The 71,888-nt window shown below is 46.3% G+C and overlaps 2 protein-coding genes across 3 annotated transcripts in view; both read right to left on the minus strand.

The window, feature by feature from the left end:
- Nucleotides 1–6,735: 6,735 nt before the first annotated feature.
- Creg2 (cellular repressor of E1A stimulated genes 2) lies at nucleotides 6,736–37,729 on the minus strand. The gene is made up of 4 exons (XM_021172533.1): nucleotides 36,765–37,729; nucleotides 34,012–34,181; nucleotides 10,586–10,699; nucleotides 6,736–8,750 (listed from the first exon to the last, which is right to left on the minus strand). Exons 1-4 carry the CDS (start codon nucleotides 37,197–37,199, stop codon nucleotides 8,603–8,605), a joined length of 867 nt encoding a protein of 288 aa, XP_021028192.1. The 5' UTR covers nucleotides 37,200–37,729; the 3' UTR covers nucleotides 6,736–8,602.
- Nucleotides 37,730–51,956: 14,227 nt separating this feature from the next.
- Rfx8 (RFX family member 8, lacking RFX DNA binding domain) overlaps nucleotides 51,957–71,888 on the minus strand; it is a 56,933-nt gene continuing 37,001 nt past the window's right edge. Inside the window, exons 9-15 of one of the 2 annotated variants that reach the window (XM_021168120.1) lie at nucleotides 70,515–70,665; nucleotides 69,849–69,907; nucleotides 67,754–67,910; nucleotides 65,551–65,645; nucleotides 59,619–59,733; nucleotides 57,071–57,387; nucleotides 51,957–52,313 (exon numbers count right to left, since the gene is read on the minus strand). In XM_021168120.1, coding sequence (XP_021023779.1) covers nucleotides 52,119–52,313; nucleotides 57,071–57,387; nucleotides 59,619–59,733; nucleotides 65,551–65,645; nucleotides 67,754–67,910; nucleotides 69,849–69,907; nucleotides 70,515–70,665 — 1,089 coding nt within the window. In that variant the 3' untranslated portion in view covers nucleotides 51,957–52,118. The remainder of the gene's footprint in view (nucleotides 52,314–57,070; nucleotides 57,388–59,618; nucleotides 59,734–65,550; nucleotides 65,646–67,753; nucleotides 67,911–69,848; nucleotides 69,908–70,514; nucleotides 70,666–71,888) is intronic. The other variant, XM_021168129.2, reaches the window with a different exon arrangement.

The raw sequence follows: 71,888 nt of genomic DNA on the forward strand, positions 1-71,888 counted from the left end.
TTGATATTTTCATAGGGATTTCATTGACTCTGTAGATTACTTTGGGTAATGAACACTTAAACAATATTTATTCTACCCATGGGAAGATGAACATTGAAGCAATATTTATTCATCCCATGGGTAGATGGATATTTATGCAAGATTTATTCTTCCCATGCTCTTTCATTGAGCTACGCTCACAATCCCTATTTGTTTATTTTAAAGAGTTAAGTCACAATATGCTGCCTAGACTGATCTCAGACTCCTGGATTCACGTGACTTCCCTGCCTCAGTTTCCCAAGGAGCCGGACTGCAGGCATATGATATTGTATCTGGTTGTATGGTGTTTAAAAAATTATATGTTGATGTGTGTGTGTGTGTGTGTGTGTGTGTGTGTTGGTGCACATGAGTGCAGTACCTGAGGTGGCCAGAAGAGGGCGTTGGATATTCTGGCGTGAGCTGTCCAAAGCTAGTGCTAACTACATATACATATACATACGTTCCCAGCCTCTGAAGTTAAGTGAGATACTGGTGGATTTTTGTTTGTTTCTGGTCATTTGGGACAGTCTTTCATTGTGCAGCTCATACTTGCCTCAATTTGCCATCCTCCTGCCTCGGCCTCCTGAAAGCTAGGACTACAGGCCTATACTACCATGCCTGGCTTATGTGTGTGGTTTTAAGTAACTAATTTGGGCTGTGTGCATAAGTAATCCGTATCAGAGCAGCAGATAACTAAAGCAGTGAAACCCAGTCTATTACCTAAGCAGAGAGGTTGGTACTTGTCATTGTGGGACATCTCCAAACTTTAGATGGTTGCAATTAAATCGACATATTACTTCACTAAAGAATGTCTCGCGACCATGCAAGAGTGCCAGGAATGTTAGCTCCATCGGTGACACGAAGCATTTAGTTGTCACGGTCTCCTGAGGAGGAATAGACCACCCAGTCTGGATTCTGGGTCACTTGACTGCATTCCCTGTTGGGAAATAAAGACTTTGTTCCATTTGTCTGTTTTTGAATTTAGGTAAACAACCTCTTCTAGACTTCCCCCTCCTCTCCTCCTCCTCTTCCTCCTCCTCTTTCTCCTCTTCTTCCTCCTCCTCCATCTTTTCCTCTTAAGACAGGGTCTCACTATGTAGCCCAGGCTTGTCTTAAACTCAGAGAGATCCACCTGCTCTGCTTCCCCATTGCTGGGATTAAAGGCACCACTGCCCAGCCATTCACTCTGCTCTTTAAGATCCGTGGGTATGCTCATCACAGCTGTGTGGCTCCTTAACTCCTCTGGGGACTTGGGAGCAGGGTGGATTTGCCCTGACTATATTATTGGACTTGTGAGGGTCACTGTGTTGACTTAATAAAATGCCACAGGGCACTTTAAATCAGGAGAGCATGGATCAGTGGAACTACTGGGCAGGCTACCAGAAACAGGTTAGGATGTTCTTTGGGGAAAAGAGGCTTGTGGGTAAAAATTAAACCAAGTTAGGTTCGATGCCCTAAAGGCAGTGGCTCTCAACTTTCCAAATGCCGTGACCCCTGTGTCGTAGTGACTCCTCGAGCATAAAATTATTCCATTTCTACTTCCTAACAGTAATTTTGCTACTTTTATGAATTGTAATATTAATATTTTTGGAAATAGAGGTTTGCCAAAGGGGTCTCGAGCCCCTTGAGGAAGGCTGAGAACCACTGCCTTAAGGTAAAGAGGCCTCCTGTGAGAGTCTAACCTACAGGTTAGATGCAGGGCTGCGCCTGGGACTGGGAAGCAGGGTGGCTGTTAGTATTGTGATGGAGCTGCACCTGTGTGGGAAAACTTCCGGATCAAAGACTCAGAACCCCCAGGCATAGGTGAAGCCTTTCTTGCCAAGCTGGTTCAAAAGTTTCTGATGTGTTAGGATGTGAGGAGAAAGTCTCTCCCCCACCTACTCCAGAAAGCCTAAAAGGCTCCAAAGGGCTTTTGTCTGACCTCGGACAGCTTCACAGTGACCTTGAGGGGCGGGCTTCCAGTTTTCAGTTTCTCTCACAGCTGGTGCTGTCTGTCGCTTATATCCTGATTCATGGCAGAGAAGACTCTTACTCTGAGGTAATTATTAATTTTTCAATAAAAGCATCTGGAGAGAGATTCTTCATAAGCGATATCCACCAGAATATACTTGCAGAATATAGGACACCATAGGACAAGCAATAACAATGATTAATATGTCCCAAGCCAAACAAACCCCACAAAACATTCAAGATAAGTACATGATCTTTCCCAAGTATTTATGGAAAGATGACTTTTGCACAAGACAGATCTAAATCTAGAGGGCTTGGAGAGACGGTGCAGAGGTTAAGGTCCCACACGGCGCTGCAGCAGATGGAATTCTGGTCCTAGCAGCCTTTGGGGGGCAGTTCACAACTGCTTGTAATTCCAGCTCTGGGGATCTGGTGCCCGATTCTGGCCTCTGTGCGTGCTGCACTCACATGTACAACACTACATTTACACACACACACACACACCTTCAAAATAAATTCTAAAATAAAAAGATCTAGAGGATGTTACTTTTAGTTTAAAGATCTTGACTGCCTCATTTGTGTTTCTGGAATCCGATGGCTCTTATCCGATGGCTATCAGATGCAGTAAGTTTTCCTGGAACCAAGCACTGAAGGCTTACTTTATAGACAACAAAATGATGAAGAAAATAGAAACAAGAAGGGGCTTTGTGGGCTTGGTGCTATTCCTCTTGGAAGGCTGCAGACAGGAGGATGGACTTAGAGGATGAGATCAGGTTACCTCTGGTTCCTTTGTGTGAGTGTGAGCCCCTTGGCAGAGGCAGAAGGAAGATCACAACAATTGAAACAGGTTTGGGAAATTTGAGCATTAACCTTTTCTCCTAGTTTCTCAGAAAAATGAAGAAAAGCTCCCTTTTGCCTTACTGAAGGGAAGTGTGGCCAGTGCACTGGCCTTGCTTGTTTGTGGCAGTCACTGCAGTCTCTCTGCTAGGCCCTCGAGAGAAATGCTCTCTCTGACTCCCGCGACAATGGCTACAGAGAAAAGCCCACACTGTTGGAAGTAGATGTGTCTGGGGCCGGTACTTTCGGGAGCCAGTGCAACCTGCGTAGCCTCTCCAGGTGTCTGTGGAGGTTTAAAACATCTGGTGCTGATACAGCTAAAGGCCAAACAACCCAAAAGCCTCTGGCAAGTTGAGCAACTCCAGGACAGGTAAGTTCAAAACACAAAGACAGCATCTTCTGCAGGAAGTTAGGACCCAGTGAGCTCTTGATAAGAAGAGCATTTACAAGCTTGAAGACTGCAGGGGAAGGGAGCACAAGTTCCCTTTTCTGTCCTATAAAACTCCACCCCTACACACACACACACACACACACACACACACACACACACACACACACAGTCCTTAGCACACTCCCCAGGAGTGGCTTCTGCCCTTGGCTGTTCTGATGAAAGGAAAACCTGCTTCTGTAGGGTCTGGTCTCCAGTGTTCTCTAGCCTGGAGCGATTCTAACAATCAGCCAATTGATCTAACTCTAGCCTCCGGCACACACAAGGTCTGAGTGAGCACACTGGGAAAGGCTTCTCTGTTCTGCCGTCCTCTTCTTTTACAAGTAGCTGTTCCTACAGCCTGTATCTGGATCCTGGATGGCCAGGCAGGGGCTTCAGTAGCTGCGCTGAGGATATTGAAGAAGTAAGAGAGGAGGGCAACCCCAGGAGGGGAAGAGTAGGACCCACCTCCATCCTTATTGGACTTCCCAAAGCATGTGGGAAGTAAAGAAGTTGAGTCAAGATGGGGTTTAATGGATGCTTCAAGGACAAGCGACTGTAAATAAAGTTCCACTGCTCAGTCACCAGGGGGCGCACTAAAGCTTTGCCTCCTGCAAAATTCCCAAGTTTGGAAACTGTAAGTTTGTTAGAAACTCCCAAAGGTCCCACCGCTTATCTAGAAATGTCCAGGAGATGAAGAAACCACCGTGAGACATGGAGTAGGTAAGGACGGTCAGAGCAAGAAGTGAAACCATTCGTTCTCAGATACCTCGGTTCTTGCCAGGGGGATCCGACAGAAGACAAAGGGCTTCTGTGGGATGTGAAAAAATGAGGGACGTCGAGGCACAGCCAGCACTATAGCCCCTACGGTGAGCCAAGCAGGCTTGGGGATAATCTTGTTCTAGTGGGGAGAAACTGAGGTAAAAACGAACCCCTCGTGCTCGAAAGTTGGTGAAGCAATGAAACGAAGTCAATTCCGTCTCCAAACCAATTTTAAGTTCTAGTATGGGGGAAGACACTACAGACCAGAGTTGGTGTCCCAGTGAGCTGAGAGGAGGAGGAGGAGGAGGAGGAGGAGGAGGAGGAGGAGGGAAGCACAAACAAGAAGCAAGAAGCTAAATGGTGTTCCCGGCTCGTAGAGTCAGGGTAACTAACACCAATGACAAAAGAAATGACTGTTGCATGCCCGGTTATTTCTGTCACCGTATCCCATCCATTGAAACCAGTCTCTCTGATTTCTCCTCTGCTTGGTTACGTTTGTGCAGCTGTGATGGAAAGCAGAGAGCCCAGGCAGGAGTGAGGGGCAGCAATGACCTCTAGGCCACCTCTATCAATTGGGACTTTTGCAGCTAGGCCCCACCCCAAACATTTCCCTACCTCTGTAAACTCCATCAATGGCTGGGGACCAGTGTTCAGACCACGCAGCAAGCCTGTGGGAGACTTGTCCTTTAAAACCAGAACATCCCTTAAACCCAATTCCTCACAAGATTGCATTAGTCCCCTGGTTTCAGCATAGTGGTATAACACTCTAGCAATTGTGACTCCATCTTAAATTTTACCCTGGTCTTTTGGGGCTCAGTGTAGAAGCTCAGTCCAAAACAATAGCCCCCGGAAATTTCTATTTCTTTAAAAATTAATATTCCTGGGCCAGGGGGATGTAGCTAGGTTGGTAGAATATTTATGTTGCATGCATGGAGCCCTGAAGGGTTCAGACACTGGCAGGACACAAACCTGGATGTGGTTGATCATGCCTGTAATCTCATGTTGAGGAGGAAGGATGCCCAAAAGTGGAAGGATCAGATATTCAAAGTGATCTTCTGCCCAGTGAGTTCAAGGTCACTCACAGGGACAGCCAGATGTCTCCTATAAGTCCCCTTAACCATCCCTTTAGCTCCTGTAGCTGTTCCCACCTGACTTTTGCTTTGCCTACACACAGAGCCATTCCACAGGAAGAGAAAGAGTGGCTGGCTGCTGTCTAAATAATCCCTTGAGGGCATGCCCAGTCAAAGATGTGGACTTTAAAAATGTGGACTTCAGGTTTACAATGGGAGCCAGTCCTTTGGATGGATTCCTACACAGAGAGTCAGCACAGAGATAAATATAGGAATTGTCCAAGGATGGAGTGTGTTATGTGGTTAGCCTGGCAACGGCAGATGCTGAGGATGCTGGCTGAATTGGTGGACCTTGATATCCACAGGCCTACTTTGTGGGCAGGGTCACTGGCTTGCTGTCCACTGTAGACCTCTTCTGCTTCTCTAACCCTTCTGAATAGGCGTGGTGGGCAAGCAGCTGCTTGGGCTTCGTGGCTAGAAGGAGGAAGAGTCTGGGCTCACAGTTAGAGGGAGATCAGTTCTGGAGATAGCCTGTTCCAAGGTGTGGGCAAGGAACTGAGAACTGAGGTAGGGGTGTAGCATTTCCCAACCTTGCTGCAGGAAGACCTACATCCCACTCTGGGGTGAGCTGGCATTGTTAGCCTAAGGAGAGATATTGGTCCATCCGTGAAAGCCTCAGCCTCCCATGATGGAGCATTCTCATGGGTGCTCCACATTCTTGTCTGACCTTTGATGTCTTCTTTTCGTGTATAAAGCAGGACTTTTTCTTAGTCCTGGTCTGTAGGAATAACATCTGTATTTAAAACATACTGTTTTTAATACAGCTGTTGTGCTACACCCCTACCTCAGTCCTCAGTCCCTTGCCCACACCTTGGAGCAGGCTATCTCCAGAACTGATCTCCCTGTAACTGTGAGCCCAGACTCTTCCTCCTTCTCTATGATGCTAGGCAGTGGTGGCACACACCTTTAATCCCAGCACTTGGGAGGCAGAGGCAGGCGGATTTCTGAGTTCGAGGCCAGCCTGGTCTACAGAGTGAGTTTCAGGACAGTCGGGGGTACAGAGAGAAACCCTGTCTCGAAAAACCAAAAGCCAAACAAAAGGAAACAAACTAGCAAATGCAGGGCCTGGGGAGTTGGCTCAGTCTGCAGAGTTCTAGCACCCAAACCTGAGGACCTGGGTTCCTGTAAGCCCAGTACTGGGAGCACAGATTCAGGCAGAATGCTGAGCTCAGCAACCAGCCCAGCCAACTCAGTAAGCACCAGGGTTAGTGAGAGACCTCGTCTTAAAAACAAAGTGGAGGGAGCTGGGGTAATGGCTCAGCCAGTATAAGTGCCTGTTAGGTACATATATGTCCTGAGTTCAAATCCCAGCACCTATGTAAAAATCCAGGCCTGGCCACACTCAGCACCACACACCTGTAACGCCATTCTGTGGAGGGACAAGATAGGAGGGTCACTTAGCTGCCAGTCAAGCTGTGGTTCAGAGAGAGACCCTGTTGCAGGGGAATAAAGTAAAGAGTAAGGAATGGGACACATGATGTCCTCCTTTGATCTCTCTCTGGGTGTACACCTGCATATACACACATATATACAGGCACACATACACACATGCACACATACAGACACATACACACTCACACATACATACACACACACTCCTACACATATACATTCAGACCATTCAGATTTCATTTCTTGTAATTTTGATAAATAGCTGATAATGCTCTTCGGGGTTTCTAATTGGAACCTGCTCTTCAAAGCCTTTGACGCATCAGGAGCCCTTAAGGAACTAACCCACAACAAGCTAACATAGCAAAAGGTACCAGTGAGGTGGTCTGGGAAGCCATGATGAGGAAGCCATGAGAGGCAGTGGTGCTTCAAGGACTGATGTCTGAGGTTGACCTATGGAGTACCTGAAACCTGCAGCTTGTTCTTCCGGCCCTCCACCTTCTTCTAAATTGGGAGTAGCAATAAATTTAAACCCTGGAAATAGGAAATACCTCTAACAAAGCCACCCTATAATTATGTATTAGAAATAATGATTGCTGGGAACTCTTGTGAACTGGCTTATGTCAAATAAAAAAAGGATTCTGCAGCTCTGCTAGGTTTCTAGTAATTAGTACTTAGATAGGTTTTAACAACACAAGCTCTGTTCGTGCCTTACTTTGTTAAACAAAATTATTTTAAGAATGTGTATATTTTCTATGTTGGTGATGTGTTTTTATGTTATACAACATACCTGATGCACCATAGAGAATGTCTTGTCATTGTGGAAAGTTAGAAAACTTGGCCTTGGCGGTGTGTGCTCTGGTCCAGTCAGGCCTCAGGTAAGTACACAGTTTCAATTTAGTATCCTCCAAATGCCAGGAACTCTTGTAAATGGTTTGTTGAACAAGTTCAAAGCATGTTCCCTACCCCAGCAGGCCAGTTAGTCATTGTCCTTTAAAATCACAGCCTGTGTCTGATGACCCTCTGTGCATTTCAGTAACACATTTTAAATATTGGAATCACAGGGAGAGCTTCTTGCCCACTGTGTGCGGTGAACACACAATGAGCTTGGGGTGCTCACTGGTGCTCTCTAAGCCTCAGCCTCCCGGTCTGAAGGAGACACCAAGCCGAGCATCTGACTGGGTAGGGCTTAAGTGAGGTGATTCTATTGAGGGTCTGGCCTGAGGCTAGGCAGTGAGCCTTCTCTCAGGCTCCTTCTGCCTTTGCCTTCTCCCTTGCATTCTCCCCTCTGTCTTTGCTACACCATGCGGAAGGAGGCTCTTCTTACCTTGAACACCACACTTCCTGAACAGTAGAGGGGCACTTTCTACCGGAAATATGAACAGTGGGAATCCTGGAAGCTCAATGGCAAAGCTACCTCATTCTCGTTAATGTTCTGCTGTAGTCTGCTCACACAGAGCAGGCCATGCACAAACCTGCATGTGCTTAGTCTATTTGCTATACCACAGTGGGAGAAAGGTTCCCCAAGTGACCTACCTGTACATTCTAGAAAACACATCTGCAACTCAGTGACCTAGTGAATAACCTTCGGACAAAAAGCCTCCCACCTTGTCCCAACCCCACAGCCACGCTGTGTGATGCACGCCCAGCTCTTTTTATGCAACAAGCTTCCATCCAAAGCAGGACTTGTGGATGGTAAGCAACACAATGTTCTCGTGATAGAAGGCAATAACATGCTACAGACAGGCGTTGTTTGTTTGTTTGTTTGTTTGTTTTTAAAGGACAGGATTTGCAACTACCACTTCCATTTTGACAACCGCGATTTCCAAATGGGTGTGTCTGGATTGAGTACGGCGTAAACGGAAACGTCTCTGTGTGAGTGCCTGTGTAGATGATGGGTCGGCAAAGGACCACTCCGATGAATCTCAACTCTAGCCCAAGGCTCCCTGTTCATCTTTTCTCATTCTGCTGTAGGGTGACAGGGCAGCTGGGCACCCTTCAAACAAAGAGGCGGCAGTCAGAGACTGTCTGGCTTCTTTACTTCAAAGGTCTTCATTTGGATGCAAACCCCAAGACGTTTGTGTTACTATCAGGCCTTCCTTGGAGCTGCTTTGAAGTACTCCTCCCTCGGGATGTCAGATACACCTCCATACCATTTCTGAAGCCAGATGTGTTCTACCCACATCTTCATGAAGAACCATTCGTACTGTCGGGGCCACTTCCTCATCCCTGGGTGCCTGCAGGAGCAAAGGGATAGCACAGTGAACCTTTAGTTCTCCACCTGGGCCAGTCCCAGGGTACCTCCCGCCTGTAGGCCTGATTTGGGTTGAGAGTTCTTCAACCCAGGCAGAGGTAGAATCTGATGAGCTGAGGGTGGGGGAGCCCCAGGGAGGCAGGAAGCTGTAGTCTCCATACAGAGCAGCTAAGCGCTCAGTTCTGGAGCCTGCTAATGAGTTCAGATGCTAATGCTGCATCTATGGCTGTCTCCTCGCCTGCTGCATCAGTGAAGGCTATGATTGATGCGTTTATAAAAAGGTGAAGAGAGAGACAATATGTCCTCTGGGTGTGTAGTCAGGTATGGGGGAAGGCAATGTCTCAGCTGGCCCATGCTGAGGCATTCCTTTGACAGTATATTATAGAATAGAGTTTACTTAGGGCATGGGGAAGGGAATTAAGAGGGTAGTAGAGGCAGAGAAAGGTAGAGAGAGGGAGAGAGTAGAGAAGTAGAGGCAGGCCATGAACATGTGGAGAGAGAGAGGAGGGAATGGGGAAGGGAGGTGGGAGAGGAAAAGTCCAAGAGGGCAAGAGAGAAGCAAGAGAGAGAGGAGGGGGCCAACAGCCCCTTTTATAGTGGGTTAGGCCCACCTGGCTATTGCCAGGTAACTGTGGGGTGGAGTTTAGACAGAATGCTAACACCAATGCTTATTACATGGCTGTACAGGGAGCAAACAGGAGGCACCCACAGAGATAACATTCATTCCCAGCCAGTGCTCAGTGGATGGTGATAGTTGAGAGTGGGAAATATCAAAAAAGACCATGTGTGTGTCTGCAGGAAAGAACGGGGAGCCTGTGAAATGCGTCTCCTCCTGGAGAGATTTCGTTCCTGCAGGAAGCATGGACAGAGAGCTCCACCTGAGTCCCCTGCTACATTCTCGCCTGCCTTCCAAACACATTGTAATACCTATGGAGGCAGACGCGGCGTTCCATCTGTTCTGTAAGATTTAATAAAAATCACATCATATATATCAACCCCTATATAGGTTGGTCCTGGGGTGTTTGAAAAAGCAAACTGAGCAAGCCAGCGGCTACTGTCTCTGAAATCCATTTATTCTTCTCTAGTTTGGGACAAGCCAGTATATATATGATGTGATTATCACAAGTCAAGGGCCAATGGCAGGCCAGAAGGATGTCTGAAACAAATACCATGGTGGTCTTTGTAGAGATGTCTGAGCATGCCCAAGGCACAGATCGGGTTAGGAAAGCCCTCTTGCTTTCATGCAAGGCATGTATGTGTGCTGCTTGGTTCTTGCCAGCTTGACACAAGCCAGAGTCATCTGAGAAGAGGAAAGCTCAGTGGAGAAAAATGCCTCCATCAGAATGGCCTGTGCGCAGTTTCTTGATTAATGACTGTCCTGGATTAATGATGATGAGATTTGCCACCCCTATATAGGTTGGTCCTGGGGTGTTTGAAAAAGCAAACTGAGCAAGCCAGCGGCTACTGTCTCTGAAATCCATTTAATCTTCTCTAGTTTGGGACAAGCCAGTATATATATATAAGCCAGTATATATATATATATATATATATATATATATATATATATATATGATGTGATTATCACAAGTCAAGGGCCAATGGCAGGCCAGAAGGATGTCTGAAACAAACAAATATATATATAGTATATATAGTATATACTATATATATTATATACAGTATATATATATATATATATATATATATATATACACACACACACACATATATATATCTGCCCCAGCCTTCCAAATGCAGGAGCTATAGGCACGCACCAACACACCTGGCTCCAGGGAAACCAATTTTAAAGCATCCTCATACCTTGAAAACATGGCTTGCTTGGCGAACTCCACCTCCCCTGGTGGCACCGTGACCATCCGGCCGGTGAGCGTTAACCGGGCACATCTGGGGTCTTCTGGGTCGACGATGTTTTTTCTGCATGAGAAGAACATTGTTCATACGTGAAGGCAATGGCAACACAAGAGCCTGGAACACTGGGGATTTCATCAAACATTTAAAGTAGTCACATTGCCAATTATAGCACCTCAGATTTTTATCTTGTCCAATGCCACTGTAAGATACTTTATCATAGGCTGTGCAGGTTTTGTGCATATACTGGATGCCAGCAGGGTAGTCAGAGACATGGATACACTCTAGGCTCAGGTCCTCATGCCATGGAAATTGCAATTTGCTATTGTTACTATGGTAGCCTATGTGCTACCACACTTGGTGGGGAAAAGATCATCCTGAATTCTGGGCTGTGGTGGTGGGAGACTTTAATCCCAGCACTCAAGAGGCAGGCAGATCTCTGAGTTTGGGGCCAGCCTGGTCTACAGAGTAAGTCCCAGGACAGCCAGGGCTACACAGAAAGACCCTGTCTTGGGAAAACAAACAAACAAACAAATAAAACAACAACAACAACAACAAAAACACCCTGACATACTAAAACCAAGAAATCACAGGGTTAATGGAAAGCAAACCCAGGTTTATTTATGTGTAAAAGAGAGTCACAAATAGAGCAAAAGAGACAGAGAGAGAGAGAGTTCTGAGCCTCTTGGGCTACTCCCAGCTTGGTCCTTGGACGCCAAGTCTATCAGGGTGGTGTTGAATTTTGTCAGTGCATTGGAATGTTCAGGTTAGGAGGAAAAACTGGTCACTCTGGTATTTCTCAAGCCTTGGAAGGCTTTGGTAGGTTCTGGAAAAAAAGTGTTCCTCCAGGCAGGTTCAGTTCCAGACACTGTGCCTGTGAGGTAGTCCAGTCAGCAAATCTGTAAGGCTCAGGAAAGATTCATTCACCCTCTCCCCCATCGTGTGTGTGTGTGTGTGTGTGCTCACTTCTCTCCTCCTCCCTTGGTCTGTAGTCATTGAAATAATACCCATCATGCAACTTTGTCAGATCTTAAAGTTTCATCATCTTTGCCCGGCCCGCTGCCCTCCCTTCCTTCCTTCCTTCCTTCCTTCCTTCCTTCCTTCCTTCCTTCCTTCCTTCATCTTTTTCTTTTCCTTCTCTTTATCCTCCTCTTCTTCTCCTCTTCCTCCTCTCTTCCTCCTCCTCTTTTTTCCTTCTCCTCTTCTCCTTCTCTTCCTCCTTTTCTTCTCCTTTTTCTCCTCCTCTTCCTCAATCTCCTCTTCTTTTCCTTCTGCTCTTTCTCCTCTTCCTCTTTTCTCCTTCTCTTTCTTCTCCTCTTCCTCCTCTTCCCCCTTTCTTCCTCCCCCACTCCTCTATTTTTTTTAAAGGAAACAAGAGCAGTGACACCCTCCATATTTTTCCTGAATTCCATTTTCTTCCTGGAGTCACCTTTAGTGTTTCACATCTGACATTGTATTTTATTATTTATAGGCACCAGCAAGCAACATCTTGCTTTCTGTGGACTTAACACGGTGTGCATATATCAAACTATAACCCTACCACTTGATGTTTCCCACCCGATTTGTGTCGAAGATTTGTTCGTGCTGATGGCAGGTGGTTCGACTCCAATTAGTTATCTGTGTGCTGTCTGTATAGGTCTATGTAAAAATGTTTATGAAATTTATCTATTTGTTCTACTTTGGTTGCCCTGTTTTCATTCTAACTTGGCTGTAAATGATTCCGTGGTAACCATTGCTGCATATGACTCCCTGGGCCTAGATGGGAGAATGACCATTGGTTGGCACAGTCTCTTTGGCTTTGTGAAACGCTTTTGCAATTCAAATTCTGACTAGGAAGGAATTTGTGGCTATTTATTCTCTCTGACATCTGATACTAACAGAATAAAGTTTTCACAATTGAACATTTCAGTAGTGTTTAGTTATAGCTCCTTGGTTGTATGTGAAGTTAAACATGTAACCTGTTTCTATGTTTATCGCTCATTAGATTTTTCTTTTCTAGTCTTTCCTTTCCTGTTGCATTAAGTGGTTTGCCTCTTACTTATGTATCCATAACTGTACTCTTGCATTCTCATTTCAGCCCTGTCTCCAAATAGCTATCAATGTATATATGTATATATTTATATTTATATCCAACTTTAAGTCTAAATCTTACTATGTAACATATAAACCCAGTTAGAGTTTCAGTTGAAAGAATTGACTAGGCCATACTCCCAGGAAGAAAAGCATTTGTTGATTATTAGAAGTTCAAATATATGCAGTCAGTTTTTTAGCACTGAGCAAAGTCAGGAAATGGAGGAGGGTTCACTTTGGTCCACAGCTTCGGAGTTATCAGCCTAGCATCAGCTGACCTGTTGCGGTGAGTCCTTAGAAAGCTGAACAGTATGATTGGGGAGCAGGGGGAAGGGAGACGCTGCTCACTCCGTGGTGGATGGGAAGCAGAGAGGGACAGGAGAAAGGGATGTGAAGGTGAGATCTTTCTAGGGCTTTGTGATCCTTGGTGGCTATTGTTGGTTGTCAACTTGACTACATCTGGAAATAAGTAAAATCTGAGTGGCTGGGCACACCTGTGAGGGATTTTTTTTTTCCCTTAAGTAAGTCATTTGAAATGGAAAGAGCCAATTTTAATTCCGATCTTTTGTGGTGGGAAGACCCACCTTTAATCTGAATCACACCTCCTGTTAGCGGCTTGTATAAAGGACATGGAAGAAGGTAGCTTGCTCTCTCTGCCTGCTTGCTCTTGCTGGCAAGTTCAGTTCCTCTCTGGTGTCGCAGCCTACTTCATCTGGATTCCAGTGTATCCTGAAGACCAGCTGAGACATCCAGCCTTGTGGACTGAACTAAGAAGCCTTGGGCCTTCTGTTGGTAGACAGCCCTTGCTGGACTAGCAGGGCCACAACTTGTAAGTCACTCTAATAAATCCTCAATCTCTCTCCTCTCCTCTCCTCTCCTCTCCTCTCCTCTNTCCTCTCCTCTCCTCTCCTCTCCTCTCCTCTTCTCCTCTCTCTCTCTCTCTCTCTCTCTCTCTCTCTCTCTCTCTCTCTCTCTCTCTCTCCATTCTATGAGTTTTGCTTCTCTTAAGAACCCTGAATAACTCAACATACGCTCTCTATAGAGATATATACTCTAACTATGCTTCACTTTCTGAAGTTTTCATCAGGCACCAAAATTATGCTATCAACTGGGGACTGAGTTTTCACCCATGAGGGAATATTTTATATCCAAGCCATGCATTTTGCCTGGGCCCAAAAGGCTCATGGTCAACTCTTTTTAATAAAAGGACTTATTTTATTTATCTGAGTACACTTTAGCTGTCTTCAGACACACCAGAAGAGGGTATTGGGTCCCTGTTATAGATGGTTGTAAGCCACCATGTGGTTGCTGGGATTTGAACTCAGGATCTCTGGATGAGCACTCAGTGCTCAGAACCCTGAGCCATCTCTCCAGCCCTCATGGTCAACTCTTAATATCAATATGCATTTAGTCTATCTCCAATATTTCTCCCCCAAAGTCTGAACAGTGCTAGAATGGCTTAAAAGTTCAAGTCCAAAGTTTCTTCTGAGACTCAAGACAAACCTGGCTGCATGCCTCTGCAACTTCAAAAGTCAAGTTGCACACTTACAACATAAAATGGTACAACCTAAACACTCCCAGTTCAAAAAGGAAGGCAGGGACCAGAAGTAAGGGTGAGAGGGAAAGGAAGACCCAGACCTAGCAGGGTAAACGTTAAACCTTAAACCCTATAGCTCCATGCCCAGCTCCCGCGTGGTGTGCAGTGAGCTCCATTCCTCGGCTTTGACGTTTGCAGCCCCGAAGGTTTCTCTCTCATGCTGGCTCTATGTGCTGCCTGTAGCTTTCCTTAGGAGAAGTTTCACTTTCTGGGCTCCGACATCCAGGGTGTCCACTGCAGCTCAGGGTTCACCCTCAAGGCTTTACTCATTGCCCTGGCTAGGACTGCCGGAAGTGACTCTAGGACTACCGGAAGTGACTCCAGGACTGCCGGAAGTGACTTCAGCCCCATTACATATTTTGGGGCCTTTTAAACTTTCCTGAACAATCTGGGTGTGTGCTTCCACGACTACATCACCTATGCATTCTGCATACATGCAAACTTAGGATGTATACAGACAACGCCAAGTTCTGCTATCAGATCTAACTGTAGCGAGTCCTCCTTGGACCATGTCTTGGTGGTCTCTGAATGCCTATATAGCTGAGCAGAGTGAAATGAATTCTGGTAAGACAGTTTCCTTGGAGGCCTTTTGTGAGCAGAAAGTTCCAGAGCCCTCTTCTCTAAGCCAAATCTTTCAAACAAATTTATTCCTTTACATCTTTAGGCCAGAAGTGGACAGAATCTGGCCAATTCTCCTGCTACCCTCAGGAAATCTTTGCCAGTGTTATGGTTCAAAGTATGAAATTCCTTTTTTATTGGTGTTAATCTGTTTTTTGATGCTGCCTTCATTACCCCAAACTTGAAAACCACTTCTCTCCTGTCTAAACAAGTTTTTCAAATCTTCCTGATCTCTTTTTTCTTGCTCTCAAATTAAACACCCAGAATTATTAAAAACACCCAATGTCTTACTTAGGGATTCTATTGCTAAGGCAAAAACCAACCAACCAACCAAACAAACAAAAAAGCCATGACCAAAAAGCAAATTGGAGAAGAAAGGCTTAATTTAGCTTAATCCTCCAGGTCTTAGTCCATCACTGGAAGAAGTCAGGACAGAACTCTAGCAGGGCTGGAACCTTGATGTTGGAGCTGATGCAGAGGCCATGGAGGGGTGCTGCTTACTGGCTTGCCCATCATGGCTTGCTCAGCTTGCTTTCTTATAGAACCAGGACCACCAGCCCAGGGATGGCTCCACCTACCACTGGTTGGGTCTACCCCATTGATCACTAATTGAGAAAAGGCCTTACAGTTGGATCTCACGGAGGCATTTCCTCAGTTGAAGCTCCTTCTTTTCTGACGACTCTAGTTTGTGTCAAGTTGACATGCAAAACCAGTCAGTACACTCAAAATAACATACTGCGTAGCTTGAAAGCTGCAAAGCCTCCCACAACGTCTCGGGGAAGGGATAAAATGCAGACCAGAAGCTTGCTCCAATGCAGCCCACACAGACTGCCCTCGGTTCTTAATGGAGAGCTTGCTCCCACCTAATGTCAAATGTATACTCTAGTCAACCAGAAGCATCCTCTTAGCTCGCAGTGTTGTTCTCTGGCTTCTCCAGAGCGCATTTCCAAACTTCTAGATTCATCCAGCAAACCGGTTCCAAAAAGCTTCTAAATCAAGTATCATGTTTTTACCACAGTTTTTCGCTGAGCAAATCCATTTAAGGAAGGAAATTTACTTTCTCTCATCGCTTCAGAGTTGTATTCCACTGTCTGCTGTTACTGGGGCCCAAAGGGAGGCTGACTATCATAGAGCAGCTGACGGAACAAGCTCGCCTTAAGATGGACAAGAGGCAGAGAGGACTGGGAGAAGGCAGCAACAGAATCTGTCTCTAATGACATGCTATGTCACTAGTGATCCACTTGCTTCCACTGCCCCCACTCCAGAACTTTCTATCTCATTCCAAAGTAGTGCTGTGTTCTGGGGGCCAAGTCTTTACCAAGATGGAGGACACTTCACACTCAAACCATAATATGTGCAAGGCATACCTTTCAACACAATCGTCCTTTAAATCCTCCTTTAAACAACAGTCCTGGAAGTTTGTTTATGTAATTATATACTTGGGCAGTCAGCACCATTGTCTAATTTTAGACCACGCATATAGCATGTGCCAGTCAGACTATGTGCTGAGTATAACCTCATGTAGAATCACAAAATTCCAACAGTCAGCATCACTATAATGAAGGGCAACAGGCTAGAGACCTTTCTCTGCCAGATGGTGACCTGTAGTAGAAGTCTGTAGTGTGTAGCTTTGATACCCTGCATAAGCTCTGGGAATGGGCTGTGCTACCAGCCCCAACCCAGATTACCTTGAATCCACAGATAAAATACACACACACACACACACACACACAGCTCAATTTCAAGTTGCCTTTTGGTACAGTTGCTGGGTGCTATTTATCTCCCACCTGGAGAAGCATACCCTTATCAATATCCTTAGCTCCATACCTTTCCACCTGCCCTAAACTTTAGTTGCTCAGTTACATCTAGTCCCAGTTAAACAATCACTTTCAACCACCTGCCTATAAGAGTGGCCTCAGGCTGCCGCTCTGCCCAAGATTTCATATGGCTGGTCACTTTTTCTCCCTCAGAAGTGTGGTGAACTCTCCTCTCCTCACCTTTTCTTGCATCTGTCTCCTGTCCATGGGGCACCCTCCCCCCGAAGTCCCACCTATTCCTTCAGCCCAGCAATTGGCCCATGGCTTCTTTACTGACAGATCAAGAACCAAATGGGGAACAGGACCTTAGCATCAGTCCCGCCCCTACAGAAGTCATATTCATTAAAGCAATCCTCAGGCATTGATAAAAGAAGAAGGGAGAGAAAAGGCTCAGAAACACACCGTTCATATAGGATGCCTGATATTCGCAATAGAAACTAGCAGGTAAAGTTTTATTATTCAATAATCAGTGATGAAAAAGTTGACTATCTAGAAAAAGCTTTAACAATAGATCATTATAAACCAGACATAGTGGTACACACCTTTAATTCCAGCACTCAGGAGGCAGAGGCAGGTAGCTCTCTCTGAGGTTTAGGTCAGCCTGGTTTACAGAGTGAGCTTCAGGACAGCCAGAGCTCTGTAGTGAGATCCCTTTTGGCTTCCTGGAACCTGTGCCCCAAATCCTTATGTTGCTTTGTTCACATATCGATTCTACACAGAATCAATGATTTAAATGTATAAAGCTGTAGAAGTTAGGGTTGGTACTACAACCCAGCCCTGTGCTCTCAAAAATAAAACTCAGACTCAAAATATATTTACAAATACCTCGTCCATATAGTTAGGTTCTTCTCTGACTAGACCATAATTTAAAATAACCTATTTATTCTAATCTCCATTCTGCTACATGGCTGGTTACCTGTGCTCAGGTACCATGTGTCCCTCTAGTCACAACTTCCTGGGTAAATCTTCTGTGCCTGACTTTCTCCCAGAATCCTTCATGCCTCCCAGATGTCTCACCTCCTATTTTCTGCCTAAGCTATAGGCCATCAAATTTATTATTGACAGGTGCCACATTCATACAGACAAAAGATATTCTTCTACATGAAGCAAAACTCTCAGCATTTGAGATGAAATATGGGAACTATATCATGTTTATAGCTTTAAATCTGGAGTTAAAGACAGTTATAAGCTGCCATGTGGGTGCTGGGAATTGAGCCCAAGGCCTCTGGAAGAGCAGTCAGTGCTCTTAACTGCTGAGCCATCTCTCTTGTCCCATAAATAGGATTTCTTAAATAAGACAGATGAATAGGTCATAAAGACAGAATAGATTTCTTAAAATATCAATTTTGGCACTGAGGAGATGGCTCAGTGGATAGGGAGGCTTGCTATACAAGCAAGAAGACCTGAGTTCAAATCAGCATCCAAGTAAAAGCTGGGATGGGTTTCACGCATCCCTGGAGCCCCAACACTGGAGAGCAGACACAGGTGGATCTGTGGAGCTCAATGGCCAGTCAGCCTAACTGAAATGTGAGCTCCAGCTTCCACAAGGGACCCTGCCTCTCAAAAGAAGGTGGAGAAAAATTGAGGAAGACAACCTTGTTCTCCTCTGGCCTCTGCATGAGCATGCATGGATGTACATTACAACCATGCACACACTACATTCATGCACACACACCATGTAAACTTCTCATAACAAAATCTGCCTGCCTCTACCTCCTGGGTGCTGGGATTAAAGCTATTTGCCACATCACCTGGCTCACAATTAAATCTTTAAAGATCTAATCTTTGGGCTGTGGTGGTAGCACAGGTCTTTAATCTAAGCACTTGGAGTTCAGAGGCCATCTCTGCAGATCCAAATGGGTAGCTGTGGGAAGCCACATGTGCTGTTGCAGGGTGGCGCAGGCTACTGCTGGCCACTACGCATAAGTTTGGGCAAACAACCAATGCTTACTTATGCAGTAAAGTTTTTTCACCAAAACACTGCCTGGCCTGGGCATGATAATGAGGCTCTGCAAAGTACTAAGAGAGTTAACCAATCAGATGTGAGACATGCAAATGAGGTATGTTAATGAGGTTCAGTGAGATACTGAGAGAGAGTAACCAATCAGATGAGGAACATGCAAATGAGGTATAGTGCATAACCAATCCGGGTGTGAGACACGCCTCTCCTAGGCCTATATAAGCAGCACCAGTTCTGGGCTCGGGGTCTCTTTGCCTCTACAATCAAGCTCTCCCAATAAACGTGTGAGAAGTTGGATGCTCGCAAGAGGTAGCTAAGAGTTGTGGATATAGCTCACAAACAACTTATTTTGGATTTCTGCATTGGTGTGAACTATTTTGATATGTAATTTTTATTCTCCTAACAGTTTATCTCGTCTTAAGTTGGTGTTCACTCTGTAAGATGATGGGGCACATGGCACCCAAGGAACCACATCTCAGGTTATCCTCTGTCTCCATTCTCATGCACACATATGCACTATGAATCATATGGCCATCAAATCAATTCTAACTGGGTTTAACTATTTAAATGTGCAGATCAGAATGCCAACACATTGGCAGAAGTTCATATTACATAGCTAAACTTTTCGCTATTAGAAGGTCTAACTAACTCCAGTAAGCCAAGACTGAGTCTTATATAATGTCTAACAAGCACTGGATTGCTTCCCAGCACCATTATTATGATTGATTGAGCAGTCAGGAGGCTTATATCCTGTCCATGCCCAAAGCAGAAGGGGTGAGTACACAGGTGCCCAGAGACAGGGGTGAGTACACAGGTGCCCAGAGACAGGGGTGAGTACACAGGTGCCCAGAGACAGGGGTGGGTACACAGGTGCCCAGAGACAGGGGTGGGTACACAGGTGCCCAGAGACAGGGGTGGGTACACAGGTGCCCAGAGACAGGGGTGAGTACACAGGTGCACAGAGATAGGGGTGAGTACACAGGTGCCCAGAGACAGGGGTGAGTACACAGGTGCACAGAGATAGGGGTGAGTACACAGATGCCCAGAGACAGGGGTGGGTACACAGGTGCCCAGAGACAGGGGTGGGTACACAGGTGCCCAGAGACAGGGGTGAGTACACAGGTGCACAGAGACAGGGGTGAGTACACAGGTGCACAGAGACAGGGGTGAGTACAGGTGCACAGAGACAGGGTTGGGTACAAAGGTGCACAGAGCTTTGAGTTCTGCTGCCATCCTTACAGAGAGAATAAGAAACTAGACAAAAATTAGAAACAGAAAACTCAGCCAAAATGATAGCAATACTAGCGTGGACACAGCCAAGGTGGTCTCCAGAGTGCAATCGGAGGACCCAGGCGACTATCCTTAGTTGACTGTGCACACAGTAAGTATCCTGGTCAAGGAGTCAGAGCCCATGTCCTCTGGAAGAACAGTCAGTCAGTGCTTCCAACTGCTGAGCCATCTCTCCCTTGCACCACCACAGGTCCAGCTGTGTTTTTGGCAGATGTGGGTTGTTGTGGAGGAGGTTTAATTGAGGGGCAATGAATAATACACAATGCAAGCACGTATCAGTCTACACAAAAACTTGAAAGTGTTTTTAAAGATTCAGGTTTAATAGAGACTGGCTGTGTTTGTTACAGATCCTCTTCCAGGAAACCCAGGAGAGTATGGGAAAATACATTTTATATTTTCACAATCTTTAATATGATCAAACATGATGTCCTGGGGTTTATCACCAGGTAAGGACAACAGAGATGGTAGTGTTTGCCAATACCATAGTGAAAGCCAGGCTCTATTTAAGTCAGATCGTGACTGAATCTTGTGGGCTACGCAGATTGGTTCAAATCTCCTAATTTAAGTCAGTCATTTAGTCAGGTCTAACTATTTGCCAGGAGTATATTTTATATTTTATAGGTTGATTAATTTTCACAGTGCCCATCTGATGAGGAACAGAGCAGCAATGTGCTGTCAGCAGAGGAGTAACTTGGAAGGTTTGGGTTGTTCAAACCCAGGATGATCTAAGAAAGGTCCATCTTTAGGAGGACTGGCCCTCAGAGAGCCCCTGGGTGGCAGCCTCTGAGTCCTTTGAATGCCCTGACTGGCTCTGTCCATCTGAGGACCTTTGGCCACACCACACCATTTGGCCCCCTGGGGATTTAAAAAGTCCAAGGAGCTGAGATCAGATGTAGTCAGTACGGTGTGCATAGGACTAGATTATACTAAACCCGGGTTACTCAGGACTGGAAGCTTGGTTGGCAATACTTTGTACCTGGCGCTAGGCATCATTGCTTGGAAAGTCGAGTTTGCTGCATGCGACTCCACCGCAGGAGACCCTTGGGAGCTTATGTTTGGTTTCTCTTGGACTTCAGGACATGCACCTCAGGCCTTTGTTCATGTCAGCCTGTACCTTTTCAGTGCAGTAGCCCGTGAGCTTTGGAGTCCTGTGAATCTTTCTATTAAGTTATCAAGTCAGTGGAGCCTTGGGGGCTCTGATGTACCTGACCACGCAAACACTGACAGCTCCTCGTAACACTAACGGCAAGTATAAAACAGCTGTCTGGGGGCGTGACTCTCCCACACTCAGACTCATCCATCATGTTATGCTAATGTCTTGAGAAAGATGCCTCTGTCAAGCCACATACATGTTTAGCTTAGACTTAAGGGACTTGCCTCTACCTGCCTGGAAGCTTCTCTTTATCACACACCCAGTGGAGTCCTAACAAGAGGGTAATAGTGACCGCACACACGTATTCAGACACATTGCTGCATGGGAGAACATCGAGTTCCATCTAGAAGTGTTACCGTCGGTGTTTTCAACATGGCAAAAGTCTAGTTGCTGAGTTGGGAATTTTTCTCGTGGGCTAAGATAAAGGAATCACAGAATGCAATTGCAAGAAAAATGGAATCCACTCAGCACGTTGTTAAAACAAACAAATGAACCAGCCCCGAGACACACAGGAGAAAATAAACAGAACCAGCAAGTGAGAAATAACTCTACAAGCATTACAAGTAACTAGAATTTGTCCACACAAGAACATCATCAGCTTTATCTGTTCACCGTTAAAGCCAATTTCTTCAACAAAATCTCTCTTGAACAAAGCAATGGAATTAGCCCTCTTAAGTAAGTCATCACAGAATAATATTTATTTTTAATTTAGTTTAATTTTTTTTACTTATTCACTTTTACTTATTTACTTATTACTGCCCCTTCCTGATTACCCCCTCCCACAATCCTTCCCCCATGCCCCTTTCTCCTCTAAGTGGGTGGGGTCTCTTGGGTACCTCCGACTCTGGCACTTCAAGTCTCTGTGAGGCTAGGTGCCTCCTCTCCCACTGAGGCCAGACAAGGCAACCCAGCTAGAAGAACATATCCCATGTACAGGCAACAGCTCCAGTAAAACAAGATATTTAAATAAGGATTTTTTTTCCTTCTCTATTGGTGATGGTCATACAGAATAAAAAAATTATATAGTTAATGTAACTATAGAACATTCCATGTGTACATTAGGTAGCAGCTTGTCTTGGCATCATTTTCTTTCTCTATGATAGGCTGGCTAACAAGCCCTCAAAGGTGTTCACATTCACACGTCTGGAGCTAGCGAATACGATACCATAGGTGGCAAGAGAGAATTGAGGTTAGTAATTGGTCGGCATTGAAGGGGGGGAATTTTTCCTGAGCTGTCTAGCTAGATCCTAGATTATCATCAGCTTCTTTTGTTCTTCCCCTTCTCTTCTCAATATTGGTGTATTGATATAAAGTCTCACTACCTTACCTAGGCTGGCCTTGAACTCCCAATCCTCCTGCCTCAGCTTCCTGGGTGCTGGGATTAAAGAACTAGGTCGCTACAGTTGACTACAATTTTAAAGTAGGAGAAGAAGGTTAAGGGACATGTTGTGGGAGAGGATGTGAGAAAGACTCAGCCACCATTCCTGGCTTCAGAGTATGGCAGAGGGCATAGAAGCCAGGAGCCCTGACAACACCTCAATGTTGGTCCAGTGAGAGCCGCTGTTGCTTTCTGATGCCAGCCCTAGGATTACAACAACAACAACAACAACAACAACAACAACAACAACAACAACAGCACAGCTTCTATCAGAATTCCGAGTTTCTCTGCGTGAAATCAAGCAGCCCAGGAGCTTGGCAAAAGCATCCAATGGAAACTGTGGTTCCGTACATTTCCTCATTCACTGGGGCTAGAAACTTGACTCATTCTCCACGAAGTCTTGTGATTCAACAGACACTGGCCAGCCACACACAATGGGCCAGGAAAAGCTGGAGGTAGAGCCCCTTGGGTGGGGAGGGAGAGTAAAACCACTCACTCTCCTGTGAGGGGCAAGTCACTGTCCGAATGAAGATTCTCTGGGCTTCCCTTTGTAGCTGCCTGCTGCTGGATTCAGGCTTGGAATATGGCAAGATTTGCCTTCATCAACTGAATACTGCATGTATTAGACCCATGTTACCTTCTCTATATTTTTCTATGTGTGAAGGAAAATTCCCCTCAGCAGCAGGGCTTTAAAAGGGACCCATGGCTCTAGGGAGTCCGGCTCATGGAATTCCTACTGAGCAAATATGCCCCACCACACACCCAGAAGCCTAGAGGTTACACAAGCAGGCAATTTGACTTAGTCCCTGCCGGAGTTTCTAGGGAGCGGGAGCCATGCCCTCCCCATGCTCTACCTCCAATTACAGACATTGCTCTCAGACTCTGTGCTGGGTCCTGTCCTGCCTCCTCAGATCCTGCACCACAGAGGCGTGAGACTCCTCCCCTCTCAGACCAGTCAGTCTGCTCTGGCCACTGAGGTTGATCTGAATTCTCATTTTTTCATTTCTCTCTGGAAGAGATATATGCACCTGTGTGTGCCCTTTTGTCCCTGTGTGTGCACATGTGTGTGGATGCTCTGGGGTTATGATGTTAGGCATCTTCCTTGATCCCTCTCCACCTTTATTCTGTTTGAGGCAGAGACTGTCCACTGAACTCAGAGCTTAAGTCCGGGTTTCACCAGCCAGCTGTTTCCTCCTTCTGCAGCTGGAACCATGGCTACCCAGCAGTGAAGAGTTCTGGGGATCCAAACCTGTCCTCTTGCTCATGTGGCAGATGCTCCAGTGGCTGGGCCACTTCCCCAGTCCAACGTCTATATTTTAAAATGTTTAGGTTATAAGTAGGCACAATCGTGACACCCCCAAAATATCAAAGGGAGGCGCTGCATACATTAGCATGAATGATCATGTTTTTGTCCTCATTTGCGAGCAGTAAAACCAGCACACTCGTCTGTGTTAGCTTAGAGGAACAGTTATAGATATAGAATATAGATAGAAACTCTAGAATTCAACAATAAAATGGTAAATAACCCAGCTCTCCCAAGAAGAGGACAAATGGCCAATCAATCCACGACAGAATACTCAATACCACAGCCTTCAGGGACTGTACATCAAAACCACTGTGTGATGTCACCTCCACAACTGGACAGACTGAATCAAAAAAGACAGACAGTAACCAGATGGGCCAGGATAAGGAGGAACCAGAATTCTCAAATACTGCTGCTGGTGTGGCCACTCGGGAAGACAGCGTGGCAAGTTCTTAAAGAGTTAATCATGGAATTAGTATGTGATCTAACAATTCGACTCCCACTACACACCAAACAGACTGGAACTGTAGACCTGCCCAGAAACTGGCCATGAATACCCACAGCAACAGGAGTCTTGATTTCTGTAGCATGGGGACAAATGTTCACCAAACCACTCAGAGAGGGACAGAAACAGCCACACATGGGACACTTGAACAATGCAAAGCTATTTGGCCACTAAAAGGAATGGATTATTGATAAACGTTGTAAAATAATGATCCTTGAAAATATCAATATAGGTCTTTTTAAAATCACTTATAAAATACCACACATTATGACTTCCATTTATATGATACCTGGAATAAATAAATAAATTAGTTAAATGTCCAGAACACATAAATCCATAGGACATCTATGGGGCTTGGGCCCTTTGATAACACATTTTCATTCACCCTAGCAGGCTAAGTGCTTTTTAAGGTATCTACTCTGGGTGTTGCTACCTTGTTTCATATTTAAGTCATTCCTGTTTAAGGTGGAGACCTTTCCAACAACAATTGTGAACCAGAAGGAGTCAACAGAAATGTTCAGGCAAAGGTGAAGAGAAGGTGACATGGATCTGTGCGTCTATACACACATACATGCATGTACACACATACACATACATACATGCACCCCCCCACACACACACACACACCAGGTCTGATTAGGGCTGGGCCTTGTGCTTTGAAACACATCTCTGGTATGTGAAGTTCTGCAGACAGAGTCACCACAGTCATTGCCTTAGTTGCTGCCAGCAGGTGCTTACAACACCTGATGGAGCTCAACTGGGAGCTGCTGAAACCTAGGAGGAGTTAGCTGAGAGTCCTTTAGTATCAGGCTAAGCAGAAGCTTACCCTAGCTATTCACATTTATTCCCTTGTTTGTTTTTGTTCTCTGAAGCAGGGTCTTGCTATGCAGCCCTGACTGGTCTGGTGTTGACTATTTAGCTCAACTCGTGGAAATCCTCCTGCCTCAGCCTGCCAAGTGTTGGGATTACAGGAGTATACTACCCACTTTGCTCCACATTTTATTCTTGTAAGAACAATTAAGGGAAATCTACATAAAAACAAGGCATGGCCACCCCCACCCATGCCTGCAATCCCAGGGTTGGCAGGCACAGAGCAGTGGATTCTGGGAACAACAAAAATGTGAAGAGAGATATAGGACACACACACACAAACACGTGTGCACGCACACACACACACACACACACACAAACACGTGTGCATGCACATACACACACACTAGTGCACACATGAGTGTACACATACACACAAGTGCACACACATATACACACATGGGTGTATACACATATACACATGCTCATACACATATGCACACATATCTTCAAGCACACATGCACACACATTCACACACACGTGCATACACATGCATACAATACACACTTGCACATATATTCATATATGCATGCACACACATATATACATGCATGCATATACAGACACACAAGTGCACACACACATATGGCTGTACACACATATACACATGCTCATACACATATGCACACACACCCTCAAGCACACATGTGCGCACATGCACATACACACACATACACACTTGCACACATTCGTGCATATCCATACACACACATACATACATATGTGGATGTACACACACACACACCATGTTATGATGAAGGGGCCACAGTGGCCATTGGTCCTTGTTATTTCTAGAACCTGTCTTTACATCTCACAAGGGAATCACTAAATTCAGCACCTACTAACTCCGTTGTTTCTGCTTAGTAAGGATTGAGGGCTCTGAGCCCTGCTAGCATCTGTGACACACCCCCCCTTTTAAAATCAAGAGTCTTTGGGGGAAGAGAAGAAAGGCCTCTGAATCCTTGTTTATGATCAAGTCAAACTCTCGGAGCATTTGTCCAATCTCCCTTCAAGTGGTTTTGACCTCAAGAAGAGCATTTATTAACTCTTTTCGTTCCATGGATATCCCAGACATCAAAATGAAAACTGACCCATTACCCTCCAGGAGTACATAAATCAATAAAAGGCCCTGGCCCAGAGGCTATTAATGAGAGGCTAGCCTGCTCATTAATAAGATACAGTGCTGAAGGTCATAGTGCAAGGCCGCATACTACAGAAAGGGAGAAACTACAACAGAAGTTTTGCTTCTGAGATGTTGTCATTGAAAGTCACCACCGATTAGGTTTTCACACAGCCAAGTCTACTGTCTGAGTGTAAGTTCCCCGGAGGGTTGGGCACCTACCCATGCAGATATGCATGTATGTGCTGACTGGGCAGGGAGTTGGTCCCTGCCCATCCATATGTGCGTGTATGTGCTGCCTGGAAGGGGAATGGAGGAAGGACAGTGGTTGCCAGGATCTCTTTAAGATGGAGTCTTTTTCAATTTACCATCTTAACCTGGGCTGGGAAATAGATTCCCAGCCCTAATTCATTTGATTAATTAAATGAAGAAACCACAGCACCAGAATGTAAACAGACTAATTAAATAAAGTGCTTGAAATAAACTAATGATTATTAATAAAGACATAGGTGTGGGCCGTGATGGCTGACAAGTAGAGAACCCTCCTCCCTTGCTGTTCCTCAGACTAATCCCTTCCCTTTCGAATATCTAATTATCAAATTCAGACGGAGCGCACTGAAGGTATGCAGTGCGATCACTCACTGTGTGCATACATCGTGTGATGATTACCACAATCAGCTTAGCAAATGCCTGCTGATTCGTGCTGAGCGTTTGAGCCCCAAACCCTCTTCCTGAGCAGGGGTGTCGTGCGCCCCACTCCTCTCTTCCCGGGTTCTTGGGAAGCATAGTCTATTTTGGGCTTCCATGAGAGTTTAACTTCCTTAGATTCCACCTGTATGTGAACTCAGTCACTATTTCTTCTTTTTGCCAGACTCTCACTTTAATTCCAATTTACAATGGACATGAGCTATAGTATGGGCCAAATTACCACAACTCACAGGACTTTCTTGGCAGCACTAGAGATGAATTTTAGACTCACGAATGTCTACATCTTCCAGAAGCATCAGGCTCACCATAGAGCACCTTCAGACTATACACTTGTATACTTCCTAAGGTGGCCTAAGAGATGGACACGCCTATCATTAATGAGTCTCTTTTGTCTCGGCCCTCCAAGTAATTGACAGGCCTCCTTCTCTTAAGTTTTGGGAGCTTGTACTTTATAATTTACCACCTTTGTAAAAATATACACACAGTTATCTCTTGGGACGCCTGTGGAATTCTGTTCAGAATGCACCTCGGATGTCAAAATCTGAAGGTGCCTAATGCCCTCTATAAAGTAAAAGTATTCTATTACACTTTTTATGTAGTATATATATGTATGTGCATGTCATAGCACATGTATGGACATAAGAGAACAACTTGGGGAGCCAGTTCTCTATGCCATAAGGCTCCCAGGGATCAATTTTAGGTCTTAAGTCTTAGCCTCAGGCATCCTTATCTGCTAAGCTAGCTCAGCTTACTAAAATAGAAGTATTTTAGTAGTAATATTTGCATATCATCCCACACTCCCCACAGACTTTAAATCATCTCAGGTTTCTTTTAACACCTATTTGATATAAATACTGTGCAAAGAATTGCTGTTCTAAACTGTTCAGGGGATAAAAGCTAGAAAATATCAGTTTATGTTCTATATAGACAAATTTTTTTCTGTAGTTGACTGAATCTGTGGATGGCACTCAAAGAAGGGCAGTCTTGCTGTAGAAAACATGGCATCCTAGGTGCCTGTTCTCACCCAGGGTTCACTACTGCAAGGCCTACTCAACCACAGACTCAAAGACCCTTGAGGTTCAACCCCACATTCTCCTGCATACCAAGGGAAATCTGAATATTTAATTTTATCCCAGCAGCAACATTTTGGCCATAAGGATGCATCAAAATGACCAATCTAGTGCTACCTATCTAGTACTGAATGTCACCCTAAATAGGTTTATTTATTTATTTTTTTATGTATGAGTGGTTTTGCCTGCATGCATGTGTACTGCAGGCATGCAGCACCCGCAAAGGCCAGCAGAGGGCATCTGAACCCTCGGAACTGGAGCTACGCACACTTGCAAGAGCAGCTGTGCGGGTGCTGAGAATCCATCCAGGGTCCTCTGCAAGAGCAGGCTGTCCTCTTAATGACCAAACCATCTCTTAAGCCCTGGATGTCACTTTTGAAGAGCAGGTGAAGCACTTAAACCAGTATACCCTGGCCAGGACAACTTCACCCAGCTGACCTTAGTAACTATACTAGAACATTAAGCAACAGAGAACAACAGCAGCCACAACAACCACAACCACAACAAATCAATAAAACAACTGACTAGGTGAGGTGGCACAGCACAAATTCATTTTACACGTTCACTTAAAAACTCTCGGCCAGGATGGAGCACTAGCTCGGTAGTTAAGTCATGAGGGGCTTAAGCGTGAGGGCTCAGGCATGAGGATTCAGGTTTGGATGCCAGCACCCTCGTAACAAGCAGATGTCCCACAGTCCCGTGTAACGCTATCTCTGAGGGATCTGTCACCCTCTTCTGCCCTTCACATGATTAAGCATGTGCACCTGTACACACATATGTACACATGACATACATATAAACAAAACAATACATCTAACAATAACAAGACTCCTTCTGGGCCATTGAAAATCTGCCTCACAGGAAGGAAGATGTATGTGTTTCATCTCTCAAGATACCAGCTTCTCCCTCCTTTAGCTAAACAAATACCATGAGCAATGTTCTCTTCATGGTTACAGTTCTCAAGCCTCTGGAACCTGGATCCACAATCTCCTTCACCCATTTCCACTTAGATTTAACTTTTACAAAAAAAAAAAAAGATATTTATTTATGTGTGTGAGTGCATGCCACATGTACACAGGTACTGGTGGAGATTAGAAGGAACACTGGGACCCCTGAGAGCTGGCGGTTACAGATGGCTGTGAACTGCCCACCCTGGGGCTGCGAACCAAACTCAGGTCTTCTGCAAGAGCGGTACGCATCATTAAGTGTTCAGCCATCTCTCCAGCCCCCGGATGAAACCTTTTAATACACAGCCAGCTAATGGACCGGAATACCATTTTGAGTGATACGCCGTGGGGGCCACTAAGTGGAAAGTGTTTTGTAGCTACCTGCCAAAGTACTTGTGCGAGCTTTGATCACAAAGAGCCTCGGGTCAGACTTTTAATTTGATAAAGCTGGATATAAATAAAATATTAAGAGAGTTGGCACAGCGAAGCAGCGGGCATCGTGATCTCTTCCGAGAAGGAATGGATGCCTGACCATTCAGGGCCCAGGAGGGCTCTGCTGATTTGCCTCATGCTTTCAGAGTTTAGCAGAGGGATGGCAGGATCTGAGTGGCCAGTAACTCAAGATGAAGAGTAAATGGGAGAGCAGCTGTGGTTGAATGTAGTGCGTGTTCTCGGAGAAAGCTTGGCTATGTGAGAGGATCTAGTGGTTTGCTCTGGTGTGCGTGTGGTTTGAATAGGTCCCTAGAGGTTCGTGGGCTTGGTCCCAGTGAAGCCGTATTGAGAAGCAGAATCTTTAAGAGGTGGGATTTGGTGGTCATGGGGGCACCACCCTTGGAAAGGGTCAATGCTAATCTCGAAGTGGTCTAGTTATACTGGGAGTGCTTTTTTATTAAAAAAAGGGGGGGAGGGGGGAGTTGGTCTGGTGATGCTATGTATTCAAATGCTAAATACTTTCCCCAAGATCTAGTTGCCCCTGACAACAAGGAAAAGATAGAGCCTCGTGTACACCAAGTGATGCTATGTAACCATGCCCCCACCCCCTGGTTGGGCAGTAGATAGAGGTAGGCAGGTTTTCAGTTACCTGGCTGGAGTCACATGTAGAAGGGAAAGAGGGAGAAAGGACAGGACCATGAGCACATGGCCGGGAGAAACAGCAAGTAACAAGGGACTGAGATATAAATTAAAACAGCTCCAAACCAAAGAGAGTCAAGACTTATGGATTGTAAATAAAACACCTGAATTGTGTGTCTTTTATACAGGCTAGCTAGAATATATAATTCCTTTTACAAAACACCACGCCTGATCCCTCTTGCTTCCTGCCCTGTGATTCAATCTTTCCTCTGCACCTGCCAGTTGCTGGGGGGGTGGTGGGGGTGACGAAGCCAAGTGGTCCTCACAGAGATGGGCACACACTAACACTATACTGTAAGTCTCTAGAGGTGTGAAACAAAACCCTTTTCTTTACAAACCATCAAGCCTCAGGTATGTTGTGACAGCCACAGGAAGTTGACTGATTTATCTATCCTTGCTCTGCTTAGTAAGCATAGACCTTTTCTACGCAGCTTTATCAAAGTTCTGAATGTACAGAGGCCTGATCAGTCTGCTCTTGTGATAGTCTTAAAGCTTATCCTTCTTATGGCTTATATGTCCACATTGGTGAAGACAGAGCTCACCAAACTGTGCTGGCACCAAGCCTGTGGGAGTCAGGGTGTACCCTGATAAAGACACAGGTAGGCCAGCAGCCAAAGAGCTGCACACCCGAGGATGCCCAAGGAGCCACGGAGATGGTTTCCAAACCAGCCTCTCCCTTCCCTTCCAAACTTGACTTGTGCTCTCTCTTCTGATGGCTCATCTAGGCCTGTGGGGACCCTGGGATGTATCAGCTACGCTACCCCACTGCACATGGCCCCAGAGGACTCTAAGCAGAGCACACAGCAAATGGGCAAACAGCATGGCTACAAGGTTCAGCCCACAGGATGCTTCGTCACAGCACAAGGTGAGGCTGTTTCTCTGAACACAAGTGACTGGAGCCTTCATGATCCTCACCATCATGCCATCTGGAGAGTTCTGAATCCCCTTCCCAGTCCCCAGAATTGCTGTGAAGTATTTGACAACAAGTCTGGGTCTCACCAGGGATATTTCCAGGTCTTGGGAACAGGCAGGAGTCGTCTTGTTGATCTCTCTAAACTCTACAAGGTTCTTTTCTGGGATGCAGTTCTGGTAATATCTTCTACCAGCTGCCTCTCTCTGGTTAGGTGGCCCCAAGGAGCTCCCTGCTTATCTGGGGGCTCTGGCACTTGCCTATCTTTTAATGCAGGCTTTGACTTACTAAGCCCTGTACTCAAATGTTTCTAACATTGTAGGTGAACCTCACATCTGGGCTTAAGTCATTCACAGGAAGGTAGAGCTTCATTTCAGAACATCTGATTGGAATTCTGACCATTGCTAAGGCCAATTTAATTTATACTATGTTTCAACACTTCAGAATTTTACTAGTGCTAGGGATTGGCAGTTCTGGGGAACAGTTCTATGGAAAGATTCTAGACACAGGGGCCGGTAGGTGTGGATGTTTCTGCGCATCAGTAGGGGATAGAGATGTGCCCTTGACCCTGGAGACATCATTTCTGGCCAGATGCTGTCTCATTTCTTACTCAGCATGGTACACCAATGTTTGTGCACATGCACACATACACACAGAGACATACAGACATACATATACACACATAGATGTTTGTGCACATGCACACAGACACACACACAGATACACACATATACACAAACACAGAGACACACATGCAAACCAACACACACATGCACACACAGACATACATAGACACACATAAAACACACAGACACACAGAGTCACAGACACACAGATACACACACAGACAGACATACACAGACACACACAGATACACAGACACACACAGATACACAGACACACACACAGAGACACAAGCAGACACACAGATACACACAGACACACACAGATACACAGATACATACAGATACACACAGACACACACAGATACACAGACACACACAGATACACACACACACAGATACACAGATACAGACACACACAGATACAGAGACACAGACAGACAGACAGACCCCCCACAGAGACACACAGATACAGAGATACACACAGGCACACACACAGATACACAGACACAGACAGACAGACAGACAGTCCAAAGTATGCAGGTAAGGGCAAGAGGCTGGAGACGGCCACTCTGAGACACTGCCCTCCTCCAGCCTCTATGGAGATTGCTTCCTCAACGCTTTGGATTTCAGTCCCTGTATGTCTGCTTGAGGCCTGCTGGTAGGCAAATCTTGTGCAGCCAAGTGTGGCTGGCTGCACATTGCTCCTGGAACTGAACCCTGTGGCTTGTCTTCCAGAGCAGGTGCACTCTGGGTTCTGGGAGCAATGCGTTCCAATATGACTGCTTTTAGGACCAGCAATTTAGGAAATTCTCCTGGGAATATATCTCTAGTAGCAGTGAGCTTGCTCAGAACAGGGAGACCATTCCATAACAAAAGAATGCTATTTCCCTGGCTTCCGGACATGACCTGGTGGGGAACAGTGGAAGTCCTTGAGTTTGAGTCTCTGTTGCTGAGGATAAATGGTGTGAGAGGGGCTAACAAGGCCTTTCCCAGGCTGCATTTGGTACCCTGTTCTTGCTGTAATTGGTTTCCACAAGAACAAACAGGATGGCTGCATGTTTGCTATGCTGTGTGTAGAGGGCAGAGCCTCAGACGTGGCAGGGAGCCAGCTGCTGCTCTCAATCACCTCTGTGTTTGCAGATAAGATGGTAGATGCCCAGGCCTAATCTACCCTTCCCTCCAGGCCACCCTGTGATGATTGTTAATCTCTGGACTGCCACAGGATCTCAGAGCAGTGTCTCCCTGGCAGCAAGTGATTTGGGGGTTTGCATCTTGAATTTAGATAACAGTGTCTGAATGAATGGATGCTCTAATTTTTTTTTTTTTTGCTTAAATGTCTTTAGAAGTCTTTTCTTCTTGAGAGTTTTTGAGAAATTGCATTAAAGGATGCTGGCTTGTATCCCATGCATCCCTTGGGGGAGAGAGGGGCTATAAATGAATTGAAAAAAACAATAGGCTCCAGCCTGAACATCCCAGGGAGACAAACTACTGGGTCTCTTTCTAGCCTGCAGCCTACTGTGCCCTTCTGGCTGTCAGTCATATGAGGCATCTTGGGTTGGGCACATAGCTTAGATGGTAGAGTGCTCATCGAGGCCCTGGGTTCAATCCTCCAGTACCGCATTAACCAATGTGGTACATCCTTGGCTACAGGTTAGGTTCAAGGCCAGTCTGGGCTCCATGAAAACCAGTCTCAAAAGCATTTTGTCTCACAGAAGGCACCCATGCCCAAGGCTCATAATCACTCCGTAGGGTAGACATGATTGTGCATACCAACTTGTGACTGTTCAGGGCAGTCTTCAGCTTTATGCCAGTTTCCAAGTGATCTACGCTCAGCAAACTGTGCACTAGGAAATTTGCTCTTTTTCTAGGCTGTGGGTACAGAAAAGTCCTCTGTGTTTCCCCTTTGAGTTCAGGATTCAACAAATTCCACTGTCAAACTCTTACTAGCAAATAAGCTTTTTGTTCACCTGAAGTCAATGCTGGCACTCTGATGGAAGCTAAGGCAGGCCAGGCTGAGCAGAGATGTCTGCTAGGTTAAGTGTAGCCTACACATTCCAACAGACAACAGTTTCTCTTTATAACAGGCTCACTGGATATATCACCCCAGTGAAAGTCAAAACCCATGCACCCTCACATTTTCACATGAATACATGTGAGATAGCTTGCTCCAAATCACATTCCTTGGTCTACAGTGCAACTCTCTAAGAAGGATGTCAATTTACATCTAAGGCCCTATGACAGTGGCCATACAGCCCACCTTCTACCTCTGCCCAAACCCCTAGGAACAAACCCTCCCTCCTTTACCTGCAAAACTCTCCCTCAGACTCCGGCAGCATCAGCGAGGCTGTGGGGTTCTTCACCAGGTCAGCCACCGCAGGGTCCTTGGCTGTCATGTAGAAGAAAGGGATCCCTGTGCTATTGTGGACGGGGCCATCACTGATGGCCAGGCAGCTCCCAAAGGGCAGTCCTTGGATCTAACAAATACAACAATAACAAAGACAAAAAGGTTTTGTGGTGGCAGAGCTACGCGTAACAAGCTGGGACCAAACTTGGTGTTTCCCGCTGGGACCTTGCTTGGACCACTTGCATGCCTCGGCGGATTTCACAGGGAGACTATTTGGGCTCTGTGGTCCCAATCTAAGCAACTCAAAACAGTGATGCTTTCAGAATTTCTCTGGGGGTGGGGCTGCGCAGGGAAGTGCATTCTGTCTGGAAGCTGAAGGGTTATTCTAGATGCTGACTTCACACAGTGAATGTAGTCGTTTTATTGAAGGGAGAGGGACTACTAGGCTCTTGGAGAAGACAGTGCTGGGCCTTTCCCACAAGCTCCTCTTAAATAACCACTGCATTTCTCATCCCCTGCATTCTTTATTAAACTTTGGGGGATAAACTTAATTAGTTTTAACAAACTGCTTGGTCTTTGGGATGTCAAGAATATTTTAAATTGTTTCAGATGGGGCAACAACATTACTTCATCTATTTCTTCATCAGTTCTATGTTATATTATGATCAATAACTTTTCTTTATATAACTGAACAGGTTATGGGAAAATGTTATGTTAGATACCATTCTAGCATAAATGGAAGTCACAGAAGCATGATATACTGATCTTTGCTTGTGCTCACCTAGTGGACGCTTATGTGACATTAAATTAAAGTGTTTAGGTCTTAGCTTTCCCCAAACTCTGCCATCCCTGCTTTGCCCCTTACAAAGAACCCTCCTGTTAGTGAAGCCGCCATTGTGTTCCAAGCACCTGACATGGTGGGCAAGATTCTGAAAGGAAAGGCTTTAGTAATTTAGAAATATGAAACATTAACGAGTTCTCCAAACGGTAGTATGACATCACCCACAGATTCTATTTCCAGGCTATCATGAACTGCTCAGCGGTTCATGCAAATGTTCTCTGAATTTACTGTTTGGATTCAAAGTCAACACTGGAAGAGCCTAAAGAAGCCAGCAAAAGAGCTGTCGGAGGTCAAAACAACTTCAACACAACGACCGACCCGCAAGGACAGTGGATGGTTTCTCTTGTACCTGTTTCTGTGAGGCAGGGCCGGGACATGTATCTAGAGTTGGCTCTGAACTCACAATTCTCCTGCCTTAGCTGTGTTAGCATGGGCTACCCAGGCTGACTGGCACCCAGCTTCTTTGTTTTGTGTGTGCCTGAGTGTGTGGTACTTCTGCATAGTGTGTATTCATGGTGGTCAGAGGTCAACCTCCTGGCCTCCCTGTGTCTTTCCTCAGGGTCCAGGACTTTTGGGGTTTTTTTTTTTTTGTTATTGTTGTTGTTGTTTGTTTTTTAGAAAGAGTCTGTCACTGGCCTGGGACTCCCGAAGAAGGCTAGGTTAGCTTGCCAGCAAGCCCTAAAGATCCACCTGTTTCAGCAGACTCAGCACTGTGACCATAAATTAACACCACCCTGCTTGGTGCTTTAAAAAAGAAAACAAACAAGCAAACAAAAGAACATGGATTCTGGAGGTTGAATAACACAGACTCTCAATCATTCTACAGCCCAGCCTCTTCCCTAGCTTCAGGCAGTAGATTTGTAATTGTCTGAACTGATTTGTTATAAACCTAGAGATTAGCTTCATATTTAAAGTCTGTATTCTATTAAGGTATATGTTAGATGTGTAAAAAGTCTTTGAACCCTGGGAATACAGAACTGGCTTAGATTCAGATGTAGAAAGAGGACAAGATCATTGCCATTAGTAGGATAAAGTTGTCATTAAATATTTTTTTAAGAAGAAGGAGAAGAAGAAAGAACTTTCAAACTCTGCCCACCGAATTTCTTAGTTTTATAGATGCTTTGGCCAAGCTGGGGTTAGTGAGACCCAGAGCTGTGGCAAGAACCACACCGTGGGATACATAACAAAGCCCTTCCCTGCACAGATTAAACAGGGGCTGGGATCACATCTCTGTTTACCAGACAGGGCTAGAAGCTTTCTGGAGGCTCTTCTTAGGGAATACAGAGCCTCGGCCCCTCTTCATGCCATTCTGGGTGGAAGGAAGCAGGATAAAATGTGAATACAGTTTTGTGGATCGAAAGAGACGAATTGCAGCCGAAACAGCTCCTCCAGCTGTTACCTTTTGCTTAAGTCCTCTTTCTGAGAAATCTGAGTTCCATTTTTTTTTTTTTAAGTGTAAATGTCTACCGGAGTGTGGATGGCATTCTTCTTCCACACCCACTTGGTGTGGGAGGCGGTGCCAGAGTCTGTCTGCAGGACTGTCGGAGCCTGCAGGAGCTGGGAACTGGATGCGCCTCATCTGTGATTCCAAAAGCGATCCTGCCTGTGTTCCAGGTTTCCAGCTTGTCACTGTTTATCTGATCATCTCTTTGGCCATTTTAGTACACAGGGATTCAATCACTAACCACGAGACTGTTTCCCAGCTTCTCCTTCCTCCCCACTCACATGCACTTGGCCGGATGGACCGACCCATGCACACTCTGGTTCCGTTATTCACAGGGCATTTGCAGCCTATGAACCTGTGAAACCCGAGTCGCCCTGCGTCCTGGAAGGGAGACGCTCACCGCCCCCGCGTCCCGACCTCTGGCTTACCTTTTCGTGGGTAGACACCGTGGCCAGACAGCCCCAGGAGCTAGCGTGGGCTAGGGAGCGGGCGGTGCTGGCATGCACCCTGGGGCCAGGGGATGCCTCAGATGAGCCGCTCTCCCGCCGGTAGGAGAACATGCCACGCGCGGCCGGTGCGGGCCTGGCGCGGGCGGAGCCCCGAGGTCGCAGGTGCGTGTCCTCCTTGTGCGCCGAGGCCGGAAAGCTCTGCTGCCAGATGCTACTCGAGTCCTCCAGCAGCGCGGGCAGCGCCTCCTCAGTGGATGCGCTGTCCAGCTCCTCGTCTACCTCGTTGGTGACAGCCCAGGACACCGAGCTCACAATCACGTAGCCGGCGGCTGGGGACAACAGGGCGCTGCAGCATAGCAACCAGGACAGGCGACTCCCTGGCCAAGCAGGACGCTCCCTGCCGGACAGCGACATCTTCTTGGAGGCGACGCGCTCTGTGGCGGGGACCACTGGCCAAGCAGCGGCCAGCCAGGGGCGCCCCCCTGCGGCGGAGCGTGCGTTGGAACCCTTCTCCCCGTGATAGGATTCCCGGGTTGAGGGTCTCCAATCAGTCCGGGGCCGAGGTTCCCTATTGCCTTACACTCCCGTAAGAAGCGACGTCTGCTGCACGACCAGAGTCCCCTGCGCCCACCGCCGCTGCTGGGCTCAGAGTCCACGCGTGTCTTGGTTTTCCGCAGGATGGGAAGCGTTTTGCAGCCAGAGGGTGGGCGTTCACAGCTCAGGCTCAATGCACTCCTCCGCTCGTCAGCTGTGCGATTCTACCAAGCTGATTAACTTCTCTGAGCCAACAAGAAGGGCATCGCCAGGCTCAGTTATTGCACCCCATCACCTCCGCAGAACCGAGAACCACAATACGCCCACATCTTCCATCACTCACCCAGTCAGCGGTGTTGTGCGGCTAGCGACACAGACTAATAGAACTTTGTTGTTGGGTTTTTTGTTGTTGTTGTTGTTTTGTTTTTTTTCGAGACACGGTTTCTCTGTATAGCCCTGGCTGTCCTGGAACTCACTCTGTAGACCAGGCTAGCTTCGAACTCAGAAATCTGCCTGTCTCTGCCTCCCAAGTGCTGGGATTAAAGGTGTGCGCCACCTCTGCCCGGCTTAATAGCGCATTTTAGAAACCATCTTGTTCCAGTAAGAAGTTTAATAAATATCAAAATAACTTCAAAGTAATTATAATTTCTTACCTATTCTTATGATATCCAGTCTTTGTCCCACCGTGGAATATTTTCTATAGCTCATATTCCTAAAATGCAAGAGTCCTGCACTAACTGGTTCTATAAGACAGTATCTTGAAATGGGATTTGAGTTTTTCCTACATGTCTTCACTGTGCCCTGCTGTGAAACTCCTGTGACTCTTCCTGGATGCCTGGATGCCAGAGTACCCTGCCAATGTGGACACAGCTGGTCTCTTTCTCTTCTGCATGGGAACTTCTTGTCTCTCCCTGGCTGCCCCTGACTGCTCTTTCTCTCTCTCTTTCCTCCCAACCCCTTCTCTGCTCTCCGTCTGCTTTGAAACATTGATGGTGTCTTCAGTTTCTCCCCAAGACATCTTGTTTACTCTCATGGCTTCTGCTGGTATCGGCTGCTGCTCTCTCCCCAGCTTCACAGACCCTCTTATCCCCTGTTTGGGGGAAAGATGTGTTCCATGGTCTTGAGAGGCAAAATGGGAAGTCATGGAAATACTACACACTGCAGCCAGGCATGATGGCACACACCTGTTATCCCAGCACTCGACAGGTGGAGGCAGGAGAATCAGGAGTTCAAGGTCAGCCTTAGTTAGGTAAGCAAATTTGAGACCAGCCTAGACTACATGAGACACCACCTCAAGATCCACCATAAAAACCAACAACTCCTCCTCCCTGAAATACAAATTAAAAACCATCCAGATCTTGTTCTATCATGTTCTGATTGTGGGATAGTGGCATGTCACTGTTGCCTCTGCAAAATGGGGACGGTTACATCTCCCCCACCAGGGGTTGGATGTCAAGCCTCATCTCTAGTGTCAGGAGAGAGCTTATCCTCAGAGGAAAAAGATGATGAATGTTTCAACCTCAGGAAAGGAAAAGGGATTGAACTGATATATCAGTGTGGGAAGAGGACCTGCAGATGGTAATCTCATTTCCTCTGTGGCTCTCATGGCAGGATCAATCCACCTTCTCTTTCCTCATGCCTGAGTTGGCCAGCTATGGCAGAGGCATGTGCCTCCTCTGGTGGAATGAGTTCAGTTGTAGAACCTCGTAGGAGTCCCACAGATCTCTTGCATTTCTATGGGTATCAAGATGTTGTATTGTAAAAGCTAGAGAGGGTGTATTTGTACAGATTCACGCGTCACTCCCATGGACCTGTTAGCGGTCAAGACGTGGGCTTGAGTGTATTTAACTTTGCTAGTTAATTCTGTGTAAATAATTATTATGGGATGTCAAACTGGCTTAAACACCAATTATACTATCAGAGTGTGAGAGTTCCTATTTTCTTCATTCTTATCTATTTAGATTATTGTCAGATTAAGAGATGTCATTGGCTCTTATCCATAGCTGGGAGCAGGGCAATGATAGGTACTCATTGATTTATTTGCTTTAACTTGATTACCAGTTGTATTAGCTGCCTTTTCTTCACTATGACCAAATTACCCAACACAGCAGTGAAAGGAGGAAAGGTTTATCTTGGCTCCAGAATTAGTAGGATTTGGCCCATCATGGCAAGAAGGGCACAAGGCACAGAGAGGTTCATGTCATGGCACATCAGGAAGCAGAGAAAGGGGAATTCTAGTGTTACCCTTTCCCCCATTTATTCCCTCAGACACACGCAGAGCTGTGCCTCGCCATCTTCTAGATGATTCTACATCCAGTCAGATTGATAATTGAGGCTACATCACTGGAACAGGTTGTTTTCTGTTTAAGAATATTGGCTCCTCACCCCACCACGGCGAGAGGCACAGCATCAAAGCTCTTCCCTTCACCATGGGTAAGAGTTCAGCTCAATACTATGCGCCTTGCTGCGCATGCATCTGTAGAACATTGGTGTCCTGCCATCCTCCAAACATCAGCTTCCTGTTTCCTTAGCTCAGCCTCTGACAGGCATCACATTGCCTTCTGTTTTTGATGAATTTGATCATTTTCATGCCTCAGACAAATTCAATCCCGAAGAGGACTGGCTAATTTCCTTCAAGGTTCTTTCAAGGTCCACCCATGTTGTGGCATCTGACAGGTTTTTCTTCTTTTAAGAGTAATATTCCACATTATTTGTGTACTGATTTCTATCATTTGTCTATCAGTGAACATTTCAGCTGTTTCCACTTGGTGGCTATTATGAGGTATGCTATTGATAGAACCTAGTGGGGAAACCCCCCACTCAATTCCCGATTCATCGTGCACCCAAAGAATCATGAATAGACCACCCTGATGTAATTACATGAGGTAGTTTAATGATGGAGCTCCAGACCAACATGCATCCCACACAGGAGATAACGGATGTCGGCCATGAGGCTCGGAAGCTAGGGGTTTTTATGGAGTAAGGGACTTAGGGGTGTGGAATTCAGCAAAGCGACATACTATTGGCTTATTCAAACATCAGCAGAAAAATTACATATATGTGCAGGGTGTCAGAGTTCTGTGAGTTGTTGACTCAGTTTAGATAGCCCTGTTATGTCCTCACATTCCTCTTTATCTTTAAGGTTAAACTGTTCCCAGGAATGTTTTAACTACGGGGCATACCCAGGTTTGTTTTTCTTTTTTCTCAGCCCCAGGCAGCCTCTAGCTCACAAACAACCAGCAATTTCTGAGTACTTTATATGACTTACAGGTCTTGAAATTTCATCTTTCTTTCACTATCATTAACTCAGGGGTGTAGATATATGGTGGAGGTGTTAAAGTGAAAATTCTGGTTTTTTTGGAGACTCAGTTAGGTTATAACGATGCTTTGCTGGGCAGATAGGTGAAAGAATGTTTTGCTAAAACAGACCCAAGAAAGAATGTTTTGCTGAAGGAGACACAGGTGAAAGGATATTTTGCTATAGCAAACATGTAAAAGGATGTGTACTGCTTAGAAGGAATATACAAATGACTCCACCGTCAGTGGGAGCCCCAGTATTGGTTCACTTTGCTCTGTCTCTCTAGTCTTCACTGGCAATACACATGTATTGGTTCACCTTACATTGCGTTGCTGAGTTCAACTTGTGGTGGCTTCATAGAGAGAAACTCGACAAAGAACTTCTTGTGAGGTTCCTGTGGCTTCTTGCTGCTTTTGTGGACTCAGGCTGATTGGTGAGCCTAGAGGTTTCTTTTGGGTTGAACCACAGCTGCTGATTCATGTGTGGTATTGTTGGAGTTTGTCAAAAGATCCTCACTCACAAAGACCACAGAAATTGCCATCGCTGCAAACTGCATGAGGATTTTTATTGATCCAACATGTTGAGGATCCCCCTCTCAGCATGCAGGCCAGAGGAGAGACCCAGAACAAAGAAAGACACTTTTTATACCTTTGTAAGGGGCAGATTTGGGTATCAGGGTAGCTGGCTTATTCTAATTGGTGTAGAAAGTAACCTTTCCAGGTATTGGTTGGTTTGCATAGTGACTACCTCTGGCCTAGTGACTCACTTTGCTTGCCCTCATGGTGGGTTATTATGATTTGGTTAGCAAAGCAGTAGTACATTTTGAACTTATGGATCAGCTATTAAATTATGGCTGTTAACGTCAGGGGAATCCTAGCAAGGTCAGGGTGGTTTTGTGTGTGTGTGTGTGGTTTTTTTTTCCCCTCAGAATTCAGTGTAGGGCAGGGTAGGGGGATTGCTAATCTTGTTATGGTAATTTCTCTGAGAACAGCTAATAATATTTTGGCAGCTGTAGGCTTAATCATTTTGACCACTAAAACTATGTTTTTACATTTGTTTAGTCAGCCAGCTTCCTTATCTGGTTCTGTACTTGGCCTGCTAGGACAGTCTGGAAAGTCCTTTTCGAAGGGGGAAGGTACTGGGTGGTCTTGAACTCATTTTGGATATTATAGTATCTGCTGAGTGCGCTGTACAGCGGCTGCTGATTCATGTTTGTCTTTGCTACTGGACTGAGAACAATGAAGACTGGGATTGTCCCTAAGAACTATTTCTAAAGAGGTCTACTTCTCCTGCATCCTAATAACCGTTCTTTTCCATTACTGGTAGGTGGTGGGCTAGAGGGGGGTTGAAAACTTATCGAGGTAGGTTGTGAAAAACATATGCCTCCAGGGTGGTATTCATTCTCTCAGATAAATACCCAGAAGTGGGATTAATGGGTCGTATGGTGGTTCTGTTTTTGTTTTCTTTTTTGAGATAGGGTCTTTCTACACATTCCTAACTGTTCTAGTTTATTTTTCACTTTTGACATTAAATAGTTAATGAAAATATATTTACATCATTTACCTCCTTCCCTTTCTTCCTCCGATCCTTAAAAAGTTCCCCCCAATCCCTGCCCTGTCTTCCAATCACTCCCTCTCAAACTCATGACTTGGTTTTTAAAGATTATTTTGTCTATACATACATACATACATACAAACATGCAATCTGCTCAGTCCATTTAGAGTTGCTGCTGTGTGCCTATGATTTCAGGGCTGAGCAATTGGTATTGCAAAACCAATCAGGGGGCTCACCTCTGAGGGAGACTCATTCTCTCTCTTTCGGGAGTCTTTGTCTATGGGCGGGGCACCATGAGATTTCCCCTTCCATGTGAGAGTACCCAGGGTAGCTGGTGTGCTTCTTCAGGTCCTGTCTGGACAGATCTATTGTTGTGCTATCATGGCTGAAACTTCCCTGTTGCTCCCAGACACAATCTCACAGTGGGCTTCTTGGTCCTTTGACTCTTACAATTTAATTTTTTTCATATTATCTGCAGCACTGGTTTTTTTTTGTTTTCCTTGTGTTTGCTTTTAAGCATTGGCTGTCCTAGCAGGTGTGAGGTGATGTATCACTGTAACTTATGTCCATCCTTCCCCGATGACCACTAATGTCAGCCTCTTCTGGTGTGTGCTCTGCCCATGGACACAGCTTCTTGGTAGAGATGTTTATTTAGGTTCTTTGCTCATCTAAAAACTGGATTTTATTTTTGTTGTTGAATTGTAGGAGGTTTCTGTATGTATTTTAGATGTTAATACTTTGACCAAGTTTGCTTTCTGTTAATGTGATAAAACACTTTGACCAAAAGCAACTTGAGGGCTAGATCAGTTCAGTTTCTGTTGCTGTGATAAAATGTGGACCAGAAGCAGCTTGGGGAAGAAAGGGTCTATTTTGTTCTCAAAACTCCCATGTCACAATCCATCACTGAGAGAAGCCAAGGCAGGAACCTAGAGGCTGAAACTGAAGCAGAGCCCATGCAGGAAAGTGTTTACCGGTCTGCTTTCAGGTCACATTCAGACACTTCTACACAACTCAGGACCACCCACCTAGGGGTGGCACCTCCCACTGTGGGCTAGGCCTTAGTCTATTAATCAAGTAAAAGCAGACAAGCCCACAAGACAATCTGATGGCGGCAATTCCTCAACTGCGGTTTCCTCTTCCCAGGTGTCTCCAGTTTGTGACAAATTGATACAAACTAGCCAGTACAGGGGAGGAAAGGGAGGGTTTATTTCAACCTATACAGTATGGACTGCCTTTGGAGGATCTCAAGGTAGGAACTAAAGCAGATACCATGGAAGATCTCGGGTTGCTGGGTCACTCCCCGACACATGCCTAGCTGGTTTGTCTGTATAGCCCAGCTTGCCTATCAGTGGTGGTGCCAGCCACAATGGGCTGGGCCTTTCCATATGAGTCTGACAGTCTCTCACAGACATGGCCACAGGCCAGCCTGACGGAGGCAGTGCTTCAGACAAGATTCTTGCTTCTTAGGTGACTTCTGTCAGGTTGACAGTAAGAACAAGCCAGCACACTCCTTGTCCGACACGTCGCTCACAACTATTTTCTCATTCCGTAGCTTTCTGGTGTGTCATTCACCTTGTTGGGCCTATTAATAAATGGATGCATCCCCACTTGTCTGGATTTGCACTTTCTGCCTGTACATGTGGTGTCATTTCTGATGCATCACTGCCAAGACCAACCCGAGAAGCTCCCCTGCTGTGTTCTCTGCAAGCTTTCCCCGGATTTCACATCCAAGTCTTCAGTCCATTTTGAGTTAATTTTGTATGTGGTATAAGATCAAAGTATGCAGATATATAGCTTTTAAAACAACATTTGTGGAGGAGACTATTCTTCTCCATGTTGTGTAGTTTCAGGGAACTTGCTGAAGATTAGCAGGCTCTGTCAAAAGCCAACCTAATTTTTTCTCTTTTCCTTGTGTTTATTTCTAATTAAATACTTTTAATTGTCTTCTTTCTACTACTTGTGGGGTTCATTTATTCTTTTGGTAATTTGCTGTGGTATAATCTTGAGTTATTTATTTATTTATTTGTTTATTTATTTTTTTATTGAGACTGTTTCAGTGTGTATTCCAGGCTGGCCTTGAAGTCACTACATGGCCCAGGCTAGTCTCAAATTCCCAACATGTCTCTTACCCCGTCAACCTCTGGGATTACAGGCGCACACAACTTTCTTCATTCTAAATGTAGGTATCTGATGCTATGAATTTCCTTTATGTCTGCTATTTCTGTGTCCCCTAAGTTTTGGTGTGTGTCTTTGTTTTTTTGTTTTTAATGGCTTGACATGACATCCTGGGAAGAGGAACCCCAGGTGAGAAAATGCCTTCTTTAGATTGACCTGCAGGCACACTGTAATGCATCTTGATTAATGATTGGTATGGGAGGGCCCAGCTCTCTGGGGGATTCCTCCCCACCCTCATAGGCAGGTGGTCCTTGGTGGTGTAAGAAAGCAGGATGAGCAGGACACAGGGAATACACTAGTACGGAGTACCCCTCCATGGTCCCCACTTCAATTCCTGCCTCCAGGTTCCAGTCCTGACTCTCTTCGAGATGGATTGCAACTGTGAGACGAAATAAACCCTTTGCTCCTGTGTTGCCCTTTGGCCAGTGTTTCTCACAGTAGCAGAAATATAACTAATATAGTGTGTGCTTCATTTCCTTTTTGTTTGTTTTAAAGTACACTCTAAATTTTTCTTTGGTTTGACCCCCTGGTTATTCAAGGGAGTATGATTTTCACATATTTTCATATCTTCCAGGGCTTTTTCCCCCTGCTTTTTAATTCTAGTTTCATGTAATTATGCTCAAATAATACTTAGTATAATTTCAGCTTCCTGGGGGCAAGTCCAATCTTCATTGTCAGGATATCCAATTTCTTCTTCTCCTCTCTTTGCTCATGACCACTTGACAAAATGCAACAGTAGCAACTTGGAGCAGCAGGGGCAGCAGCAGCCACCATAGGCCCTCTCAGGGCTCTCCCATTTACACCCTCTACAGAGTCCCCAAAGTTATACTATCTGCAGCTGTCAAGAACATGCCCCTGCTAGAGCACAGGGCAAATCACAATCACCTGCTGTAAAGCAGCCTCCTATTGCACACCTGGGACTAAAACAAAAATATATTCATACAACATAACTGGATTTTTAGAGAAACCAAAATTCTCAGTACGTTTTATTTCTCCTTTATTTTTAAAAATTTCATGTATGTGTGCTGTATTTACATCATTCCCTCCGTCCTTCCAGCTCTTCCTGTTTCTCCCCACTTCATCTCATATTCATGGTCTCCTTTTCTTTATAATTATTCACACGCACACACACACACACACACACACACGCAAATATGCACACACACACATATACACCCCACAAATACAAATAAATGCACATATATGCACACACACCATAGATACATGCACACACATACCCCCCCACCACTCCAACCCAGTTCAACTTTACCCTGTTTCCTCTCTCTCACAGTCCACCACCCCACATGAATACACTGTCTTTGTCTTCAGACACACCAGAAGAGGGCATCAGACACCATTACAGATGGTTTTGAGGCATCAGGTGGTTGCTGGGAATTGAACTCCCAACCTCTTAAAGAGCAGTTGGTGCTCTTAGCCACTGAGCCACCTCTGCAGACCCCCCTCTCCATTTTTCTATAAGCTTGTGCATGCCCTGAAGTTTAAACATAGGCTATGTGAACAGTATAGTTAGATTCCCGACCCCACAAGCCCCCAGAAGTGTTTCTTTGCTCTGTCTTTCCACTGAACAGTGTAACCAACTAACATTTAAGGCTGTTACTGATGGGGAAGAACCCATGGTCACCATCTGGCTGGTTTTGATCTAGTAGCTTCTGTCCCTTCCCCCTTCTGCTGTATTTGTGTACTGTCTAATTTTGTGTCAACTTGACACAGCTGGAGTTATCACAGAGAAAGGAGCTTCAGTTGAGGAAATGCCTCCATGAGATCCAACTGTAAGGCATTTTCTCAATTAGTGATCAAGGGGGAAAGGCCCCTTGTGGGTGGGACCATCTCTGGGCTGGTAGTCTTGGTTCTATAAGAGAGCAGGCTGAGCAAGCCAGGGGAAGCCAGCCAGTAAGGAACATCCCTCCATGGCCTTTGCATCAGCTCCTGCTTCCTGACCTGCTTGAGTTCCAGTCCTGACTTCCTTGGTGATGAACAGCAGTATGGAAGTGTAAACCGAATAAACCGTTTCCTCCCCAACTTGCTTCTTGGTCATGATGTTTGTGCAGGAATAGAAACCCTAAGACAATTTGTATCCACTGATTGTCTTTGTTCTCAGTACTGACACACTTTGATTCTTTTTACAGTTTTGTTTGTAGGCCAATGCACTTGAAACCAATGAAATATTGTTTTAATTGCACACACAAATGTTACTCTTTTGAGTCCTCTGGACTTATGTAATTAATGTCATATGTATATATATATATACATATATATATATAATACTATATATCTTTTAGTATTGTATAGACATTAATATAATTTTATACATTAATATGTTCTTACAGTTGTGGTTATTTACTCTTGTCTTTGCTTTTTGAAAAGATTTATTGTTATTTTACTTGTGCCTTTGGGAGTTCACATGCACCCTGTGTGTTCATGGGCCTGTAGAGGCCATAAAAAGGCAGAGTTTACAGGTATTTAACTGTTGCTTGCTGTGGGTGCAGGTCTTCTGCAAGAGCAACAAGTGCTCTTAACCACTGAGCCATTTTCCAGCCCGTCTCTTAACTTCTATAACAGAATTAAATGTGTTTTTTTTACACTATATCAGCATCAATACTATTTGTAGTTGTCTGTGTGTTTACTTTAGTCTTAGTCAGTGTCCTATGGCTGTGAAGAGACACCATGACCACAGCAACTCTTATAAAAGAAAGCATTTAATTGGGGCTGGCTATGTGTTCACAGCTTTTGGCCATTATCATCATGACTGGGAGCATGGAATCATGTAGGAGACATGGTGCTGGGGAGTAGTTGAGAGTTCCACATCTTGATCCAGAGATAGGAGGAAGGGAGAGACAGAAGGTAGTGGGGAGGGAGAGCTAGCTTGAGCTTTTGAAACCCCAACACCCATTCTCAGTGACATACTTCCTCCCACAAGGCCACACCTCCCAGTCCCTGTCAAGTAGTGCCACTCCCTAATGGCCAAGCATTGAAATATGTAAGCCTATGGGGGCCATTCCTATTTGAATCCATACTTGGCTATCCAGCTTTGGACTTTCATCTGATTTTCCGTGGCTGTCCAGTGTCTTTGAACTCAAAGACCTCACTTGAGCATTTCTTGTAGCTAGATGTGATGGTGACAGGTTTGGGATTTACCTGGGAGAATCTCTCCTTTTCATAATTGAAGGGCATCCCTGTTCATTTTTCTCCCTTATTATGATTCTGCATAGACTCCCTCTTCCTTCTGGCCGGCCATGCTTCCTGAGATCTTCCCATCGCTATGCAGAGCTCCCCTGTATGAGATGAGGCATTTTTTGTTTAGTTCAACTGCCTTTGCTTCTTCCAAAATAGTTCAGCAGTGATGTGTCCTGAAGTGGACTTCTTTAGGTTCATGTGGTCAGAGTCCACTGGGCATCTTAAATTGGGGTAATCATTTCCCTTCACACGTGTGAGGAGTCCACACACGTGCTTTGAGTAAGCTTTGCATGTGTCTCTTTTTTGTTTTCTCTCTGGGGTCCTTATAGTACATTACTGGTACCTCAGTGGTGTCTGATGAGCCCTCACCTCTTTTTTTCTTTTTATTCATTTGTCTTTTCTTCACCTCTGTTTGTTTCAAGTCTGCTTATGATTCTACCTTCTCGATCAAATCTGATGCTTAACTTCTCTGGTCATTTTTAAAAAAAATTTAGTTACTATGTTTTCATCTCTAAACATTCTGCTCTTTTCCCTCTCTCTTAGTTGATATAGGCTTATTAGATAATATTTCTTTTACAATTTTTTGATTAGATAGAAATTCTGCTATATAAGAACATTAAAATATTTACTGTTATAATAATTACATATTATATATTTGATAACAGATTTATATCCATAATATGCGAAGGTCTTTTATAACACAACAAAAAGAAAATAAAGAACCAAATTCTAAATAGGGGAAGAATTTAAACAGTTGTCTTCCCAAGGAGAGAAGTAATGACCTCCAAGTACATGAGAGGATGCTCAGCATTTGTCATTAGGGGTAGGCAACTGGAACCATGAAATGCTCCTCCGTCCTTTCCCAGGGGGGCTGCAATCAAACAGGGAGGGCACCCATGGGAGGAGCACGGTGATGAACTGGATCCTTCCTATATTGCTGATGGTTTAGCATGTCACCACTGGGAAATCACTATGGTAGACACAGATAAGCCAGGAGTTCCACTGCTAGGCATACATGTTGTGTATGTGTCAATAATTCTTGTGTATCTGTCAGTGCTGTTGCATGTCTGACAGTGCTGTTGTGTGTCTGTCAGTGCTGTTGTGTCTCTGTCAGTGCTGTTGTGTGTCTGCCAGAGCTGTTGTGTGTCTCTGTCAGTGCTGTTGTGTGTCTGCCAGTACTGTTGTGTGTCTGTCAGGATGCTGTGATATCAGATATCACAGCTTGATAGTAAAATGGGTGTCTTAGCCTTGGGTTTTTGTTTCCTGGGGAATGAATGAATACTTCCATGTGTAGAGGGCAAATGCTCTACAACTGAGTTACTTCTCCCTTAGAAGACAACACTGATCAGAAATCCAGAACCATTTTAAATTCATGGCTCCTATCTCAAGGATGACCCTGGACTGTGAGGTATGGCCACACACTTCATTCCGTTCTCTGGCCCTTCTGGAACTCACTCTTTCTTTTAACCTCCTTACATTTGATTTCAAATTCCACGCTGTGAGAGAGGCTCTGCTCCAGTGCCCCTCAGGAAGCCTCCAGTCATCTCTGGTACCCTGTGCTTCTCTACTGCTAACCCCCAGGTAAGATGTTCTGCTGCTTTAATCTGTTCATTGAGTCAGTATCTGTGGTTCTCTACCCAGTGCATAAGCTTCACCAACATTAGAGACTTGCTTCTTTACTCATGGTACCTGGGAAAAGAATAAATCTATGACAAATACTTAATTTTGGAACATACTGCTATACATTTTAAATGAAATATCCCTTTCTGGGAAATTGTCTGCTGCCAGAATGTTAGTGGGTTTCTAACTTATCATCCTGAGGGAAAATTTATGTTCCGAGATGTCTGTGGGTGTAGCTATTATTACCCCAGAGAGAGATGTGATGTGCCTCCCTTTCTGTAAGCGCCACACTGACAGTGGTATGCCTTGGGGCAATCCCTGTCTGTGCAGGGTCTCATCAGTATTCCTATTTCCAATTATTGTTCCAGAAAAAGTCCTATTGCTAGTGTGCATTCCTGGGGAGCCTGTGTTTCTGCTACGTCATTAATTTAGAAATGCCACAGAAGTGATATGGGGTCTGCAGAAGGTGCTCCCTCTTGTCTGATGTCATTGAGCAGCAGTTCAGGCTGTCCTAACAAGACAATCGGGGACGACGGCCTAGACATTAGTTGGAGTGAGCTGAAGTCCGCAAGTTGTGTGGCAAAGTGATCGAGGCAGTTCCGGACCCTGAACACCTCCTGGTGCTCACCTCTGTTAGTGCCACTTCTTCTCTGGCTCTGAGCACAGCAATATGACTTGCTTGGGCCAATGGCACATGAATAAAACGAAGATACCATGCTGTGGATCTCCACCTCTGCTCTCCTCAGGGCTCCCTCTGCAAAGAGAATGCATGCTTCCCAGACGACCGCCAAGTCATCCCAGCTAAAGCTTTCCTGGCCCAATCAGTCCTCAGCAGGTCTGTCAGAGGCCACCTCCGAGGCTCAGGAGCAGCTAAGCAACCTGTGGACTGTAGGGAAACGCTAAGTGAACAGTGGCCATGTCAGGATGTGGAGGGGCCGGCACGCAGCTGCAGCTAGCAGCAGAAGAAGACAGGCTGCAGCCTTCTCTGCAGGCTATTTCTAGCCCCTGGGTAAATATTCAAACTCGAGGAATGGCAGAGTGGTTTCCTGTGCCCACTTGTGACCAAGCAACAGGAGACTCTCAGTATTCCATGAGACCAACGCATCCTTCTTGACAGACAGTGGCTCTTCTATCCTGCTGGGAATGGCTGCAGGCCTGGGGCAGGCAGAGGTAGATTAATAAAATTGCACCTCACCCAGACCCCTGCTTGGCTAAACAGAAGGAACACTGGGAGTTAAAGCAGGGCACTCCTCTGTGACATGTCCATTTGTCCACACAGGGCACCTCTGTCCACACCCCAGGGCACGCAAGCCCTTCTGGCTTTTCAAAGCCAGCTTACTTTTCTTAGAATCTTCTGGGTACTTCTTAGCCCTGCTCTCTCCAGGAAACCTCAGCCCAAGCCTTGTCATGTGAGCAACTCATCTTAGTAGTCATCGATTTCCAATATCAGAGACCGAGCCCAAGATCTTATATGTGCTGAACAAGCGCTGTACCACTGGTCACATGCCTGGTGCTCAATTTCTTGTTTATTATTATTTTAAGATTTTAGTTCATTACATTTTTTGACTTTTCCAGTTGATTAATTAATTGTGCATGTGGTGGTGTTTGGAGGGAGAATTTGGAATCAAGTCTTTCCTTCCACCATGCGGGTCCCAAGGACTGAACTCAAATCATCAGGCTTGGTAGCCAGTGCCTTTACCTGCTGAGCTGTCTCACCAGCCCCTGTTGTAGCTTTTCCCCCATGACTCAGCAACCAACTGCCTGTCTGTTTATGTGTTAGCAAACAAGAGACATAAACAAAACAGCCTCTGGGGGGAAGGAGAGTATTGTCAGTGTCTGAGTATTGTCTCTGAGACGCTTTACTTGCAGAGAGCTTGGGGCGGAGGTAGCTAGGGTGGGATCTAAAATGTGATTGGCCTCAAAACCATGGTGATGCTTATTTTAAAACAACTTTTATTTTGAATTTTAATCTGTGTGTGTACACATGGATGTGGACTTATGCACGTGAGTGCAGTGAACAGAGAAGCCACAAGAGGGTGTTGGGTCCCCCAAAACTTAAGCTAGAGGTGGCTGCAAGCTGGGGACTGAACCTGACTCCTCTGAAGCAGAGAAGCAGGATCAAGCACTCTTACCTGCTGTGTGCTCTCTCCAGCCCCAAAGATGACAAATTCTGGTGTGACCCAGTTCCTTTTCTTCAAACTTCTATGCATATAGGAAATTAAATTCATTTCTGCAGGCAAATCTAATTCCCCTCATATGTGGAACTAAATGATATGTAATTTCTCAAGTCATTTCATTTACACCAGGAATCGTGTTAATCATCTATCTACCAGTTGCAGAAATTGTATCCGTACAGCAGGGATACACAAATTTTCAACAACTTTTAATATTGTGCTTCAGAAAAGGGTCCTGTTGTAGACATTTTTGGATTATAATTCTACCTCATGCTTTGAAAACTGAGGTAATGAAGTGGGTGGTTAGCCACACCAGGGAGTGCTAGAGAGAGAGAGAGAGAGAGAGAGAGAGAGCACACACACACATGAATGGGCAGAAGGGCAGGTCTCAGTGGGCTTCCTCCTGCTCTTCATGACTGATGGGTTTTTCTACAAGTTCTGTTTTGATGGGGGCACAACAAAGGGGACGAGAAACACCGGCTTGTATTTCTCAAACTGTACCTTTCTCCGGAAACCTAGCCACTTCTTACTCCACGTGAGATTTCTTAAGCTGGCCTTCTGCCCTGTCCCCAGAGAGGACTGTCTAAAAAGATCCAAAGGAACAGCGAGAGGCAAGACGGATTATTCTCAAAATTAGTTTATAGTTTGATCAAATACAATTCCTCAAAATACATACAAACATAAAATGCTTCATCTATTATATACATTAAAGTCTCCGAGATCAATACAAAAGCTTTAGGGTTCCACACATGTTTGGAGAACTCAAGCCTGCTTCCTCACACCCTACTCCAGCAAACCACCTTGCACGTTCGAGTTGCTTTTCCTGCAATACGTGTTTTCTGAGCTTTGGGGCACATCTGATATGTGAATCACAAATCTCTGTCCATTGCTTAGGGTTATGAGGGCCTCTTGTCCCACGGGAAGGCTGAGCTTCACAGCGCTCTCAGTGGTTTTGTCCTCTAGCAATACCTGGACGAGCTGCAGGGGTTGGGGAGGGGTGGAGGGGTGGGGCAGGGGGTGGCATTTGAAGGGAAAAGACAAAAGAATACCATTATTTTAGTCCTGGTTGCAGGAGCCACCCACTTGGGGACCTAACGGGAGTGAGTGCATTTCCTTTGCTCCTGCTGGGGGACCCTAATTTGTCACAGGATCGTCCACACCTCGTGGAGATTTCCTGGGAAGACCCACCAATCAGCAGACGAGGCAAAAGAAATGATTCATGTCAAGTGGATCGCCTTTAGGAAGGGCGTGAGGATCTGCAGTTTTGGGGAGACACCTGGGGCTGATTACGTCCCATAAAAACCTCCCCCACCATTCCTCAAAGTTAAACTTAGAGTGGGGGAGGGGCTGTGAAGACAGTTGCCCTCCGCTGGTTGAATGGACACTGGATTGGGCACTAAAGGATTGCAGAGGTTCACGGGCTCTGACACAGCTCATATAGTCTGTCTTGCTGACGTGCTCACACCAGGAGGACAGGGAATGGAGAGGGATGACTGTGAACCCCTCAGCTCTAGGGTACTTGGGAGATCTGCAAAGCATTGAGCATGACTTTAGGGACTTTAGAGATGAGTATCCCTCATCTTGGTCTGAGCTCATCAACAAGTCTTCTGTAAGTGCATATATTTTTCAAAGATGTGGGCAAGACAAATGTTAGGTGCAGGACTCACAAAAATCTCTCTCTCCAACTGCGATAATAAACACCCTACCCTCAAGCACAACTCAAAAGTCTGTCTTTGGGCTATTGAGATGGCTCAGCTGGTAAAGCTGCTACCAAGATGGATGAGTTTGATCCCGGGGACATACATGGTGGAAGGAGTGAATCAACTCCCATGAGTTGTCCTCTGACCTCCACATGAGCGCTCTCCTGCATACAACCAACCCCTACCATGGATACAAAGCCTCTCTCTCCCTCTCTCTCTGTCTCTCTCTCTGCTCTAATTCTAAATATGTGAAGGTAAAAATCACTTTGTTTTTTAACATTATTCTCCTTATCTGATGTCACCAACACCTGTGACTTTTTTCTTGAACATGCCTTGGCATCTTAGTCTTTGGGATGTTGCCACAGTTCACAAGACTGGCAGATGGATGTGTCAGGTCTGGAATGCTGACTTCGGATGTTATTCTGGGTGCAGGGCAGAACTAAATTGTTCTGAGAACGAGGCTGTCGTACAGATGTGCACAGGGTGTTAACTCTCAGCAGATGAGTGCAGATGGGACACAGGCGTGTGTGTGCGCGTGTGCACACGCGTGTGTGTGTGCCTTTTTTCATTGATGATGCGCACACATGCTGGATAATGAATGCCATGGAAATCAGAGGCGTGTGACTTCTCAGTGTTCGCTTGTTTAAGTCATTACAGCTAAGTCAGCAGGCGTGAAGAAACAGAGCGGCTTTAATTAATCTCTAATGCATATTACCTTGGATTATCTGTCATTCATCTGGTTGTACTGCTTTATTACGAAGTTCAATTAAGTTTTTAATGTCTTCTCTATTGTTTCCGCCAATTAAACATAAGTCAGACTTCACTGTAATGAGTTTCCGGGACTATGGAGTTGGGTGGCGTTAGGGCAGGTGCTCAGAGCAAGGAGCTTGCCAGGGGGAATCACCAGGATGACTAGTGGATGGCTGGATGTTGTTTTAAAGCATTTCTCTGTGATTGGCTTATTTAAACCTAGGGAATTAAGCTGCTTGCTCTGGGTTCTCAGGTAACATGTGAAGAGGTGAGATTTTGGGTGCAAGAACTGCACACTTACCAAGTCACTGAATTAATTTAGAAGTAATTCCATTGGTGGAAGACCCACTGAAAAGAGGATGCTGGGAAGGTAAGCCTTGAGGCACCAGTACAGGTGTGAACCCTGAGTGCTCAGTGAGGTGATCTTGGGAAAAATCCACCATCCGAATGCCTCAGGTGTGGCACTGTAACACAGATCTGGTGACATCCTCTTTCCCACATGGTGAACTGATGCTCCTGCCTGCTCTCCATCCTGTTCAACTGCGGCTTGGGAGGTCAAAGTTCACTTGCTCACCTTCCTGACTGAAAGCAGGCAAACTTTGACAAGATTCTCTATTTAGCTAAACATAACCCCAGATCTATCTTCTCCTAGAATTATCTATTCACTTAAAGGGATCTCTAGTCCATTTGGAAAGATCCCTACCATCCCTGATACTCCAACATCCTCCACACACGGTTCCTCAGCCTTCACCATTCCCTGGGAAAGGTATGGGCACCGCGGTCCACTGTCAGAAATAATCCTATTAAGCTGATTTTCTCAGAATCTTCCTGACGTTTGACGTCTCCTCCTAGTGATTTCTACTCACTGACTGCTCCTTGATCGGCAACTATTCGCCATCATTGTTTTTAGAGTTGAGTGAGACCCTGTTCAGTGGTCTTTGTACCCGCCAGGGTAGTCTTGAACAAAGTGTTCCCCGTCACGTCCTAACCAACATCACTGGATGACACTTTTTATTCTTCAACAGATTCCCATGCTGTAGTTCATGCTCTTACTGGATCCTACAATCCAGCACTAATGCAGGTGGTTCAATTGAGTTCTATGGAATGCTCTAGAATAGGCTCAAATGGGTCCGCTACACCTACTGCTAGCCCACACAGATTTTCTAGGCCGCTACCCGGGGAGAGTCATTCCCTGTTAGCCTTCTCCATAGGGGCCTGGGCCCCTTTCTGTCAACGCTCCTGGAATGTTGGTTCCAACTCCTCCTCATCTGAGGAGGCCCAGCTCCCACTGTCGTCAGGTCCACTTTGGGGTCAACAGTCATTATTAGTTCCTGGCTCACTGACTAGGCTCACTCACACACAGCAGAAGTCTGTGGGACTTCATAGGGACATACACTGTAACAGGCTGACTCCTTTGGCGTCGTCACCCTTGAAAGGACTACTGTTTATCCATCTACAAGGTTGTTTCCTCTCCCTAGTCCTTCTCCATCCTAGTTCTAGGCATTCTAAACCCTAAAGAGAAGCCCTGCCTAAATTAAGATGTTAACTGATCTTCCCTTAGATTGACAGAACCCAACCTCTGGTAAACACTAGAAAGTACGATACTCTGTAATCTTTAGTTTTCTATGCTCAATGAACACATAGCAGGAGACTGACAAGAGTCTACTGAGAAAAAAGTGATATTTGTCTCTAAAGAAGTTCGAAAGCCAGGCCATGGTGGCTAAGATCTACTGCAGTATTCTGGACAAGAAGGGAAACAGAGATGCACACCATAGATGGTAAAGATGTACCTAGGATGGAGCCATCCCTCTTGGCTCCTCTCTTCCTTCCCTACCAGAGGTTTCAGCGCTCCAATCCCTTCAGGATAGAGCTTTGAGTCACTGGCTCCTCTGTCTTCCCAAGACAGAGGCCCCTGAACAAGCCTGATTTCTTAGTGTCCATCTGAATGTTGGCCATGGGGAGGATGAGCAGCCCATACCCATACCAGGGATGCACAGAGGCTATTAACACAACTGGATGGACAAGTTGACTATTCCAAGATGAAAAAGCAAAGTCTAAAGCAGAGACAGACAGACAGACAGATTATTTGATGCTTTTCTGAACATCTTGTACAGAATCTTTGAACTCTGAACACTTAAGAATTTGTTTTGCAAATACAGTTCCCTGTATTTCAGGGAATACTGGGTATGCACAGTTTTCATATCCACAACCCAGTGGTCATGGGCAATGCATCGTCTTCTATGTAGTCCACCTGCTCTAGGGGGAAATCTGTGATCACAAATGGAAAACTAAGGATGGCGACTAAACCCCAAATGTGGGAAGGGGTTAAAGAAATCAGGGCCGCAGAAAGGGCTCAGTAAAGACCTTGCTTTGCAAGCATGAGCACAATTGCAAAGGCTTCTGAGAAAGGCCAGGTGGGGACAGAGACAGCTGGGTCTCTGTGACTCAGTTAAGCCAACCTAGCTTAATGGCCAGTTCTAGGGCAGTAAGAGATTCTGTCTCAAAAAAGCCAGGATGGACACACCACACACACATACACACAGAGTCAGATGCATAAACAGACACACAGGCATGCACATACATGCATACACATGCCCCCCCCACATGCACAAATGCACATACTCCCTACATGTGCACACACAGACATACACATCCACATACATGCTCCCCCATGCACACACATGCATGCACATGTACACACACACACACACACACACACACACACAGACCAGCAGTGGGCAGGCAATCTATCACAGCAGCCCTTGACAAAGTGACTACAAACAAGAGGGTTCTGGAGGCCCTTGCCACTCTTCAGGCCATGCATGAGCTCTTCATGAGTTTCATAACTATTTTGCATGTTATTAATTCTCTCCCTCTGTGTGTATGTCTCTCTGTCTGTCTCTGTATCCCTCTGTCTGTCTGTCTGTATCCCTATGTATGTCTCTCTCTGTTTCTCTGTCTCTGTGTCTGTATGTCTCTCTCCCCATGTATGTCTCTCTTTCTCTGTCTGTCTCTGTCTCTGCCTCTGTGTATGTGTGTTCTGTCTGTCTGTCTGGCTCTCTCTGTTTCTGTCTCCCTGTGTCTCTGTGTGTATATGTCTGTCTGTCTTTCTGCCTCTCTCTGTGTCTCTGTCTCTGTGTGTATGCGTCTGTCTGTCTGCCTTTCTCTGTTTGTCTCTGTCTCTCTGTGTGTATGTGTGTGTCTGTCTTTCTGCCTCTGTGTGTGTGTGGCTCTGTCTCTCTGTGTGCATGTGTCTGTCTGTCTTGTCTGTGTGGGTTTCTCTACCTTATTGCCTGTGGCGGTGTCCACCAGGAAGCCCAGCACCTGAAGAACCACGCTGCCCACGCCCATGGGACCGCAGCTCTGGCTCGTGTGTTTCAGTGTCACCTGAGGTGACTCCACATTCCGGCTTGCACATTCCGATGTTGGCAAAGAATCCAGAGGGTGGAAAAGGGCCTGGTCTGGCTGGGTGAGGAACTGGTCATCTGACAGCAGGTCCTGGAGGCTCCCCAGGTCCTCCTCTTCCTCCTCCTCTTCTATGCATGACTCCAGGATGTGAATCACATATTCCAAGAGCAGCAGATGAAACAGATGCCAGGCGCCTATATTTAAATGACATCCGAGGTGAACATGTGTGATAAGTGGCAGAAAGAGAGGCAAAGGTCAATCTTTAGGGAACAGGTGGCTTTTAACTCACTTGGTACCAGAGAATGGCCTCAATGGCTGCGGTGGTTGGTGGTTAGGACTTGAACTTTGACCCCTGCAGCTATCTACTACTCAGGGAGCCCTGCGAGTCAGCCACAGACTGACAGAGAGGGCCAGAGGCTAGGGCTGACTCGGTAAGAGAGAAGCTAATACCCATCTGGTGTGAGACGGGAGGCAAGTACACTACATAGGAGACGGGTGTAGTCCCTTCTGCTCTTCCGGAGAGAGGTCTGCCCTTGATGTTTGCCCAGGAAACAGAATAGGAGACATAGCCGGTGCAATCTTTAAAGATACTTTTAAAACAAAGCAAAACTGTGACTCTTGTGTGACCTTTGTAAGTTATTAATGAGAAAGAGGCTGGGGGAGATGTTGTAAAAGGATAGAAGAATTGGAGTTACTAAACACAGGCAGCAGTGGGGACCGGTGGCCATGTCGTTTACAAATTGACACAGGTGTGATCTCTGGGCAGAATCAGCTGCACCAGGGCGACAGCCACGTGTACTTGTGTGAGTGTGAGGGGTTTGGGTTTTTCGGTTGGCTGCAGGTGGTAGACTTGTAAAGCAACAAAAGCATATTCCAGAAGTGTGGACTCCATCTTCTTAAAACCATGATGGCTTTGTCCATTTCAAAGCTCCCACCATTTTCCTTACCCAGTGTTCGCTGATGTCTATGGATGCAGGGACATGGACCCTGCTTGTGAGACTTGTCTACAGTAAACTTGGTCAACAATACTCAGCCTGCTAAACCTTGTGAAAACCACAGTTTCCAGGAAGGGGGAAACCTGCCCACATGAACGCTCTCACGTTGAGTGGTGTGCAGTCGGGGGCAGGGGGGCGGGGCGGTGGAATGACACCCTCAGTCCTGGACATCTTCTGTGCTCACACATGGTCTTGCTCTATTTCTTTGCTTAGGACGGGTGTTAGTGTAAAGTTTGGATGAGAAGGGAGTGCTCCATTAAAAATGGGTGTCACTCACATGGCTCTCTCTAGCAGCAATCTTCCCGAGAGCTACAAGGTGTTTGCAAACTCACCTAGACTAAGGCTAGCTTACCTTCTTCCTGCTCTGTCTATGCAGAGTGAGGGTGTGCGGCAGCCTGTGGGGGGAGGCTGATCCTGCCTGACTAGTGCGTAGACTGTGGGAGTGGAGGCTTTGTTTTCCCTTTGCTGTACACTTCATCTCTGGGGTTGTTATCATCACTGGGTCCGACAGAAGCACCCTGAGGGAGGGCCAGCTTTGCTCACTGTTTCAGAGGGTTCAGCCCATCGTGGTGGTGAAGGGACTGGCAGCAAAGCAGCTAAGACCATAATGTGCGCACGTGCCTTCTTTTATTCAGGCCCTAAAGATGGGATGCACCACACACAGAAGGCAGCTCCTCCTTCTTCAAGTAATCCTCTCTGGTGATGTCTTCACAGATACACCTAGGGGCGTGCCTCACCAGTCTCCTACGGCATTCTAAATCCAGGAGAGTTGATGTGCTGTCTGCCCAGTGGCCATGACAGCACCTGGGACATTACCGGTGGGGACATGGAGGTTAGGGGGAGAAAAGCCTTTTCATTGACTGATTCATCTCAGGAAACTACAAAAAAAAAAAAAAAGTTCCCTCCCGTGACCTGGTTGTCCTTCCAGAGGAGGACCGTCACTGGGCAGGAACTCTGTCATCTGCACACGGTGACAGCTTTATCAATTGTTGTTCCTAACAGTTGAAAACAGCTCTTCAATGCTTCAAAGAACATGTCCCCACCCACACCCACACCTCAATCCCTGGGTGATGTCCTCAAAATGTCAGTTTATGCCTCAAAAGCAGCAGTCTCCTACTGTGAGGGAGTGAGGAGGTCACACAGTCTCTTTATTTAGTGGACAGATAACTATGGTTTTCTGTGTTTGTGTTGCAAGCTACATAAAATATTAAGAGAAAGATAAATAGATTCTACACAGCAACATGAAAACTTGTGCTATGGTAACATTCTTATTATATATTTATTTATCTTGTCTATTAGCATTTATCTAATAAAGCACTGTTATTTACTTACCTACAGTTTTATTATTTCTTTGTTTTTCAGTGTTAGGGCTTGAACTTGTACACCATAAGCAAGTGTAGTAACAATGTGTCTCTGAGTGTCAGACTCACCGAAACTGTCTCTGTGGCTCAGGGTCATGGCTTTGCTCACGGCGGTGAGAAGAAAATTCCATTTCAGTTGAAAGCTGGCAGCAAGCTTGATAAACTCCTCTTTGTTTTTGCTCGGCTATTATTATTTTCCGCGTAAGAGGAAAAAATGGCATTTATGATAAAATCAAGGAAAAAAAACCTTCATGTTTTCAAAAGCCCATATTTGTCATGAGCAGACACTTTAAAAAGGAAAAGGACAGAGAGGGAGATGAGCATCTGCCTGAGGCCAGCTCTGTGCGAGGGCCTCGGCCTACTCTTACTGAGTTCTGTTTTGTTGGGTTGGCTGCTGTCTTTTGGAGGCCTGCTGTTTTCTCAAGGGAGGTAGAGAGGGAGTGGGTCCAGGGAAGAGAGGGGTGTAGCTGGGAGGAGTGGAGAAAGGGGATACCATGGTCTGGGTGTATTGTACAAGGGAAGAATCTATTTGCAGAAGGCAAAGGCAAGCAGGGGCCCTATTTCTAGTCTTGTAAGAACATAGTGGCTGCTTTTGCTTTTATTCTGGACTCTTTGCTTGGACTACAGACACCCGCTGAGTCCTAAGGTCAGGGTTAAAGCTGGGCTCAGCAGACAGCTGTTGGCATAGTGTTCACCTCATAAGCAAGAGGACCCGAGTTCGGTTCCAGAACACACAAGAATCCATCCTGTCTACCAGTGAGTTCTCAGCCAGTGAAGGAGCCTGTCTCAAAGGATGCCAGGGATGTCTAGGGCCAGACAGCAGCAGCAGAAAGAGGAGAGGCCCTGCCTCACACAACATAGGACAACCAACTCTAAACGTGACCTCTGACCTCCACACAACTGTCTGCCCACACTTCAGCCCTACAGCTATTTCTTTACAGCATTTGCAGGGAGGTGGGAGGAGTCTCTATCTCAAGAAAAAATGGTGGCTGGGGTCTGAGGCCCAGTGCCAAGGTTGACCTTTGACCTGTGCACACATGGGGATGGATGCACTGTTCCTCCACAGATAAGACTCCCCCTCTCCTTCCCTCCCTCTCTCATTCCCTCCCTCCTTCCCTGCTGCCATTTGTCTCCTTTTCTCGGAGTCACCTTTTAAGGAGGTCCCCTTTGATTTCAGGGTGGATAAGCCTCATGTGACAAGACTCATCCTCTTCCCACAGACAGAGCAACTGTCATGTGACTGACAACCCCTCCTGGGCTAATCCTGACCAAATCTATGCACACTTAACCATCCCCCCAGACAACCTTCCCCCCATATTCATATCCTATCCAGTGCTGTGTGTGTGTGTGTGTGTGTGTGTGTGTGTACACGAGGCCTGGGAATGACATTAGAGGGCACTAGATTCATTGGAGCAAGAGTTGCAGGCATGAGTTGTCCCATGTGGGTACCGGGAACTGAACTTGGGTCCTCAGGAAGAGCAGCAAAGTGCTCTTAACCACTGAGCTGTCTCTCCGGGCCTTGGGCCCACGTTTCCCATTTGTTTTGAGGAATGAGTGGCCAGAGTTGATTTGTCAGGATCACTGGATTCAGGCCGCCAGTCTAGCAGCAAGTTTGCTCCATTTCCTGTGGCTCATTCTGGGTCAGAGCCCTTTGAAGTAGGTAGAGAGAAGCAGGGAGGAGGGCGATTGGTCTGTTTTATTTTCAGTCCCCACACAATATTTAAAATGAAGTCTATTGTGAAATGTAGTAAGCAAACATTATGGGAGGATATTGATTTGAACTGAGTTCCTGCACTGGGTCCCAACAGGTCCATATGGATTCACTCAGACTTAAGCTGTCACTGTGGTAGTTTGAGTATGCTTGACCCATGGGAAGTGGCACTAGTAGAAGGTATGGCCTTGTTGGAGGAAGTGTGTCAGTGTGAGGGTGGGCTTTGGGGTCCTATGCCTAATCTCTGCCCAGGGCAGAAGGGACCCTCTTCCTAGCTGTCTGTCCTTTCGGCTGCCTTCAGTTCAAGATGTATAACTCTTGGCTCCTCTAAGTCGACCTGCATGCTGCTATGCTTCCCACCATGGTGAATGGGACTCTGAAACTGTAAGACAGCCCCCATGAAAGGTTTTCCTTTGTGAGAGCTGCCTTGACCATGGTGTCTCTTCACAGCAATAAAACCCAAACTAAGATAGTCACAGAGAGGAAACTAAGGTTTTTATCTGGCCTGAGAGATCAAGAGAGAAGGGTATAGAAAAGAGAAGGGGGTTGGGGGGAGAAGGGGAGCTAGCTAAAGTCTCAGCCCGTAATTCTTGGCAAGGTGTAGCTTTGCTTGAACCTTAATGGACAGTTGACTCTTTATCCTCATTTCTTCAGCCTATTCCTGTCAACAAACACTGCCCGTATGACAGAGAGGGCCTTCTCTGGCTTTGAGGGTTGCCCAATGCAGGAAACATTCTTTGCTTAAATTAACTTGGTTCAATTAATTTTTCCCAAAGTGTTTCTTTAGTTGGTATCAGAAAGAAACATTGCAGCAGCCTCACTGAAGTGCCCTGGGGAGGCTCTGCTGGCAGGGTTGGTGACTACTGCAGACTAGCTCTGCTGCACGCCATGTGTGACTGACTGAGGGCCACAGAACCCACAGCACTGAACCTGAGGGTGTCTGTGTGGGAAACTCAGCTCTGGCTGCTAGGGTGTGAGCATGTAGGATTGGTGAGCCCTTGTGCCCAGCAGAGCTCTGGCCATCTGATGGCCAAGGTTTGTATTAACCTGGCTGTCAGTAGGATGCTGCCATATGTAATTAATATGCTCTCTGTGGAGAATGAGAGCAGCATTCAGTTACACGTGAACTACATCCATGAAAAGCTGTGACTTTTAAATGTGTATACTCAACCTGTGTCTCCAAGACCGAGTCTCTGTCACAGGCCACGTGGTTCAGGCATGATGGACAACTGTATGCCTTTGAAGGCAAGAGGGAAAGTGTGGCTGGAAACAGGCAACTGTCTTTTCTTCTTAACTGCTTTTCTTCACACCCCCATAGAAAACCAAAGGCCTTCTCTGTGGGTTACCATCTTTCTTACCACACTTCTCACCTCCAAGGGGGCTCCCCCTGGTGACCCACAGTGTGGAGGGAGAGTGGGTTTGAGGGACATTGTGAAAATACAGGAGCATGTGTGTGTGTATGTATGTATGTATATGTGTATTATGTATGTGTGTATGTATCTATTCATCATCTATCTGTATGTCCATCCATCCATCACCCATTCATCATCCATCCATCATCCATCCATCCATCTATCCATCTGTCATCTATCTATCCATCTATCCATTACCTATCATCTACCAATCCAATCTCTATCCTTCTATGTATCTATGTATCTCTGTAGGTATGTATGTATTATCTATCTATAATTCTACCTACCTACCTATCTACCTATCATCTATCCATACATCTATTTTCTATCTATCTATCTATCTATCTATCTATCTATCATTTATTTATTTTTGAAGCAGGGTCTCATATAAGCCTGACTGGCCTCAAGCTTGGTGATGAATTTCTGATTTTTCCTGCCACACCTCTGAAGCTTGGGGTAACAGGCAAGCATCACTATGTACAGTTTTATAAGGCGCTGGGGGTTAGACCTTATCTATGCTTGGCGAGAACTCTACCACCTGCGCCACATCCTCAGTCCAGTGTGGGTGCTTTCTAGAGGCAATCCGGTGGGAGCTCTGGGGGCCATAAGTACCAGTGAGAATTTGCCCCACTGCCAGCAGGCACTTCTTGCTTCTACATTTAGAAAGTATTCTTGGATCCAAATTGCATAAGGCAAAAACAAAGTTGGACATTTTCCTCCGCTAGCATCCTGCCAGATGCTGACAACCAAAGCCATTAGTCATCTCTGACAAGTCCAAAGCTCCACACTGGCTGTTTTATTGACAATCATCTGTATTTTTAAAAAATCAGTTAAGCTATTTTATAGTAACAACCCCTTCCAAAGCATGTGCTTTAAAAAAAAAAACATCACTTTTCTTAACATGCCTCACTGGTGAAGGCTGCAGAGAGGGTGGTGGGCCAGCAACACATGATGGTGTCACATGGCTTGCAACGTGAACAAGTCAGTCTAGCTGCTTTGAGGCCAGACTGGCATTAAAGATTTCATGGTTAAAGACGGTGGCTGAGTGACTATGCAGAAACAAGATCAGACCCTTGAAAGCATGTGTCAATGACATGCCAAGTCAATCACTGTCCAGTTTAGAATCTGGAACAAGTATTATTATTATTACTTTTATTTTTTTGCACTGGGTCCAGCTGTGTAGTGCAGGCTAATCTTGAATTCATGATGCCCCTGCTTCAGTTTCTAAGCATTGTGCACCCTCCTCACTAGCTTGGGTGGTTATCTTTTGAGAAGCAAAGAGTGGGAGGAAGAGTTGGGAACGGCTTTTCCTGGCTCTTACCTTAGGCATTTTCCAGCTCATCCCTTGGAGATGCAGATCCTGGTTGGAGCTACTAAGCAGGTTAGACAGGGAGGGCCGGGAGGTGCTGTCTGAAGCCCCTTTCCAGGTCTCCGGCCCAGGGTCAGGTTCTGGCCTGCCATGTCTATTCCTCTTTCTCCATAGGCTCATCTCTGACTGTGGTTCGGTCCCCACACCTTTGCCCTTCTCTCTCAGCTAAGACATATGCTGTGTGCCTCTCACAAGCCACTTCAAGTCCCATGCTTTCTCCAAGCCCTCTGTGTCACCTTGAAGGTATCTGGATCCCATCTCAGTTCCAGCTCAAAGCTCAGAGCTGCCCCTGCCCTATTGAGCAGGGGCTCAACAGGGACCTCGGGTGTGTGGCTACAGCTTCTCCATAGCTGCCCTTGGCTCTTCACAGCTTGCTGTCCACTTGGACAGTGATCGAGGTCAAGCCTGGAACCCCAGTTAAAGGAGTCCCTAGAGGCATACCTGCCAGGAAGCAATCGCCTCACATCCACTGACAACTCAATCCACCTTTTTGTTTGTTTTTTTGTGGTCCTGGGAGTGGAATCCTCAACCTCAATCATACGCAGGTGCTGTAACCATGGATCCACACACAGCTGCAGACCACCTTTCCATCTTTCCTTCCCTCTTCCCTCCCTCCCCCCTCTCCTTCCCTCCCTCTCTCATTCCCTCCCTCCTTCCCTTGCTCTTTCCCTCCTTCTCTTCTCTCTCTCTCTCTTTTTAAGACAGGGTCTCTCTATGTAGTCATGGCTGTGCTGGAGCTTGCTCTATAGACCAGAGTGGCTTCAGATTCATGGAGATCCTCCTGACTCTGCACAGGAATTGAAAGCATGAAACACCACGCCCACTCTTTGAGGTTTTTCCAAGCCATTTCATTGGGACATGACTGTGAAACACCTGGATGGACACTGCTGTTCCCAAAGGCAGAGCATCGCTCCTCCTCAACACTCTGCGTGGTGCACACACTCAGCACATGTTCTCCCTGTCTTTCAAATCCTCATGTGTACACCTACCTGTGCTCATCTGTACACACATCCCCTATTCTAACATACGCCTGCTTACCCAAACACATATACATGCACAACCGTGTTCCCTGTTTCCTCCCATTTCACACTTACACTCACACATGTGTATGAAACCCACATTTACTCAAATACTACACATGCACACATACACACACTTGTGCACAGGCACACATACACATGTGTGCATGTACCCAGTGCTATGCCACCTCATTTTGTGCCTTGTTACAGAGGTGAGAGCCAATGTTCCTACATTAACACCCATACTACCCTGACTTCCTTGTGGCCCCCAGAGAACCTCTTTCTCATGCCCCCAGGGACAGACAGAACTTCAAAGGGTTCCTCCCAAGGCCTACACTCTTTGGAAACAAAGGATGAATTCTGAGCTGAGTATGCTGCCTCTATGGTCATCAAGGCCAGAGTCATACAGGTAAGTGCTGGGTACCTGAGGCTGTAATTTAGCTAGAAGGATCAACGCCCACTTCTTTCCTGTAAAAATCCAGTTTCGTACCTGGAAGACAAGCACTTGGAGGTTTGAAGACACACAGTTCAGGAGTTCAGCAAGATCTGTTGAAGTTTCCAGCAAAGAAATTAAACAGCCTAAGCCTGCAAGGAGACAGAGTGAAATAAACAGAATTGTGTGAGCTAGATGCTCTCATCAGACACCTAGGGCACAGACCTGAAGAATGTGCAGGGGCGGGGAGGGTGTCCCGGGACCCCACATTCATCTTGAACACAAGGGATCAGTTCTCTGGCTGGAGCTCCTGGGGACGCCTTCTTGGAAATCACAGTCCTGTCTCCATCACTTGTTGCGATGGGAAGACGTGTCCTGAGACAATAGCCCCACCTTGCAATTACATGGAGTCTGGCTTCAGATGAGCTCACTGCAATGTGCAGACGTGACCTCACCTATCCTTGACAGGTTTGCAAATGAGCTGGCTTGTTCATGTCACTTAAATGATGGGGGCATCAAAGGCTATGAGCACCTTGCCTGGGGTTATGTACACACACAGGTGGAACCCCTAGCCTGTGTGTGAGCCCGTGTGTGTCATGAGGTCTGGGTGTCCCAGGTAGCACTGCTGGAGGATGAACAATAAGCATCAGCCTTCCCTCCCAAGGGCCGATGCCCAGAAAGTGGAGTTTACAAAAACAGCAGGCCTTCCCTGTGGTCCCTGGCTTTAGAAACACCGGGCCTGCAGGCACCAAGAGCAGCTGGTAATATGCTGGCCGGACTCTGCATCCTCTTCGAGACACACAGGGCTGACAGTGGGCAGTCACATGCTCTAAGCAGGCCAAGAGGAAGTTTGTAGATATCTAGGGCTCTGTAGGTAGGTCAGGGCTGGGGGCAGGAGCGGTGACTGGACTCCCACCTCGGTTTCCCGGGGAAGTCAGTGCCCTGGGAGGGGAGACTGTGAGGCTCCTATCATTGGGAATTGATGCCCAGAGCCCTGAAACTTGCTCTGCTGAGGAATTGGGACATCACAGGGGGCATGTAGATTGGGGAGAGCCAGGGTCTTATGGACAAGGGACACACAAGTGAAAAGGGCTTACCAGGCACTCTTATGAAAGCAGGGATGTCTCTCAGTACCTTAATAACTAGAACAGCTGTAGGCAGGTCAACTCTACTTCAAGGTCAGAGAAAAGATTATTTTGCAGGTGGCATTTGCTACAGAATCCATGTGTCCAATGGGGTCACAGAAACTGCAGTGTTGTTGTGTAGAAGCCTAAGAGAGGCACAGCTGACATCTCGAGAAGCCTGCATTTTTACAGGCAGCCCTGTTAGCCAGGGCTGTGCAGACTGGCGAGAGATTATGCCTGCAGGGGGAGCTGAGGAGCCTGGAACCCATGGCCAACTTCTGGTAACTCCCAACTCCTCTCCAGAAAGTCACTCTGGGAAGGTCCCTGCCTCGTCCCTCAAGCACAATGTGTTGCCAGCAACTGGGCCTATCTGTAGAAGAGAGAGTTCCCTTCCTTGGAAAACGATTACAACGACTGAATATCAAGAGGATCTCTGCATCAGTTGTTTGTGGAGCACCGCCATGGTGGGTGGCTCGACCCCTCCGCTGCTCAGTGTTAGACGTCTACACGGCTAACTGCAGGTCAGCAGAACCCTGTTAACTCATGGAGCTAACTCCATCCAATCACACAGTGTGGAGGAGACACTGGGGTTTGTGTGTGTGCGCGAGACAGATGCAGAAATGATCTCCCGTCATGCCCCTGGGCTGGGGGTGGGGTGTCTGCAAAGAAATACTGTCAAGCAGCAACCCTGAGGTCTCATCTCTCTGTGTGCTTGCCCCTCAAACATGCACTGGCACTGACATCCTATGTGACACTCAGGAAGGTCCTGGGAGCAGATGCTATAGAGCAGTGGTTCCCAACCTGTGGATCACGATCCTCTTGTGGGATGCCCGACCCTTTCACAAGAGCTGCGTATCAGATATTTACACTATGATTCAAAACAGTAGTGAAATTACAGTTATGAAGTAGCAATGCAATAATTTTATGATTGGGGAGTCACTACAGTATAAACTGTACTAAAGAGTCACAGCATTAGGAAGGTTGAGAACCACTGCTCTTGGGGAGTTCCTGGGTTGCCTGTCGCCCTCTACAGGAAGACAAGTGTGAGCACCTTCAACTAGGTAACTATTCTGCTGTAGTGATGTCGGGACACCTTCCCAGTGACACCCCAAATGGAGAGTGTGAAGGAGGCTTACATTTCATCTCTGTGTGGCTCTCTGGCTCCTCTTCATGGTCTGAGTCACCTTCCAGGACCTTCTTCGAAATATCCAGAGTGCCTTCTCTGATGATGGCACGAAGGTCTGACTTCAAGAGGCCGATTCTCCTGCTGTTCTTCAGGACCATTTTCATTGTCTAAGGATGAAGAGAAGGGTAATGATCAATTTGTGTCGCATTCCCATTGCTGATCCCACCTGGACATCACAGAGCATCCTGTTATTGTTGAGGGGGTAGGTAGGAACAGTGGCTGTGGGGACTAACATCCAACCTCAAATGACATGACACCTTCTAGCTCCCCATGTGGGGCTGCTAAGCTTCCTCTTCCCCAGTACCCACACCCAGGCCCAGGTTACTCTAGGAAGGAAAGTGAGGGGTAACTGGTCAGTATCTTATAACATTGTCCTTGACCCTAAGCAGGCAGCTGTGGGGTCAGAAGCCTGCCTTCTCTCCTCTCTACCTCTTTTCCTTGCTCTGAAGTCACCCTCTGGGTCCTGCACACCACAAACATTCACCGTCTCTGAGCTGCATCCCTGCTCTGTCTCTCTGCTTTCTGTTGGGAATCTTCAAGCATGAATTTAGCCTTCTGGAGCTGATTTACTGAGCAGTCAAGGGGGGATGACAGAAACCTTTTCATTTTGTGACTTCATAGAATAGGCACTTGGTCATCCCTAAACTACAGCAATCTCCATGTTCCAGAGGAGGAAACAGCATTGGGGACGTAAGTAAATGTCCTCAAGGACTCATAAGAGCAGAGACTGGCCCAGAGTGGGTTCACTTTAGAGCTCAAACGCGCAACTCTGGTGGGGTAAGATCAAGGACCATAGTCACTGCCAGATGGGCCCATGTAAGTGTATGCAGCCCGGGATGGCTTGAGGACCAGCCAAGAGCCCAAGAAATGCTGGGTGCTAATGGATGGGCTGGTTCACAGAGGATCTGGTAAGCTCCTCTCCAGCTCTGATGGACTTAGGCCCACATCCAGGGTCTGGCATCATACCACTGCCCCTTGGCACCAATTTGGGGATTTTTCCTTGATGCCAGTGTACAGAGAGAACTGAGGAGACTGGAACTTTTCAGGGCAAGGGACAGGGTGGGATCTTGCTGAGTGCCATGAGGCCTGGGGTCCCTTCTGCTTGTGGGCGGGATGAAATGGATGCCAAGTTTTGTGGATGCTCAGGTCCCTTACCTACGTAGTGTTTGCTCACAGTCCAAACAGTCTTTTGTACAGACAGCTTAGACCATCTCTGGAGGACTTGGGGCACCTGGTACAGTACACCCTGTGTGCATAGCTATTGCATGGTATTGTCCAGGGGACAATGACAAGGGATGACTGTCCACACACAGTACAGATGCAACTGTCAAAGACCTTGGAACCATTTTCAGTGAGAGGTAGGTTGAGCCCATGGAGAACAACTTAAACATCCAGGAGGACAGAATCATGTCACCATCCTCTAGCACGGTGGTTCTCACCCTTCCTAATGCTGCAACCCTTTAATACAGTTCCTCATGTTGTGGTGACCCCCAACCACAACATTATTTTCATTATTATCTCAAAACTGTACTTTTTCTACTATTGTGAACTGTAATGTAAATAGCTGATACGTGACCTCAAAGGGTTCGAAACCCACAGGTTGAGAGACATGGTGTCTGACATGTCAGCTACAAAGTCAACGCTGTAGACAAAGGCTCAGCACTGAGGAGACTGGAACCCCAGACATGCGGAGTTCAGAGGGACACGTGTAGAGGGGAAGGAATCTGTCTGTCTGTCCACCTGTCTGTCAGGGGCCTGCTATGATACCTTTTTACCTCTGACACCAGCCAGCCCAGGCCAGCATCCCTAGGCGCATCTCTCCCATGTTTACTAGATGCTGCCTGCCTTGTATTCTCTCCTGTGTAGAGATCAGAGATGACTGGAGCCTTTCAGGGCAAGGGTGGGCTTCCAGCATTGCACCATGGGTTCTCCTGTCTGCCCTCTGCCTGTGGGTGGGGTGAAAGGGCTTCCTGCCTGCCTGCAGGGACTGCAGTGTGTTGACCTTCGAGGCTTGCCTCAGGAACCTTCAGGGAGCTGCAACATACCTTCGCCATGTTGGAAAGGTACGTCTTTCTCCTGAGTCTTTTGACGAATCCAGTGACTTCTGTGAAGGATAACACACAGGGCCATTACTGGTGCTGCCCACTCTAGCTCCTCTGTGCAGGTGGTAGGGCAGGGCCCCGAGGCTAAGCAGCAAAGCTGTCTGGCCTCAGTCTGTGCCTGCTCTTCCTCGCCCATCCGCCAGCACCTTTCCCAGTGGCTTAGGGATTCTGCTAGGGGCAGCATGCCCAATATAAGCCTGTGTGGCAGAGACATGTAGAATCCTATTATCTGCCTGGTGTTCCTCTTATTCATGAGGTGAAGCACCACCCCACAGTGACAGTACTGAGAGGAGCTGCCCGATAAAGCAAACTCTTCGCAAACTCAGAACTCTCCTGAAGAGATTGGTGCTCCTAAAAGAGGAGACCTCAGAAAGAGTCCTTGCCTCTCCCTTAATATGAGGGCAAAGCTGACAGACTGTCTCTGAACCAGAGAACAAGCCCTGACTAGATGAGATCTGCCACTGCCCTATGCTGGACTTGTGGCCTGTATGTTATCCATTGCTCAGAAGCAAGCGAGGAATGCATCTCAGCTGTTTGTGAGCTGCTCGGGACATGATGCGGTACATTTATCCTCGCCGTACAGAATTCACGCTTTGTGTGGAACTCTACCTTTGAGCTTAGAGATCTGTAAGATGGCAGGAAACCCTTCCAGAGCACCGAGAAGCCACAGTTTAAATCTCTTACTAAACAGCCGGACAGATTTCAGGTACTGGATACTAACGTCCTCCAGGAAGTCGGGGAGCAGCATGTCTTCCAGGCCCTACAGAGAAAGAAGCGAACAGAGTGGCTTGGCCTGTGAGGGCAGGGGCTTTCGACAAGCGACCCAGAGACAGGCTAGGTCATGGCAGGTCTGAGAGAGGTCACTAATGACCTAATGCAGCCACTGCTTCCAGCACAGGACACCCTGCCACCTGGTGTGTGCTGGATCTGGCAGCTCAGTATTTCAGTATGGAATCTCCCCCACCCTCACCCCACATTCTGTGGATGGAACCCAAGGCCTTGTGCATATGCCACTGGGGCATACCCTCAGTGTAGGCCCTGATTCCATTAAAGTAAGCAAACAAAACCCAGAGCCAAAACAAAGCAAGCAACAACACCACGCCCACTCTGGCGAATGCAGAGGGTCAGGACCAACATTTTTAAGAGCTGAGTCAGTCAGCCCGTTTATTCTACATCTGTGGTGACAAACTAGAAGCAGGAGCTCCCTAAGTCCTAACCAGTGGGACTTTGATGAGCAAGGACAATTCCACCTCAGAACCGATGTCCACCTGACCTTCTAAGTGCTCCAGAGCCTGGCGTTCCTGAGCAGAGCCAGCCTGGCAGCGGCGCTGCCTCAGAGTGATCAGCCATGGCTCTGCATTCTGAAACATCTTCTTTTCTGGATGTTATTTGTTTTATGTGTATTAGTGTTAGCCTGAATGCATGTGTGCAGTGCCTGAGGAGACTTAGAAGATGGCATAAATTCCCTGGAACTAGAACTACAGAAGGTTGTGAACCGCCATGTGGGTGCTGGGAATCGATCCTGAGTCTTTTGGAAGAGCAGTCAGTGCTCCTAGCCTCTGAGTCATCTCTCCAGCCCCCTGAAAATGCCTTTTATTTTTTTTTTTTTTATTTTTTATTTTTTTTGGTTTTTTCGAGACAGGGTTTCTCTGTGTAGCCCTGGCTGTCCTGGCACTCACTTTGTAGACCAGGCTGGCCTCGAACTCAGAAATCCGCCTGCCTCTGCCTCCCGAGTGCTGGGATTAAAGGCGTGCGCCACCACGCCCGGCTGAAAATGCCTTTTAAAAAGACTGGCCTGGGAACACCTATAATCCCAGTACTCCAGAGACTGAGGCAGGAGGATTGTAAGTTCAAAGCCAGCTTTGATTACATCAAGGGGTCCTGTTTCCAACAAATTATATATATGCAGAGAGAGGGGTGGGGGGAGAGAACACATCTTTGGTTGAAATGTTCAGAAAAAAAAATGGGCTAAAATCTGAATCA

Source organism: Mus caroli, chromosome 1 (assembly GCF_900094665.2).
Source record: "Mus caroli chromosome 1, CAROLI_EIJ_v1.1, whole genome shotgun sequence".
Taxonomy (NCBI): Eukaryota; Metazoa; Chordata; class Mammalia; order Rodentia; family Muridae; genus Mus; species Mus caroli.

Coding starts and splice junctions, on each gene's coding strand:
- Creg2 (XM_021172533.1), bottom strand. CDS start 37,199: ATGTCGCTGTCCGGCAGGGAGCGTCCTGCTTGGCCAGGGAGTCGCCTG. Junction 34,182..36,764: donor CGGTGTCTACCCACGAAAAG/GTAAGCCAGAGG, acceptor TGTATTTGTTAG/ATCCAAGGACTGCCCTTTGG. Junction 10,700..34,011: donor TCTGAGGGAGAGTTTTGCAG/GTAAAGGAGGGA, acceptor CTTCTCATGCAG/AAAAAACATCGTCGACCCAG.